General features: G+C 33.3%; 1 protein-coding gene and 1 long non-coding RNA gene across 6 annotated transcripts; both read left to right on the top strand.

Moving 5' to 3' along the window:
- The first annotated feature begins 16,387 nt into the window (after positions 1–16,387).
- NRPD1B (nuclear RNA polymerase D1B) lies at positions 16,388–42,151 on the top strand. Of its 5 annotated transcripts, none has more exons than XM_016314412.3 (19): positions 16,388–16,586; positions 16,769–16,825; positions 17,486–17,599; positions 18,187–18,313; positions 18,389–18,504; positions 19,162–19,218; positions 21,114–21,287; positions 21,921–22,079; positions 22,165–24,057; positions 24,156–24,331; positions 30,386–30,461; positions 32,771–32,895; positions 34,954–35,093; positions 36,696–36,970; positions 38,043–38,216; positions 38,300–38,440; positions 38,546–40,743; positions 41,204–41,318; positions 41,523–42,151. In XM_016314412.3, exons 3-19 carry the CDS (start codon positions 17,510–17,512, stop codon positions 41,841–41,843), a joined length of 6,357 nt encoding a protein of 2,118 aa, XP_016169898.1. In that variant the 5' UTR covers positions 16,388–16,586; positions 16,769–16,825; positions 17,486–17,509; the 3' UTR covers positions 41,844–42,151. The 5 variants fall into 5 exon arrangements, with proteins under 5 accessions (XP_016169898.1, XP_016169897.1, XP_088352431.1 ...); XM_016314411.3 differs by having other exon boundaries at positions 34,951–35,093; XM_088496305.1 differs by having other exon boundaries at positions 16,390–16,825.
- A 12,276-nt stretch (positions 42,152–54,427) lies between these two features.
- Positions 54,428–55,397, top strand: LOC110265729 (uncharacterized). The gene is made up of 3 exons (XR_002351977.2): positions 54,428–55,112; positions 55,203–55,278; positions 55,367–55,397. It is a non-coding gene; the product is annotated as an uncharacterized LOC110265729 (long non-coding RNA).
- The last annotated feature ends 7,904 nt before the right edge of the window (positions 55,398–63,301 follow it).

Raw genomic sequence — 63,301 nt, 5'->3', positions numbered from 1 at the left:
AACGTTTAAAAAAAAAAAGAAGAATACTTGGTCGAAGCCAGGGGGAACAAAAGGAAAAGAAAGATTGGTAATATTATATATACTATGCATGCATTAACATAACAATGACACATATATATATCCATTTCCTTTGATAAACATTATGACACTTAACCACCATTGCCTTGCCAAATCATCATCAACTCATTTAAGCATTTTCTCTAATTCATTCAGTAATCACCGAACTTGCATTTCAAAATGAAGAGAGAGTAACCAAATTGCATGGTAAAATCGTGAGCTCCTCCCATTTCTTTCCTCTTCGATTTCTTTTAATCCGTAACTCTAATAAAAAAATCTAATCCGATAAAAGTATTCGTATTCTCCTCTTCTATATGTTGGTATTATTTTTATTCGGTGAAAACTGACAGTGGTGTAGTTCCCTTTCTTCTTGAGTTCGGCCAATTAGAGTTCTAGGAGACACAGACGATTTCTGACGTTTTCATTTTTGTAACTCAGTTAGAAAACTTCTCCGAAAGTTCCGTTATTGTGACTTATGCACGGAAGTAGGATTTGGTAATTTTATAATAATTAAATGTAAATTTGATAAGTGGATATTGATTTGGTTGATAATTGTTTGAGTTTAAATAAGTTTAAGTTGAATTATTGCTGTTGGTTGTGATTTGTTGGTTTGGCTTTAAAAAAAAATAGCTTAGCGGTGGTTGTTTTAATAATTTTGAAACTGTTGTAATATGATATTTTTGAAAAAATTGGTGAAATTTAGTAGTTAAAAGATTAAATTAAAAACTAAAAAAAAAATTGTTAATAGTAAAGCTTAAAAAATGGACTTAAAACTCAAGATGAAAACTTGAAGAATTTTGGAAATGAGATTTAGTTTTTTGATAGTTATAATCGGGGAATTAAGATTTATATTTGAGAATGAAATAGTAATTTAATAAAAAATTAAAGTTAATTTTATAATTATATATGTTTTTTGGTATTTTTGGTAATAAGTAAAGTTTAGGGGTAAAATAGGTATTACAAAGTTCAAGCTATTTTTATAAATATGAAAATAATTGAGGATTTGAATATGTTTTTATAAAATATTAAAGTTAAAAAAATAGAACATTAAAAAGATTCGTGATTTAGAAAGTCATTGATAAATTAAAAGTTTAAAAGTAAGGTTTTATAAACTAAGTTTTAAGAAAAGATATAAATATATTATTTATTTACTATTTAAAATATTTTATTTATATTATTGTTATTATTATTTTATTAAGAATATTATCTAGTAAAGATATTATTAATATTATTATATGTTAGAGAAGAGTAAACAGAGTAATTTTAAAAGTTTTAGAGGATGCAGACTTAATTAAAGTACTTTACAATTTTTTTTCATAAGATACTTAGGGAAAGGTGATAAACCACTATTTTATGGTTTGTTTTGTATTGAATTGAGTGGATTTTATCCATTATTCTAACACTTATTCAAATAATTCGCATGTGTTACATTTTCCTTCCTAATTTTGTGCTATGATTGAAAACATGCTTCGTTGGCCTTAAATTCGCTAATTTTAATCTTCTTTTATTACCATTCGATGCCGTAATATGTTTGTTAAATATTTTCAGGGTTTATAGGGCAGGAATGACTTAGAGGATGAAAAAGAAGCATACAAAAGTGGAAGGAACACAAGAAATTAAGGATGTCAGAATCTGGTAGCGACGCGCACGCATGGGCGACGTGTACGCGTGACCGGTGCAACAGACATACGACGCGCACGCGTGGCTGATGCCTACGCGTGACAAGCGTCACATGCTGCAATTAACAGAATTTGCTGGGGCGATTTCTGAGCTGTTTTTGACCCAGTTTTAGGCCCGAAAATACATATTAGAGGCTGCAGAGAGGAGCTAGAAGGGAGACTAACTTTCATTCACACAATTTTAGGTTTTAGATATAGGTTTCTAGAGAGAGATGCTCTCTCATCTCTAGGTTTTAGGATTTTTAGTCTTGTTCCTTCTCAAATTCAGATTTCTGCCTTACTTTAATTTAGTTTCTCTTCTACTTTTATTTGTTCTAGTACTTTAGTTTATCTATTTCTCTCGTTAATTTCTTTATGTTGCCAATTTAGTTTATGAATTCTTCTTGTTTCCTTTCATCCTTATTAATGCAATTTATGTTTCCATGTTTATGATTACTTTCTTTAATTTGTTGTTATTGTTTCCTCTCGCAATTGTTAGTCTTAAGTTTTGCTATGTCTTGTTAGTTTTTTATGTTTTTATTTTATGCCTTTTAAGTGTTTGATAAAATGCTTGGTTGGATTTTAAATTAGATTTTTATGTTTTTGACTTGGATTGATTAATTAGAGACTTTTGAGTTATCAAAAGTCTTTTGTTGATTGGTGATTGAAGATTGCCGGTTAGCTTGAACTTCACCAAAGCTAGTCTCTCACTATAAGTTGACTAGGACTTGTGAACTCAAGTTAATTGTATGCAGTTGACCTTCCTCCATTAGTTAGAGGTTAACTAAGTGAAGGCAATTCACATTTACCATCACAATTGACGATGATAATGAGGATAGGACTTCTAATTCTCTTTCCTTGCTAAGAGCTTTCTTAGTCATTACTTTATTTTCTCGCCATTTTACTTTCTTATTTCTTATTACAAAATCCAAAAATATGTTTTTTCATAACCAATAATAAATACACTTCTCTACAATTCCTTGAGAGATGACCTGAGATTTGAATACTTCGGTTAATTTTATTGGGTTTGTATTTGTGACAAACAATTTAAACATTGACCGAGGATAATTTGTTGGTTTAGAACTATACTTGCAATGCGATATTTTTGTGAAATTCTTTATCGATAATTTTCTTCCGTCAAAAGGCGAAGGAAGAATGTGAAGTTGAGTTATGATAAAGAATTAAAAGATTGAAGAAAAGAAGAGAGAAAGAAAAGAAGTAAGAAAATAAAAAAAAAGATGAGAAAGAAAACAATGTATTATCTAAAGGGATATCTTCCACAGGAGAGTAAATCTCTGCCACAAGAGAGCAGAGACTAAAGATAAAAAATATTAAAAGACTGTCTGCCATAGGAGAGCAGAGAGTAAAGACTAAAAGATTTTAATGAACGTCTACCACAGTAGAATAGATAGAAAAGAAGGTATTAATTAAAGGGATCCCTACCACAGTAGAGTAGATAGCAAAGATTGAAAAGAAATTGAGTGCTGTTTGGGACTTAGTGCCAAGTGTCTAGTGAGGACGGCGATACGTAACGCTCACTTGACACTATAAGGACGGCTCGGTGAGGACGACGATGTGTAACGCTCACTGGAGACTGTAAAAAAGGTTCTCCCATAAAGACGGCGATGTGTAACGCTCATGGAGGGGACGTTGGCTGAGATAAGGACGGCGGTACGAAACACTTATCTCAAGACCAGTGTTGGGAATCGGGCAACAAACCGACACATGAGCTCATGGCCTTTATAAGACTAGACATGCATCATACTTGTTTGCGCATACTTGTTGTGATTATGTTTTCATGATTGTGTGTGCTTGTGATTGGATTCTATATTCTGTAATTACCTTCTGATTTGTGTTTGTCTTACATTATTTGTGCCTATGATTGATTCTGTTTTGTGATTGAGTTTTGATGGTGATTCGTGTTGAGTTGGGCCGTAGGCCAAGTTGATTTAATTTAGATCAGAGACCGAGTTGATTTGATTTGGGCCAAAGGCCATGATTGGAAGGACTAGCAGTAGGCTTTGGTTAAAATGGTTTCTTAGTAAGCGGTGAAATATATGAAATGTCATTTTGCATGAAATTTTTATAAGGAAAATACGAGTTTTAAATTTGGATAATGAACTTAACTTCTAATCCTGACCCTACTAAGAACTCCCCAGTTCTTACCCCCTATCTCCACCCCTTTCAGCTACAGGTGCGAAGGCTTATTGCGATGTTGCGGGAGCACAGAGGAATATGTTTACGAGTTGAGTTGATAGAATTTATTTTTTTCCTCGCCTTGTCAATTAGAGTTTTATTCAGAGGGGTAGGTTTTGTAATTGCTTTTGTATGTAATACTACAATGTATTATCAATATTAAGTATGTGAATATGTGTTTTTTGTTCTTGTTGGAAAAGTTATAAGTTTTAGTAAAATCATCGATAGTTTTATGTGTAAAAGCTCAATATTAAATAAATAATAAAAGGAATTAGGTTAGTAACGCCTCGCTTTTAGTACGATCATAAGGTGCTAAAAGTTAGGATGTTACATGAATACTAGTTTTAAGTTCAATTTCATTTCGGTGCCATAAAATAATTTATCAGTATTAATAAAATCATATGTCATAAATAGTAATTTAAAATTAAAAATAAAATTTATTACTTTAATATTTGATCTCAAATTAACTTTAAATTTAATATTATTTTTATTTATTCTATTAAGATAATTATATAAGTGATAAAATTTTATTAATTTTTTATTAAAATTTAATTTTGATATACTGTCAGTGTAAAGTAATTTTACACGTGTATTTAATTACATAATACTTATATAAGTGATAATTATATAAGTTTATACATGTTATATTTAATTCATTTTCAGTATGTGTTTTATATTTTAACATGTATTGTATATGATTTACTATTATCTAACTAGAGCACATGGAGTTAGTTAGGATAGGAAGTAGTTAGCTAGAGTGTAATTATTGTAGAAACTGATTAGGAAGTTTGTTATGACTAGTTACTTACAAAATAGATAAATTAATTTGTGAATATAGGAGATATATATAAGAGTTCGCTAGCCGTAATTAACTCCGTTTTTCAGTTATGTGAATAAGAAATAACATATTCTCTCTTTTATTTCCATTTCAAGAACCTGCATCTCTTCTACTCTACTCATTTTTTCTTTTTGATCTTGATCTTTTCTCATTTAGTTTTTTTCTCTTCACACCTAAACTCATTTCACGGTGCTGATGAGAGTGACTTTGCCTAAACTATTAGTTTTTCAACAGTTACTGATTTGATGCATGATTTTTAATACACACGCTATTGGATTGCAAACCTTTGATGGGAAAAAAACAAATCTTTTCCTACCAGAATAATCAAATTTTTTTATGAATAACGAACCCTAACTACCTCTATATTTTAGTATTTTAATGATAAATATAAAACTAGGATAATTGTTATCTAATTTTTTGTATCCATATAATGTATAACATGAATAATAATTAGATAGTTGTTAAGAATATTAAAGAAAATTTCTTAAAATGAGTTTCGAACACAAAATAATTGAAATTGATTTGATTTTAAAATCAAATTCCTTATTTGAAAAGGATAAACAATAGGAATTTAATTGATTTGTAATTATAAATAAACTCAAAATTTATTCACTTTAGATATAATTTGGTTTGACATTAAAACTATTTAGTGTGTAAAAATATAAATAATTTTACCCTTTTGGAGAAGGGAAGACATGGTATAAGTTTGGTGGTGGTTAGTGATGGTAAATAAATTATAAGAATGTAAAATAAAACGATTATATCAAATTTTAAATGAAATCAAGTTTTATTTTACATAATTAATTTCAAACCCAATAGTATATTTCCAATTCAATTTATTTCAGGTAAAATCAATTCAATTGCAAAAATATTTTAATCGAAATAATAAGTTTGAATGGTAAATTATCAAAATTGTACTCGATTTTTTAAAACGCTAACAAAAATAATTCACACTTTTAATAATGATAAAAATATTCTTAAAATATTATAAAATTTGGTAAAGATAACAAAAAAAATGTTATTTATTTAAAAAGTGAGAAACAACTTTTGTATTTAGTAAACTATTTATGTATTTGATCTAAAATTTTATAAAAATATTTAGATAACTATTTATAAAGTATATACAAAAAATCAAATAAAAATTCGATCTTTAGAAACTTTTTTTAAAGTATTCTTGCTATTGATAAAAAAGTTTACTTAACATTAAATCACCAAATTTTAAGTATGGTTTTTTTTTTTATTTTCTAATGATGCTTGCAAAATTTCAATAAAATTCAATCTTTAAAAATTTTTTGAGAATATATATTTAACATTGTATATTTTTATACATTTTAAAATATTATAAAGATATTTTTGTCGTTAATAAAAATGAGGTCTTTTTGTCAACGTTTTGATGATTAGAGCGAAGAATTAGTGATTTACTCTAAGTTGGAATATATTTAATCCCATTAAAAATTTATGATTTTTGTATTATTGACAAGTATCCTAATTAATTGTGGTCAATACTTAACAAACATACTTAAATAAATCTGAATACTAGTTTTAAGTTCAATTTCATTCGATGCCACAAAATAATTTATCAATATTAATAAAATCATATGTCATAAATAGTAATTTAAAACTAAAAATGAAATTTATTACTCTAATATTTGATCTCAATTCAATTTTAAATTTAATATTATTTTTATTTATTCTATTAAGATAGTTATATAAGTCATAAATTTTTATTGATTTTTTATTAAAATTTAATTTTGATGTACTATCAGTGTAAAATAATTTTACACGTGTATCCAATTACATAATACCACATCAGCCTATGTTGTATGTCCTAAATCTCAACCTTCTGTCTCTCCGACCTTTAGCTTTACCTTTTTCTTTGTGAACTAGCTTATTTATCCTCGTCCGTTCACAACAACGCAAGAATCCTTACTCATTTAACACTACACTCGGGCTCATTTGACACTATACACGAGCCATACAGCACATTGCTTCCAGGCAATGATCTAGATTTAGCGCAATAAAATCTTTGATCCATGTCATAAAAATTTGACTAAGCTTTTTTGTTGGCTGTCGAAGGTCTAACACAACCCTCCTCCTTTATCTAGGCTTGAGACCGGCTATGTACCGCAGGTGTAGTATAGGCAGAGTTTCTTCCCATTCACTATTATCCTAAGAAAGATGCTCCATCATTATCCCTTCTGTCTTCTCTCTCTTTTCCAGCGTTTTCGAACTCATCGTCATCTCCTCTTCATTCTTCTTTAGAGTCAGAAGTCCCTTAGAGAGAGACCGCCGCGAGCCGCTTGATTGATTTGGCAATCGGGAGTGGTTAGCACACGAGGACAGTATCTGGGGAGGAGGGTCCTGGTAGTTGCGATTTTCTGCTCTTTGGCCTTAGAGGCCTACGGCTGCTCATTCTATGGCATTTCATCACTAAGTAGTTGATCCGATTTCATAAGTAACTGATTCTATTTAAGGCATTAGTAGACTTCTGGAACTAGAGAATAGGCTTTAATAGCCTACGGTTAATGGATCTTCTTATCCTTTTCTAAGGCATTTCCCAGAGTCTACAGCCATAGAAGAGGTTGGAACTGGTACGTTAACTAAATATCCATACAAATCCCCGGCTTCGGACTTAGACTAATCTCCTTTCATTCTCCGGAAAGTCTAAGTCTTCACTCTCTGTCTCATCTATCTCTTTCTGCTCTAGCTTTCCAAAGTCAATTTGACTCTTAATCGAAAAGTGCTATTATTCCTTACGTTCTTCTTATTTTCATGACTTTCTTGCAACAGCAAGAGAATGACTTACCTCCGGCTTCCTCGGTCGGGCTGGTAACACAACAGAAATAAGAAAGAGGAAGCTTCTATTCTGACTTTCTGGCCGAGCCCATTAAAAGCTTAGAAGGACTTAGATGATGGATGTTGTATAGCTGCTCTTTCGAGTTCGTAGTGCCTATTACCCAAATCTCAAATATATAGAAGAAGTCAAGGCCAGAAACATCAATTCAGACTTTCTTCCTTCTGAAAAAGATAAAGAGTCTGACTTTGTTTACCAGGCAGCCCTCTCCTTTGAAGATGAAACAGGGGCTTGAAAAAGACATAGAAGAACCGTAAAAAAACCTCAAAGTTCCTTTACCAGGCATTTTTTCTGTAAGAGTTCCGACTGGATCTAGGGAATAGTAAAAAGTAATAGAATTCTTGGGAATAGTAAGGGAATTCCCCAGTTTGGGAATAGATTAACTAGGTTTAGTAGTGCTAATCCTTATATAGAGAACTCCTGATCGAGGCCTCTGGATTAATGAAATAGGTAGATTTTGTTCTGTTGGGCGCATAAAGCCCTTCTACGGCTACCTTTGACTTAGAAGTCGCTTCATCTATTCGTTTTGGCTTCTCATCTCCTCCAGGACCGGAAATGATGGTGCCTGCCTAGGTCTGAGTATCTGGTCCCCATGGGGGTCAAGCAAGGGATGAGATAACTCGATCTATTGGGGGAGGAGTTTACTTTTCTTAGGATAGGACTCTTTTTGTTCCCCTTCCAAATAGACATAAATGTTTACAGCTGCCGAGTGCTTCCTGGTGTGAAGTCCTGTGGGTGGTCCCGCTTTGGTAGTCTGGGATTTGATTTCTCCATTTTATCAAGCTTGCTAGATCAAAGACGGCTAGGGCAGGAACAGGTTAATAGCTAGGTATAGGTTGTAAAAGGGTTAGGTCAAGGTCAAAAGCTGGGGCAGTGGAAGTTTTCCTTTCTGGGAGTTCTGTTCCATCCCTACAGTAATCTATAGGTATTTTCCTGAAAGAGATAATGATATGATAATATATATTTCTAAAGATTCTAGAGAATAAATAAGTTCCCCTTCGCCTATCTAATCTTCTTTCTCTACAGGAGACTACTCTACTAGTATACTTATTCAGCTAGGGCGGTATCTTTTTAGTCAGTTTCGGGCTGCTTATGGATAAGCCGTAGTTGTTGACGGAAGAAATGAGGGTATACTAGATGGAAGCATCCAATGGAGACACTTGCAATCGATAGATTGTAGACGGTTTTAGAAGTTTCCTTATTAGAGAAAGGGGAAAGGGCGGTTAGTCAAATTAATAAGAAGATAGAAAAAAAGATGTTTTGTGAGATACGCGGAAGAACGACCTTGAGGCCTTCTTTCTAAAAGTAGCTAGAAGAGTAGGCTAGCTAGCCTTTTTCCGTAGGCTGCTAGTTGTACCTTACTCTGAAACTTGGGCTTTGATGCTCTTCCTGTAGCAACTTCACTCGGAACTTGTTCTTAGCTCACTTACTGAACTTGGCTTCGCCTTTAAATCAGTAGGGGTGAGCAAGGGTGGTGTTAAGTGTCTGGTCTTGGCCCAAGCAGTAAGTAGGGAATGACAAAAAATGCTGCGAAGTGAGCTTGAGCTTGGTGGTTCCCTATGAGGAAGTGCTGCCAAAAGGGGATCCTAATGAAAAGAAGATGCTCAGCTCCACACAACATAGGGATTAGCATGCTTTCGGGAAGAACATAGAATAGTAGAGGATCCAGCATGCGAAACACGGCGATCATTAGAAATTCACGAATTAGAGAAATGATGCTCAAAGTTGAAGATATGGGGTCACTAGCGCTGCTCGGAAGTCAGAAGTAAAGGAACCATCCTCCAATCGAAAGAACTAGTTGTATGAGTCGCAGAGCTGCCTTTGCCCTCCACCGTCGTACTCACACCTACTCCTTCTTCCACACCGATGATGAAGAGCCCTCCATACAAGATGGCCTTCGTATGTTACATTCAACGCTATTATCTCCGATGACACCCATCCCAAGCCCGCGTACAAATTTGAGAAGAAATTCAAGAGAGCAGCGCTTTTGGTGTGGACTTCACGAGAGTGACGACTGGGATGGAAGGGGGCGAGGACCTCTGTCTTTTCTCCATCACCCTCAGTCCCACTATCCTAATCTCTCTCTCTCTATGCTTTAGTATTGTATTTTAATTCCCCTTTTTCTTTAAAAAATTTTTAATGTTTTTTTGTTGTTGACTATGAAAGAGACTATTGTTGGTGGTGGTGAAAGAAATTGTTGTGGAGATCATCCATGGAGGGCAAAGTGGCTACAGTAGATGACACTATTGGAGGTGGGGTTTGTACAATGCTGAGGGTGAGAATTATAAAAGAAGAAATTTTTTAAATAAATTATCATTGTTATTTTTATTAGGGGTAAAATTGCGCAAAAGTTAACTTTTTTTTTGTGAAAGGATGATTATAAAATCAAAATTAATCTTTGGGACAAAATTAAACGCAAAAACTCTTGGGGATGACTTTAGATTTTGGGTTAACTTTAGAAACCAAAATCGTGTTTATCACAAAAAATATATTAAATTAGTCATTATGTATCTATGTATATTTATACATATTTTACATATTTTTTTAATATAATAATCAACCATTAAAATAAACAAACCTTTTAAATTGCTATGCGCACACAAAAAATCAGCTTCTAAATTAATTACTATATATTTGTATATAAATATATGTTGTGTTTAATTCATTTTCAATGTGTTTTATATTTTAACATGTATTGTATATGAGTTACTATTATCTGACTAGAGCGCGTGGAGTTAGTTAGGATAGGAAGTAGTTAGCTAGAGTATAATTATTGTAAAAACTGATTAGGAAGTTTGTTATGACCAGTTACTTACAAAATAGGTAAATTAATTTGTGAATATAGGACATATATATAAGAGTTTGCCAGCTGTGGTTAACTCTCTTTTTCAATTACGTGAGTAAGAAATAACACATTCTCTCTCTTTTATTTCCATTTCAAGAACCTGCATCTCTTCTACTCTACTCATCTTCTCTTCTTGATCTTCTTCATCTTTTCTCATCTAGTTTCTTCCTCTTCACACCTAAACTCATTTCACAGAGCTGATGAGAGTGACTTTGCCTCAACTAATATTTTTTTTATCTGTTACTGATTTGATGGATGATTTTTAATACACGCGCCACTTGATTGCAAATTTTTTTATGGGAAAAATCAAATCTTTTCTACCAGAATAATCATATTTTTTTATGAATAACGAATTCTAACTACCCCTATATTTTAGTACTTTTATGATAAATATAAAACTAAGTTGATTGTTAGCTAATTTTTGGTATCCATATAATGTATAACATGAACTATAATTAGATAGTTGTTAAGAATATTAAAGAAAATTTCTTAAAATGAGTTTCGAACACAAGAGAATTGAAATTGATTTGATTTTAAAATCAAATTTCTTATTTGAAAAGGATAAATAATAGGAATTAAATTGATTTGTAATTATAATTAAACTCAAATTCCTTCATTTTAGATATAATTTGGTTGATATTAAAATTATTTGTTGTGTAAAAATATAAATAATTTTACCCTTTTGGAGAAGGAAAGATGTGATATAAGTTTGGTGGCGGTTTGTGATGGTTCGATGAGGTTTAGCAGCAGTTCGATGGAAGTTCGATGGTGGTCAGTGGCAACTTGACGGTGGTCGGTGGCGATTGCTAATGATCTGACGATTGTTATTAGTGGTGATAAAAAATTTTATGGTAAATAAATGATAAGAATGTAAAATAAAATTATTATATTAATTTTTAAATGAAATCAAGTTTATTTTACATAATTAATTTCAAACCCAATAGTATATTTCCAATTCAATTTATTTCAAGTAAAATAAATTCGATTGCAAAAATATTTTAATCCAAATGCATTGAAATAATAAGTTTGAAGGGTAAATTATTAAAATTGTACTCGATTTTTTAAAATACTAACAAAAATAATCCACACTTTTGATAAAGATAAAAATATTCTCAAAATATTATGACATTTGGCAAAAATAACAAAAAATAATATTATTTATTTAAAAAGTGAGAAACAACTTTTGTATTTAGTAAACTATTTATGCATTTGATCTAAAATTTTGTAAACATATTTAGATAACTATTTATAAAATGTATACAAAAAATCAGATAAAAATTCGATCTTTAGAATTTTTTTTAAAGTATTCTTGCAATTGATAAAAAAATTTACTTAGCATTAAATCACCAAATTTTAAGTATGATTTTTTTTTTCTAATAATGCTTGCAAAAATTCAATAAAATCCAATTTTTAAAGATTTTTTGAAAATGTATATTTAACATTGATATTTTTATACATTTTAAAATATTATAAAGATATTTTTGTCCTTAATAAAAATGAGGTCTTTTTGTCAACGTTTTGATAATTAGAGTGTGGAATTAGTGATATACTCTAAGTTGGAATGTATTTAATCCCATTAAAAATTTATGTTTTTTTGTATTATTGACAAGTATCCTAATTAATTGTGGTCAATACTTAACAAACATACTTTAGAAAATCTGAATACTAGTTTTAAGTTCAATTTCATTTCGGTGCCACAAAATGATTTATCAGTATTAATAAAATCATATGTCATAAATAGTAATTTAAAACTAAAAATAAAATTTATTACTCTAATATTTGATCTCATTCAATTTTATATTTAATTTTATTTTTATTTATTCTATTAAGATAGTTATATAAGTGATAAAATTTTGTTCATTTTTTATTAAAATTTAATTTGATGTACTATCAGTGTAAAATAATTTTATACGTGTATCCAGTTACATAATACCACATCAGCCTATGTTCCATGTCCCAAATCTCAACCTTCTGTCGGTCCGACCTTTAGCTTTACCTTTTTCTTTGTGAACTAACTTATTTACCCTCGTCCGTTTACGACAATGCGGAACTCCTTACTCATTTAACACTACACTTGGGTTCATTTAATACTATACGCGAGCCATACAGCACATTGCTTCCGGGTAATGATCTAACTTTAGCGCAATAACGTCTTTGATCCATGTCATAAAAATTTTACTAAGTTTTTTGTTGGCTGTCGAAGGTCTAACACAACCCTCCTCCTTTATCTGGGTTTGGGACTGGCTATGTACCGCAGGTGTAGCATAGGCGGAGTTTCTTTCCATTCACTATTATCGTAAGAAAAAAGCTCCATCATTACCCCTTTTGTCTTCTCTCTTTTCCAGCGTTTTCGTCTTCATTTTCATCTCCTCTTCATTTTCTTCAGCAATATGCCCACAGTTGAAGATATGGGGTCACTAGCGTTGCTCGGAACTTAGAAATGAAGGAACCATCCTCCAATCAAAAGAACAAGTTGTAAGAGTCGCAGAGCTGCCTTTACCCTCCACCGTCGTACTCACTCCTACTCCTTCTTCCACACCGACGATGAAGAGCCCTCCATACAAGATGGCCTTCGTATGTTACAATCAACGCTACTACCTCTGACGACACCCATCCCAAGCCCGCGTACAAATTTGAGAAGAAATTTAAGAGAGGAGCGCTTTTGGTATGGACTTCACGAGAGTAACGACGGGCTGGAAGGGGGCATGGACCTCTGCCTCTTCTCTACCACCCTCAGTCCCACTATCCTAATCTATCGTCATATCTCTCTCTTTCTCTCTCTCTCTCTCTCTCTCCCCTCCATCTATGTCTATGCTTTAGTTTTGTTTTTTCCTTCTCCTTTTTCTTTCAAAAAATTTAAATGTTATTTTTGTTGTTGATTATGAAAGAGACTATTGTTGGTGGTGGTGAAAGAAATTGTTTTAGAGATCATCCATGGAGGGCAAAGTGGCTGCAGTAGACGACACTATTAAAGGGTAGGGTTTGTACAATGCTAACGGTGGAAATTGTGAGAGAAGGGATTTTTTAAAAAATATTTAATTGTTATTTTTATTAGGGGTAAAATTGCTCAAAAGTTAACATTTTTTTGTGAAAGGATGATTTTAACATCAAAATTAATCTTAGGGACGAAATCAAACGCAAAAACTCTTTGGGATGATTTCAGTTTTCTAGTTAAATATTAGAAACCAAAATCGTACTTATCATAAAAAAATTGTTAAATTAGTCATTATGTATCTGTATATATTTATACATCTTTTACATGTTTTTCTAATATAATAATCAACCATTAAAATAAACAAACCTTTTAAAAATACTATACACAAAAAAAATCAGCCTCTAAATCAATTACTATATATTTGTATATAAATACATGTAGTGTTTAATTCATTTTCAATATGTGTTTTATATTTCAACATGTATTGTATATGAATTACTAGAGCGCGTGGAGTTAGTTAGGATAGAAAACAGTTAGCTAGAGTGTAATTGTTGTAGAAACTGATTAAGAAGTTTGTTATGACCAGTTACTTACAAAATAGATAAATTAATTTGTGAATATCGGAGATATATATAAGAGTTTGCTAGTGGCATTTAACTCCATTTTTCAGTTATGTGAATAAGAAATAACACATTCTCTCTTTTATTTCCATTTCAAGAACTTGCATCTCTTTTACTCTACTCATCTTCTCTTCTTCATCTTCTTCATTTTTTCTCATCTAGTTTCTTTTTATCTTCACATCTAAACTTATTTCATTAGAGTTGATGAGAGTGGCTTTACCTCAACTATTACTTTTTCATCAGTTACTGATTTGATGGATGATTTTTAATACACACGCTATTTGATTGCAAACCTTTTATGAAAAAATCAAATATTTTCTAGCAGAATAATCAATTTTTTTTTACGAATAACAAACTCTTACTATCTCTATATTTTAGTATTTTTATGATAAATATAAAACTAGGTTGATTGGTAGCTAATTTTTGGTATCCATATAACATATAACATGAATAATAATTAGACAATTGTTAAGAATATTAAAGAAAATTTCTTAAAATGCATTTTGCACACAATAGAATTGATTTTAAAATCAAATTCTTTATTTGAAAAGGATAAACAATAGAAATTAAATTGATTTGTAATTATAATTAAACTCAAATTTCCTCGTTTTAGATATAGTTTGGTTGATATTAAAATAATTTGGTGTGTAAAAATATAAATAATTTTACCCTTTTGGAGAAGGGAAGATGTGGTATAAGTTTGGTGGCGGTCAATGATGGTTCGATGAGATTTAACAGCAGTCCGATAGAAATTTGATGGTGGTCAATGACGATTTGACAGTGGGCAATGGCAATTGTTATTAGTGGTGATAAAAAATTTTATGGTAAATAAATGATAAGAATGTAAAATAAAATTATTACATCAATTTTTAAATGAAATTAAGTTTTATTTTACTTAATTACTTTCAAATAAAATAGTATATTTCCAATTCAATTGAGTTCAGGTAAAATCAATTCAATTGCAAAATATTTTAATCCAAATGCATTAAAATAATAAGTTTGAAGGGTAAACTATCACAATTGTACTCAATTTTTTTAATACGGATAAAAATAATCCACACTTTTGATAAAGATAAAAATACTCTCAAAATATTATAAATGTGGCAAAAGTAACAAAACATAATATTATTTATTTAATAAATTATTTATGTATTTGATCTAAAATTTTGTAAAAATATTTAGATAATTATTATAAAGTATATACAAAAAACTAAATAAAAATTTGTTCTTTAGAATTTTTTTTAAAAATATTTTTGCTATTGATAAAAAAATCTACTTAATGTTAAATCACCAAATTTTAATATATTTTTTTTTCTAATGATACTTGCAAAAAAAATCAATAAAATTCAATTATTAAATTTTTTTGAAAATATATATCTAACATTAGATATTTTATGTGTTTTAAAATATTATGAAAATATTTTTGTCGTTAATAAAAATGAGGTCTTTTTGTCAACGTTTTGATAATTGGATTGTGGAATTAATGATTTACTCTAAGTTTAAATGCATTAAATCCCATTAAAAATTTATGTTTCTTTTTGTATTATTGACAAAGATCCTAATTAATTGTGGTCAATACTTAACAAACATACTTAAGAAAATCTAAATACTAAGTTTTAAGTTCAATTTCATTTGGGTGCCACAAAATGATTTATCAGTATTAATAAAATTATATGTCATAAATAGTAATTTAAAATTAAAAATAAAATTCATTACTCTAATATTTGATCTCAATTTAATTTTAAATTTAATATTATTTTTATTTATTCTATTAAGATAGTTATATAAGTGATAAAATTTTATTAATTTTTTATTAGAATTTAATTTTAATGTACTATCAGTGCAAAGTAATGTTACATGTGTATCCAATTACGTAATGATACATCAGAAAAAATAATTATTTTTTGCATTGACCGTATAAAATAGTTATAAAAAAACAGATATGATTACACTTTTTATATTTAAAATTAATTTTTTTATTAAAGTGTTATTTTTTTTAAAAGAGACCAATTTTATTTTATCAATCAATTATAATATAAATTTTAATTTTATATCAGTTTACTTTTTAAAAATATTAAAAGTAATAATTCAAAAACATTTTATTGGAGTTCTTCTAACTGTGGTAAAAAAAATACTATAAGTCTATAACCACGGTTAAGTTCATTCACGCGAAACAATATTCGATTTCGCATGGCACAAAGGAGGAAACGAGAATGCAAGGCGTTTCTCTAATTCTCTTTGGGCTCTTACCCAGCAGAACGAAATGCCACTTTTACCCAGCATGAAACGGCAGTAGAGGACGTGGAGTTGAGAGTCAACAAGGGCATTATCGTCATTTACTCATTCGCTAAAGAAAATAAACGTCCCACCTTCGCCTAATCGGTGCCAACGCAAAACAAAACAAATTTTCCAATTTTTGTTGCCAACGGCAAACAAAACTGAATACATTTCTAATTTCTTTTCACTCACACTCCTCACTTTCATACTCAGTCTCACTCACTCGCTCTCTCGCTCTTTTCTTCTTTCAAACCCTTTTTTCAGTTTCACGCGCTGCGAGAGGGAGAGAACCGAAGCTGAAATTCGGTACTTCGATATTTTTCCTTCTTTCTTCTCTTGAAGCGTGTGTTGGAGCTGCATTTTCGCTTCATGCAACAAAAAAGAAAAAAATTATATGTATATAAAACGATAATCGTTCGCATTTCAGCACCGGTTTTTTTGGTGACACCAGTTTTTTTGGCTTTTTTTTTAATCTGTCATTTCTTTAGGGTTTTGCGTTCAGTTCAGTGAGGCGCTAACAGCGCACACTCTTCTTTCCTTCTGAGGTGAGAGTTTTTAAAACCTGAATTCCTTTTCCTTTTTTTAATTTTATGAACTTTATTTTTGGTAGAGTTTTGATTTGACTAGCTCCATTTTCTCTGAAGGTCCACATTCTGGGGGGACCTTTTAAGTCACCGTGATTTTCTTTTCCCCCTCTTGACTTTGTTTTTCTGGTTTATACAACGCCAACCAGCCTAACACATTTTCATTTTCCTTAATTTTTTTTCTTCAACTGTTAATTTTGCAAGGTTTTGTGTTTTCCAGTGTATTTCATCCATCTCGTTAAAATGCAGAAAGAAGTGTTAACTTTTTTATTTATTCTTTTTAAAAACGTTTTTGGCAGAGCAGCAAGGGTTTTAGTCTAAAATTTTGTCAAACAGAGGGTTCTTTTATGTACCAATTTAAGGAGTTGGGTTAGATAATGATAAACTTGCAATTGCATGTTTATTATTATTTTTTTATTTTTTTATAGGAATTGAGACCCAAGATAAGTAGACTTGTGGATTTTATGTGTTTATATTTGTAAACCCAGTTAGTGTTCTGTGCCCAATTAAGGTTCATCTTCAGAAAATAAGCACTATTTGTGATTCTGGTTGTGAGTAATTAATGTTGTTGAGGACAATGTGAAATTATTGATTGGCTTTTTTGTGTTTATCTGTATGCAGGGACTGTGGATATACCATAGAGCCATGGAAGCAGTAGAGGATGCTCCTCCTTCAAATGTTTCAGAGGGAGAGATTGTTGGGATCCGATTCGCAATGGCTTCACGCAAGGAGATTGTAAGAACATAATGGATGTGTTTATTTTTGAAGTAGATATATTTGACTAGTCTCAGAGCAGTGGAGCTCTTTGTGGTGTTCACCTGAATAAATGCATCATCTGTTTTCAGTGTTATGGGGATCAGCGGAGAAAAGAAAACGAAAAGTTATTGATTGCATGCTTCGGATACAGGAAATCCGCCATAATTTTCTTTGCATTTTCTGCTGGGTTCATTTGAGGACTTCTTTTTACATTTGTTTTGTTTTTGACATTTTCTGAAATTTGTTACTGCCGTTTTTATGCGTTGTGGTCTGATTCCCATTTTCATTTTGGTTTAAAAAAAAAAAATTATGGGAATGAACACAAGCCCATATGACATAGAACCTGCTGGGTGTATACATGTAGGGTTGCATGCACTCTTCCCCCACCCCACCCATTGTGCTCTCATTGTTGAAAATTCTAAGCATGTTGCATAGAGAAGAAATTGTTTTTGAGACTCTGCCTAAGAATTTGTTACTAAGCATTTTTAATTTTTAATTATTTCATTTCATGTTTGTATTTGACTTGTTTCTATTCGTTGGGTAATTTTCTGTTCTTGTTTCGATAGTGTACAGCATCCATTAGTGACTCTTCAATTAGTCATGCTAGTCAGTTGTCGAATCCATTCCTTGGGCTACCCCTTGAATTTGGCAGATGTGAATCTTGTGGTACTTCTGAAGCAGGAAAATGTGAAGGTATATATTCTGTTTGCTAATTTCCTGTGTTTTCATTTTTAATGAACTTAGCATTCGAGGCATATCTATGTTTAGGTCACTTTGGATATATTGAGCTACCAGTTCCAATATTCCATCCCAGTCATGTCGTTGAATTGAAACGGATGCTGAGCTTGATCTGCTTAAACTGCTTAAAACTGAAGAAAACTAAGGTATTAACCAAATGGAGTATATATTGCTATGCTTTTTTACTTTCTATATCTTCCAATGGTTGGAGGGGTTTTATTGATTTGTTTGTTTTCAAAAATTAAAAATTACGTCTTATCCATGTATATTCTCCAATCATGGCTGTAAGTAGCATTTTGAATGCGGGTAACTCTAATGAAGTGTCAGACACATGTTTATAATTGCAATTAACGTCATCTATTAGTTCTTTTTTGTTACTTATTATTATTATTATTATTATTATTATTATTATTATTATTATTATTATTATTATTATTATTATTATTATTATCTGTTAGTAAAAAGTTCATGCGTAAGTAGTAGATAATTGTTGTAGTAGTTTATCATTTGGTTCTAGAAGGTGGTTAAGTCTGGCCATTTATTATTAGGGCTTAGCTCTCACAAAAGAGGCTATGATCTTGTGGCAGTCTTCAGTTTTTGCTGTACTTTAGTTTCACGTATTTAATAAGAATGAAATGGTATAATTTTAATGATTTGTTTTCAACTGTTGACTATATTTTGTATAGAATAATATTTTTATATTTTCTTATACTGCTGTCATGCACCCTGTGATAGATACAAGGATACAACCTTCTTCTTATGCCACTTTATGTGCTTAATCTTACTGACTCACAATCTTTCAGTTTCCAGGTTCAAGCAGTGTGTTGGCACAGAAATTGTTATCATCTTCATGTTGTCAGGTAAGTAAGACGTAATATATTTGTCTACTGATTCATTAATCATCTTAGTTTCTATTTGACTTGTTAAAAAATAAGATTCTTTAAAACTCTGATAGGTCAAGAGTGTTTGTTCGCATCTGAGCAGTGTAAAATCAATATATCGATATACATGTATTATTGATTTGAAAAAGGTTCCAGTTGCTAGTGTTCAAATGTTTTGTCTAGTTGATTTGTCCCCAAGGCAAATTGTACTACCTCGGAGTGTATTTATTTATTTATATGGAAAATTATTTAAAATATACACAAATATATGTGCTGACCAAAAAGCAAAAACGACTTTCCTGCTTTTGATCATGTTAACCATAATAGTGAATCCCAAACAGCAAAGTGGAGCAGCCAACTCAATGCTACAGCTGAATAGGGGATATCAGGATGGCCTCTTGGGGAAAATACATGTAACATAATGCTGCTTCTATGGCATATATAAATGTAAAAAATAAGAAATCAGAGACAATTAAACTCATTCATTATCAATAACTGGATGTCCTAATCATTTGCTTTCATTTGGGGCTTTTGAAAGGGGCCTTTTTGGCCTTTTCAGCATTCCGATAAACTTCTTATCTTTGTTCCATATTTGAGTGGGAGTGGCCAATCGAAAAGATTATGAGGGCCTTTCTTTGGTGCCTTATTTAGGATACAAATAGGGATCATTTGTTGTCGTCCTAAAAAGGAGGCTGGGGTCACGGTAATGTTGGCTATGGCATCAAGTTATCAAGAGTAAGCATGGCTTTGACAGGAATGGTTGTGTTGCTAATGCTGCTACCTGTGCTACTCATTCTAGGCCTTGGAAGTTCATTTCTCAAGGCTATAATACGTGTAAACTGTTGCTTTCTTTGGAAAGTTAGGTTCTGTTAGTGTGTTGTAGGTGCCACAATTTGGAGTATTTGGTTGGAGCATAATACATGGACCTTGAATGACATTACTTATAGGCAAGTTTTATGGGGTAGGATTAGACGATTGGGAATTATTTGGTGTAAGGCTCATGATATTTATAAAGGACTCTTCTTAGACTTGTTTAGAGATTGGAAAGCTATGCTCCATAGATAGAAATGCTAGATGAACAAGTAAAAGGAGGAGGGAAAAAATGAAACACAGAATAGCGGAGAAGGCAAAAGAAGAATTTTGTTGTTTTAAATAATTTGCTTTGTCTCCGATGGAAGAGAAGGCTATTTCCGTTGATGTGTGTTATGGGCGGGGGCAAATTCAGAATCAAATTCACATGTCTTTCTTTACTGTCTTGTGGCTGTGTTTTTATGGAACAATTTGTTTGGTATCTCTGATGAATGCTTGGTGTGGCCTGCAACCTTACATCAATTTCTATTGACTAGATTTGTTGATTTTGGAGGTTGGAAAGAGGAAAAATCTTTATGGCACTATGTAGTCTACGCCACTATTTGGAGTATTTGGTTGTAGTGCAATGTTGTGCACCTCAATGTCAAATTTTATGGCAAACATGTTCTATGGGATAGGAATAGAAGTTTGGCTTGTATTTGGTTTAAAGCTGATGATCTTTATAGAGGACTCTCTCACACTCACACATGTTGAGATTCGAAAGCACGCTATATGGATAATCTTTTGGTTGTTTCCTCCTGTATAAAAGAATTCTTATCCTCTATCTTGTATTATTATTCTGTTAGTCTTAATGTAATTCTTCGTTTATAATAATAATAAAAAGAAAATCTGGTTTAATTTTTTTGTATAAAGAATTTAGGCTTGAGCTTGTTCTTTCTTATTGGATTTGGCTGAATTTGGTTTTGCATTTGTGTTTACTTTTTATACATAAGAATATGATGTTTCCATCAATAGTCATTCAAAAAGTTAAATACATAAGAGGGCTTTGTATTCTCCCCTTTTAGGATGTGAATGCTGCTCAAGTTTCTATTCGGGAGATCAAAACAGATGGGGCTTACGGCTTGGTGCTGAAGGCACCTAAGCCTAAATTCAAGATGAATGCTGGATTTTGGAGCTTTTTACATAAATATGGCTATCGCTATGAGATTGATCATACTCGAGCTTTGCTTCCTTGTGAGGTTTGGTTTCTACTACCTTCCCTTCTTACTATGCTGTTTATATTGACTTGTTCCTTTACTTGTCTGTAATATTTTGTCATTGCCTGTTTTGAATTCCTTTTCTTAGGTGCATCATTTTATGCTGGTCCATATGTGCTTAATTTCATGTGCATATGTTCCTCCCCGCTCCTTATTTCTTGGTTTGCAACTATATTTGCTCTTGAATATTGTCATGCATGAATATAGGTTTCCTTCAAAGCCCAAAGAGAAGTATTTTCATAGTTTTTATTCCTGGCTTTGGCATTTCATTGCCTTCTACATCCTTCCCCCCCCCCCCCCCCCCCTTCATTTTGAGGATAGTGATTAGTATTAGTTGTATCTTCTAGAGATGAACAACTCCCGCTTTCAAAAATCTCCAAGCTTGTAGTAGCATATTTTTCTATAGTGGCAATTGTAGCATCTGATTTCATTACAGAGCTGGAATTGGCATTTGTATGTTCCCTGTGTATGGAATTTCTACCTAAATGTTATTTGGTTGACTCTTGGAGAGGTCTGTAATTGTGAGTCTAGGCTAATTGTGGTTTATATATTTTAGTTGAAATATCAGCGTGTTTTAGTTTATATTTGACTGATCAAGCTTTAATATCTAAATAGGTGATGGAAATGATTAAGAGGTTTTCTCCAGAGACCAAAAAGAAGCTTGCTGGTAAAGGATATTTTCCCCAGGATGGATATGTTTTGAAGTATCTTCCTGTACCACCAAACTGCTTGTCTGTGCCAGTAGTTTCTGATGGAGTCAGTGTCATGTCTTCGGTGAGCAAATGATAATGTAATTGGTGGTTGATGCTAATGTTCTTTTATATTGCATTGCTAAGTTACATTCTTTCTCATTTTTTAGGATCCTTCTATTACTATTCTTAGAAAATTGCTCAGGAAGGTGGAAATCATCAGAGGGTCTAGATCTGGTGAACCAAACTTTGAGTCTCATTTGGTGGAAGCAAATGAGTTGCAGTCACTGTTTGATCAGTACCTTCAAGTTAGGGGTACTTCTAAGCCAGCACGTGATATTGAAACCCATTATGGTGTCAATAAAGAACTTAATGATTCTTCTACAAAGGCATGGCTGGAAAAAATGAGGACCTTATTTATAAGGAAGGGTTCTGGCTTTTCTTCACGCAATGTGATAACTGGAGATGGTTATAAGAGGATAAATGAGATAGGGATTCCTCTTGAGGTAGCACAAAGGATAACATTTGAGGAGAGAGTTAGCATGCATAACATGAGGTACTTACAGAAGTTAGTTGATGAAAATTTGTGCCTAACTTACAAGGAAGGTATGTCGACATATTCACTAAGGGAGGGCTCAAAGGGGCACATATATCTCAAACCAGGCCAAATAGTGCATAGAAGGATTATGGATGGTGATATTGTCTTCATCAACAGACCACCTACAACACACAAACATTCATTACAAGCACTTGCTGTGTACATCCACAATGACCACACCGTTAAGATAAATCCTCTCATTTGTGGGCCCCTAGGAGCTGATTTTGATGGTGACTGTGTCCATCTATTTTATCCACAGTCCCTTGCTGCTAAAGCTGAGGTACTGGAGCTATTCTCTGTGGAGAAACAGCTTCTTAGTTCACACAGTGGTAATCTAAACCTCCAGTTGACCTCTGATTCGTTGCTCTCACTGAAGACTTTGATGAAGAAATGCTTTTTGAATAGAGCGACAGCACAGCAATTAGCAATGTTTCTTTCTGTACCTCTGCCACCGCCTGCTTTACTCAAACGCAGATCTGGTAATTCATACTGGTCTGCCATGCAACTATTACAATGTGCGTTGCCCTCATCTTTTGATTGCACTGGCGGTAGATACTTAATCAGGCAGAGTGAGATCTTAGAATTTGATCTCAGTAGGGACATTTTGCCAACAACAATAAATGAAATAGCTGCTTCAATTTTCTTCGGAAAGGGCCCTAAGGAAGCACTCAGTTTCTTTGATTTGATACAGCCCCTTTTAATGGAAAGCATATTTGCTGAAGGCTTTAGCTTTGGCTTACAAGATTTTTCAGTATCTAGGGCAGCAAAGCGAGGAATAAATAGAAATATTGGGAAAGTTTCTTCATTGTTGGGTCAACTCAGGTCAATATACAATGAGCTGGTTGCACAGCAAGTGGAAAGACACATTCAGGATCTTGAACGACCAGTTATTAATTCTGCTCTAAAGTCGAGCAAACTTGGGGATTTGATTGACTCAAAGAGTAGGGGGGCCATTGACAAGGTGGTTCAACAAATTGGTTTCTTAGGCCAGCAGCTTTTTGAGAGAGGGAGATTCTATTCCAAGGGCTTAATTGAGGATATAGCCATTCATTTTCGTCTAAAGTGTTGTTACGATGAGGATAGCTACCCTTCTGCTGAATATGGCTTACTCAAAGGGTGCTTTTTTCATGGTTTGGATCCATATGAAGAGTTGGTGCATTCAGTTTCTACAAGGGAAATAATTGTGCGTTCCTCAAGAGGATTATCTGAACCCGGAACACTGTTCAAGAACTTAATGGCCATCCTCCGTGATGTCATGATTTGCTATGATGGGACTGTTAGAAATGTTTGTAGCAATTCCGTCATTCAGTTTGATTATGGGAAGCAAGCTGGAGATGTGACCCAACATTTATTCCCTGCTGGTGAGCCTGTAGGTGTCTTAGCCGCAACTTCTATGTCAAATCCTGCTTATAAGGCAGTCCTTGATGCCAGTCCTAGCAGCAATTCTTCATGGGAATTGATGAAGGTAATTATTTCTGTGTAGCAAATATTTTCCATCTATGTTTGATATCTTAAAAATGATTTCTTCCCCTTGTAATTTATTGGTATGGGTTTGATCTTCAGGAGATACTGCTCTGCAAGGTCAATTTTAGGAATGAACCAAATGATCGTCGTGTAATTTTGTACTTGAATGATTGTGGCTGTGGGAAGATTTATTGCCGAGAAAATGCTGCTTATTCAGTAAAAAACCAATTGGGAAAAGTCAGTCTCAAGGATGCAGCAGTGGAGTTCATTATTGAGTAAGTTTCATCCTTTGGTTATTTGTTGTTGCTAAATTTGCTGTTTTCTGCATATATGTCTTTGTTAAGGAAGTTTTATGTTGCTTGTAAGACATGCATTAAGCATGGGTTGCTTCAGTTGTCTTAGTCAACGCTTATTCTGCCAGTTTGTGCTTAACTGCTTATCTGCTTCCAATATAGTTAATGTACCAGCAGATGCTAATATTATTTTTTGGGTTTTGGAGTGGTAACTGGTTTATGTGTTGCCTTCTCCTTGGAGTTGTCTAAGTTGTACACATGGAAGAGCTAGAAACTGCATCTGTGATGCTAATATTATCTATATCTAAGGAGTAAGGACCAATTATGAGTTGTGGGGGCATTAATGGTCAAATTCTTAAATGTATGCTTATAATGGCTTTGATACCATCTATTTGATGTTTTACCTCTCTTTCTTGCTGAGAGAAACCAGATGAAAGAGTCTATTTTGGAGGCATGTTTGATATGGAGTTTGACATTATTGTTCATGTTCCTCTTGGATAGTTTTGGCCATAAAAATCATAACACAACTTTTTGAGAATTCAAATGTCTGCATACACATTTTTTTTCTAATAAACAAATTGAAGTTATTTAAGTAACCATATTTCTGTTCTTACAGTGATTCTTTTGACCATAATCAGTAGTTTATTTTGTGAGATTTTGCTTGCTCCTCTGGATCTTATGGTGCTCGTGATTATCTTATTATTATCTATGGAGCTGTTAAAAAGTTCTCTATTATCTTTTCATTGACTTTATCTTGCCAATAAAATCTTGAAATCTGTTCTAAAGTGGTAGTACTGTAGTATGGGTTTTGAATTGTTTGTTTGTTTTTAGTTTGTTATTCCATCATTTTTAACTTGTTGTTTTTGAAAAGTTGCAGTTTGAAGTCTTTTAACAAGTGACTGATGTTATATTATTTACTAGCTTTGGTGTCTTTTGGCCTATGGCTTCAACTATGTTGAAGTATGGGGTTGCATTCAAATAGGTGGGACACCAATTCTGAAAGTAGAGTAGAGTAACTTAGAATAATCCTTATAAAGTCATCTGTCAGAGTATGCCTTCTGCTAGTTCTCTGTTGTCCTTATATGTGGGTGATGACTCCTGTATTAGATTCAAGGAGGATATTTGAATTCTTGGGTTTTTTTGCCTATTTTCTCTACATATTACCTTGGTTTCTTTAATTTTTTATACTCAGGATGACCTGTCTTGGAACTTTATCGGGGAGGTTAATAAATTAGAGTCCTTTCTAGTTTCTTCTTTTAGTCAACTCTTTTCTTCTTTCCAATACAACTGAGATGAGAAATTGGACTCTATTACATTTACTTCTCACTTTCCTACAACTTTTATTTCTTCTTTTGAAAGATTTCTCCTGGATAAATACACTTTAGATTTGGACTTAGCTTAACATTCACAACCATGAAACTTAACATAATATGTGGATCAATGTCCATCCTTAGGGTTTTTTAGAGTCTACCTTGGCCATAGGCAATGGGTGGTATTGTGGGACTCAACAAAATCAAATGACAAGCTCTATATGCATAAGCCTCTCACCGGTTTGTCCCCAGTATGTGTTTATTGTTAGGTTTAGACTCAAGGGCTCATCTTGTTTTGCATTGTTCTATGGTGTTTGATGTAGGCTTTCTAAAATCTTTGCCTTGTCTATGTCATCAGTTTCTACTTTCTAAATTGGGATGCCTTTGATATTTTACATAATACTTTTCTTAATGGTGCCATCATTGCTAATGTTTGTGGGGATTGACATCCATTGGTGCATGGTTTATCCTTATACAGTTTATTAGTTTTTTGTACTTTATTGCACAGTATGCAAAATCTCTTGTACACAGTATGTAATAGAGTAATCTGACTAAAGGATCTAGAAGAGCCTAGTAGCCGCTAGAAGCTAGAAACTGCTAGAGCAGTTATAAGAGCTGCCAACTAGGATAAATTTCCCCTAACAGTCCCTAACTAACTTAAGTTCGTAAAGATCTTTCCACACCTTTGGTCTAATTATATATGTATAAATACCGACTCATGACTCACCACTCTAATGTGAATATACTCTAATTTTCTACATTTCTCAGTTTCTTCATCTTCTCTCTCTCTCTCTCTCTCTCTCTCTCTCTCTCTCTCTCTCTCTCTCTCTCTCTGAAACACTACCATGGTATCAAGAGCTTCAAACTGCGAAAGCAGTGATCCTCCGTCACCTCCACAGGAAAGTCGCCGATGCCCGAGTCTTTTCACCCTCTGTTGCGTCCACTTCCAAATCTCTCACTTCGACTTGATGATCGGAATTACCGTTTCTGGTGGCGCCAAATGCTCTTGGCAATTAAGAGTAATTGCCTCTTCAATCTCATCGACTGATGTGCGATTCAGCCTCCAAAGTTCGATTCATTGAAGACACTCTCAATAACCATGTGTCGAGGCGAGTATGAACTTTGGGGCTCCTGACTTGGATAATTTCGACAGAGTCGGTTCTCACTCTGGTGGTCGTCTGTGATTTTTCTTGGCAATTGTGGGAGAACTTGGACTGCTACTTCGCATTGCAGACAAGAGTGAGCGTCTAGCAGCTGAAAACCGAGCTGAGCACTGTTGCAAAGATGTCGCAACTCGTTGAACAAGAACACACAGCTGCAATCCTTCCTGGACTTGGCTTGGAATATGACATGTTTGTCACGTCCATCGACACAAGATTTGAACCGTGTTCTGTTCCTCAAGTCGTAGCACATTTCATGACTGATGAAACATGCATCGAAGCAATGCAAAACGGTTCTCCACTTCAGATCTTAAAGCGCACATTGCAACTCAGTCAACCGCGTTGTTTAGAGGAGTGCGTGGTAGTCATCGTGGCGGTCACTTTGATTGTTGACATGGCAGGGGATGCAGTGGCAGATGAACTGGTCGGAGTTCCACTGTTTGTCAGCTCTGCAACAAGCGGAGCCACTCCAGCTTTAACTGTTGGTACAGGTTTGATTAAGACTTCCAACGACCCTTCCACCTCCACACCCTATGCAAACTTCATCTCAACCAATCTGCTCACACCAAACCATACTACTCATAACACCAATTATCCATCACATCAGACCTTGCATTATATGTTAACAATGCATTTGCATCAAATCTCTATCTCCAATTCATTTTTCGACCAATACTCCTTCTAGGGCTCCTGATTACTCTTCTGCCATAAGAACACTTGAATCAGTTGCTGATTTGGCCTGGTATCTTGACTTCGGTGCTACATCTCATGTTACTCCTGAATACTCCAATCTGATGCCACCCGTGACTCGTGGATTACTCCCTGTCCCCCAATACACCTCCCTTACCACGCATGAACCCCACATCCTCACACACAACCCTAACCTAAATCACTAATCCTCTCTGCTCAAACCAACCACATCCCCATTCTCCAACTCCAAACCCACCTAAAGCGCCATATTATTGCCCTGTACATGCCGTCTCTCTTGAACCTAAGTCAGTAAGTGAAGCTTTGGCATCAGCTCAGTGGGTTGCTGCTATGACACAGGAATTTCAGGCTCTGTCTCGCACCTCCACCTGGTCCTTGGTCCCTCTTCCTCCTAACTGAATGGCTATTAGGTGCAAGTGGGTGTTCCGAGTAAAACAGAAGCTAGATGACAGGATCAACAAGCTTAGGGCACATCTTGTTGCCAAGGGCTTTCTGCAAAAAGTAGGCCTTGATTACTTGAAAACATTTTCCCCGGTGGTGAAACCTGCCATAATTCGGGCGGTGCACACTATTGTTGTCACAAGTGGCTGGACTCTAAGGCAGTTGGATGTAAATTATGCCTTCTTAAATGGCGTACTCATTGAAGAAATGTATATGAAACAGCCAGAGGGATTCTCAGATGGTTCCAAGGCTAGTTTGTAAGGGCATGGTTTGAAACACTTTAAAGCCTTGTTCAATGATTTTCGGTTCAGCAGTGAACCATGTGATCCCTCTTTATTCATCAAAACTCACCAAGCTCATCTTACTTATGCACTTGTGTAAGTTGATGATATTATCATCAGTTTATCACTGCGTCCTCTCCCTCCTACATTCAAGAACTCATTGGTTGTCTCAGCGGCAAGTTTACTCTTAAGGATCTAGGGGATCTCCACAATTTTCTAGGAATTGAAGTTCAAAGAAGACCGGATGGCTCCTTGTTTCTCTCCCAGCAGAAATATATGCGGGATCTTCTCCAAAAGTGTAAAATGGACAAGGGCAAACCTCTTGGCACTCCAATGATTTCTGGACTAAAATTGTCACATAGTAGTGGCAGTGACATGGACAATCCTTCACTCTACCGATTAGTTGTGGGAGCTCTCCTGTAGCAGTCACAAGGGCCAAAATCTCATTTATTGTCAATAAAGCCTGCCAATTTATGTCCTCTGTTCAACAGAGTCAATGTAAGGCAGTTAAAAGAATCCTTTGTTACCTAGTTGGCACCCAAGAGTTTGGAATTCTGCTCAGACCAGCAGCTAACCCTCTGAGTTTGAATCTGTGAGGGTACTGTGATGCTGACTGGGCTGCTGATTTGGATGATTGAAGATCCACCTCGGGGATTGTGTCTACCTGTGACCAAATTTCATTATCTGGTGGTCAAAGAACAGCCCACTGTTGCTTGATCAAGCCCAGAGGCAGAATATAGGAGCATGGTTGATTTCACTGCTGAGCTTATATGGATCCAAACTCTGCTTACTGAACTAAAAGTACCTATCTCAGCACCCATTGTGTACTGTGACAATCTCAGTGCCATCATGCTAGCCAAAAAGCCGGTTCTACATAATAGAACTAAGCACATGGAGCTGAATCTCTTCTTTGTGAGAAAGAGTTATGGAAGGAAAATTACTTGTTGCTCACATGTTTAACACTGAGCAACCGGCTGATGTGCTGACCACTTCTTTGAGAGAAAAGCTTTTTGTAGCAGATTTTCAAAGTTATGAAAAGCCCAGTTTCAGGGGACATAAGAGAGTAAGCTGAGTAAAGGATCTAAAAGAGCCTAGAAGCTAGAAACATTTAGAGCAATTATAAGAGCTGCTAGCTAGGATAGATGCCCCCTAACGGTCCCTAACTAACTAAAGTTGGTAAAGAGCTTTCTACCCCTTTGGTCTAGAGTGCTGAACACTCTACTTATCTATGTATATATATTGAGTCACCACTCTAATGTTATTTTTAACCCCTCTTTCTAGTAGCAGGCATAGCTTCCTTTGTCCTCGGTTGTCACTGTCTGCCTCTTCCTCTCTCGTAAATCACTAATACTCTAAATTTTTCCTTGAATTTCAGTCGTTTGTCATATTACATCATTTCTATTTTCCATGTCTTCCAATTCTCTGCATCTTTTCGGAGTTGTTCTCTTTCTTGGACCGAGCAGCTCTTCAGATTGTGAAAGAACCACAAAATAGTATATGGTATGGAAGGGGACAAGCAAAAGGAAAAATGGACTTAATTTCGGCTGAATTATTCAGGTGTTCTTGTCCAATTTGAAGAGTTCAAAGTGATCTGTATATTGTAGAAGTTTGTGACTGTGTTATTCTGGTTTTAGAAAAAGGGGAAATGTACCTTGCCCTCATGAATTTTGTGCCATCGACAGCAATGTGTTGTTGTTGTTGTTGTTGTTGACAGCAATGTGTGGGATGCTATTGCTGCTATACCTGCTACACATTCTAGCCCTTGGAAGTTCATTTTTGAGGGTTACACTGCTTCCAAACCCTTGCTCTCCTTTATAGTAGGTGATCAGTCTCATTTTAACTTTTGGAAAGACCGTTGGATATGAGATACCTCTTTCAACCTAGCCCTTCCTTGTCTTCATAATCTATTTTTCTTGCATCATCTCCTATTGGGTCCTTTTTGTGGTTTATGTTTTCGTCTTTCAAAATAGTGGATATTAAATCATTTTGTGCAGCTTTCTAATCTCCGTTATATGACTCCTCATTTTGTTGGGTGTAAAAGATAATTTTTGAATTAATTGAGCAAACTGATATTTGTAATCTGTATTGTTAAAAAAGCTGTTAATATATTTTAGGAACATGTTTTTTCATATGCAGATATCAGCAACAGCGGCGTCTCAGGGAAAGCTCAGAAATTGGTGCAGGCCTTATTGGTCATATTCATTTGAACGAGGTAGTTAGAATGTTAGATGTCTTTCATTTCAAATTTGAGCCTACCTATATGTTGCTACCAACCTGACCCTAGACTTATCTTTGGTTGATGGCGACTATACTATAAATTTTTCCGGTGCTATCTATACTACAATGTGCAAACATGACCAAAGACGTTCTTTCTATGGGGTTTCTTCTTTTGCTTTCTTTATCAGATATGTAGTGGGGTTGCCAAGCACTTATTCTGCAGCATGAGCTTTTCATAAACTTGTATAAAACCATAACTAGCTGAATCTGGTCAAATTAGTGCCTCTTTTATCTAGATGCATTTGTTTTTGAAAAGTTGTTATTCTGTGATTTTTTTTTTAATATATTTTTTAAATGTTACAATAATAGAGTTAGCTGAGTAAAGAGAGGTAGAATGAGTTAGGAGATCAAGAAGAGTCTAGAAGCTACTAGATGCTACTAGCTGTTAGAGTAGTTAAGTTATAACTGTTAGAACTGTTAACAATGGCTGCTAGGATAACAGTCCGTAAATAACTAAAGCTTGTAAATACCTTTTTTCCCTTTAGTCTAGAGTGCTGAATACTCTTCCTATCTATGTATAAATACTCTAATGAGAACTCAACACTCACTTTCTACATTTCTCTCCTTCTGCTTCTCTCTTTGTTCTCTCTTCTTCTCACCTTCTCTCTACACTGAAACACCATCATATAATGTTTACACATATTTGAATTTGAATGCATATACTGCAACTTTTGTTTCCTTCCATTGCATGCATACATATACCTGCGTGTAACTATAAATTCTACAATTTTAGATCAGCTAATTTATACAATTTTTATACAAGTAATACCTTTATCAATCTCAGTAGCTTAAGGAAGGAATGGTAACAAAACTAATGATCTTCTCTATTAGTAGGGCTGCCATAAGCTTGTCAAATCAGAACAAATGTCTACTAAACTAAATTGAAAGATCACTAATGTGAAACAGGGTTTTGATAGCTTGCTAGTGAAAGGTTTTTTTTTCCCCATTAAGTTTATTCATGATTTATTCAGTTTGTTACCTAGTCCTGCTGGTCTTAGTGATTAGTCTGTTTTTAATTCTGAATTGCTGGGTTTTGGTAATGATTATTTCCTGTCTGTTAACTTTTTCTTTTTGGTTTGAATGTTAGTTTTATGATTGCTCCATTATTAGAGTATAATGGTGGATGAGTGGGACATATATTTTATTCAGAACAAATAATGTTGGTGGAAAATTGGAGGATCTGTAAAGCTGACGAGAGATTGAAAGAATTTTTTTCCCTTCATATGAGAACACTACAAAACCAATTATAAAATTGGATGCATGGAAGATTGTTTGTTAAAGAGACTAGTGTAGACTGAAGATAAGGTTTTTGGTGGAACCCCTAGATAAGAACTTGTTTTTTGATTGAGCCCAGTGGTCTTTGACCTATGTTGCCAATCCTATTGAATGGAATAAGCTTGGTTGTTGTTAAGTAGGCCTCATTATTATTAGGTTTAAATACTCTGTTAGTCTTTATAGTTTTACCAAATTTTTATTAGGTTTGTATCGTTTAAAAGTTCGTAATTGGGTCCTCTATTAGATGAAAATTTTGAATAAAGTCCTTACTAGTAGTTATCTTTTAGGAAAAGAACGCATTAATCCTAGATTATTTTCTTCTAGAATATTTAACAATCCATCTTACAAAAGCACACAATGAATATTCCAAGACTATTTCGTATTTTTTAGCAAAAAACAGTTAGCAAGGACTAAATTGAAAACTTTATCTAATATAGGAATTCAATTATAAGCTTTTAAATTATAAGGACTTACTATAGGGATTGAAGAGTAACTAACCATAGCCGCCTTATTATTATTATTATTTGGCTTGTATGAATTTTGGATCCTTGTAAAATATATGCCTTTTGGTTTTGGTCCATATAAATTTCTTATTTTTTTATTTTATTTCATTTCTCTTGTTGGATATTGGTCCTAGTAAAATTTTAGACCCTTAGTTTTGTCCATTTAATGCTGACATGGTAGGATAATGCTAAGGCCTGAAGGTTGGATGCAGAGATGGTTTATCTTGCCAAGCTAGTACTTAGTATTTAATGTGTCCTATTAGCATTTAATTGGCCATGTCAATGTTTACTAAGGCAACCAAGACCCAACATTTTAAATTTTACAAGGACCAAAAGAAAAGGAAAAAGAGAAAAATAATGGGACTAAAATTTAAAAACACGTATTTTACAAGGACCAAAGACTCATTTAAGTCTTACTACTGTTATTATTATTATTGATAAAAATAACTATTAACTTTTTGAACAGGTAATGTTAAAGAAGCTGAAGATCAATTTGGAGGAAATTTTTCAAAGATGCCAAGATAGAGTTATGTCCTTTTACAAGAAGAAGAAAGTTAGTAGTATTTTCAAGAGGATTGCACTGGATGTCAGGTGAATCTGCAGTTCTCTCATAATGCATTTGGATGACATGCTACACTTTTCATGTTTGTCTGATTTACTTAGTTGTTGACTTATAAGTTCTCTATTTTGTCTATTTAATTGAAAACCAAAAAGAAATGGAAGTGTCTACTAAGTGTCCACTAGACGGAGGATCAGAACTAGTTTTTGTTTTTAAAAATCATTTTAGCTTGAATAAGCGACCAAATTTCTAGTTCAAGTTTAATTAAATTTTATTCTTCCTCTAATCTGAACCATGCCGAGCCTTAATTAGCAGAATGGCAATCCCCACAAATGGCCATATGGTTTTTTGGCAATCCTATCTCCTGATAAGTTAATAGGCAATGTGCTGAACCATTTTATATGTTGTACTAAAAAGAGATGTTTACTGATGAAATATATTTTTTCAGTACATGCTGTCACTTTTTCACTCAATAGGCTTTATTTAGGAGCCTGAGAATAATTACACTACCACGTTGGATACTGGCATTTTATACATCAAGCTACTATCTATATGAATTGGCAACAGTGGCTAAGAGACAAATAGATACGGACATCATGAATGTTATGTTACTAACCTACACACTACTAGTTTTTGGAAATAAAGGGTAAATGTCGAAATATACCTTCAGAGACAATTAGGGACTAGTGGGGGCATCAACTGTAATCAGTTCTCCTGAATTGGCATAGGAAGTCAAGTGACGATATTTGTATGTGAGGGGGCTGATAAGAGGGCAAGTATCCATTTTGGGAGTAGACATAGGAGAGTGAGAGCTGTAGTGCACTAATTTGGGATTTTATCAGTTTTGCAATACCTATATTGTTATCTTTTTCCTCTTACACTGATATCAGTCTTGGGAGTGTTATTAATACACTTCATTTATTTTTGCTTATAATCTGTGGGTTCTGACATTATTTCTAACACTTCCCATCAAGTTGGAGCATATAAATCTAATGCTCCAAGCTTGTATCAAACATGTTGAATACAAGGTCCTTGACTCCTTGTTGGAATTTGTGAAGGTATCTACTATTTCAATCTTGAAACTTGCATTTTCAGTGGTAGTTACCTTAGAAAGGTCTTTTTGTTACACAAAGTGATAATTAATTAGATTAGAAGCAATACAAATTACTGCATGATTATCAAAGTGTAGCCTAAAAAAAAAAAAAACAAAAAATAATTTTTAAAAAATGCAAACTTCAATTTGATCCAGGTACATGCTCTCATCTGGCTGTACCTATTGCACTATAATCTGCTTTTGTAGTTGACTGAGCAACCACATTTTGCAATGCATTCAATAGAGTAAACAATTGTTTGGGTATTTCTACAGTTCGAGTCCTTCAATATGATATGTAGGTGAAACATCTGTTGTCCCTCAAAGTGAGTGAAAAAATGATGCTTCCGGATACTATTAAATTAAACACTGATTATTCAATTCAGATTTTTAGTATTGAATAGCATTGAAATTGACAAGTGTTAAGTGCTTTCTTGTGCACTGCAATGCTACTTTGAGCAAGATGCCTAAGCCAATGTCACAGAGCTTACTTGTGGAAAATGCTTGTTGCTAGAGATCCAAAAGTTACCCTCCTGCCAAATATCCCAAATGCTATGAATTGGAGAGCTTTGGCGTGGTTTTGTTTATCGAAGTCAAGAATTAGAGTGTATTCGTACTGTTTTAAGCTATCAGCACATTCAATGGAATCATTGCATCATAATGTACTAAAAAAATCAACTCTATTTTCTGTTGCGTATGTCAATTCGATATTGCAGAGATGAAACCCATTAAGTTTTCTCTCAAATTTTTGTGTCACTTAAACTTTGAGAATGGTTTCTATTTGACTAGATTTTCGCCTCATAAACTTCTTGATGGGGATTCAAATATCTGTTTCCTTACCCGCTTCCCCAAGAAATAACCCCAACTATTAAAGAGATAATATATTCTATACACTCTAATTTCGTGCTTTTTTCTACTAATCATTGCTCTTGACATTGAAATGTCAAGTTATTGAAAATTCTTGGACTTAAGAATATAATATCTCTGTTATTTTTAGCAGTGAGTGTTGCTCTTGCTCGCATTCTTCAGCACCGTGTGTAACGTTCCTTTGGCAAGATGATGATATGAATGAGTTAAATGTAACTGCAAACATTCTGTCTGACACAGTCTATCCAGCTCTGCTTGAAACAATAATCAAAGGTATTTTCATCTGGTTTTAGTTTAAAGAAGTCCTATGTTTCTTTTATCTTTTATTATGTATTTGTTGGAATAATTTGTTTTGGTTAGGAAACATGAAAAATATGAGAATGATTTCTGACTATTTTAGGATTTCGTTCTTGATTTTATCTGATATTATACACTAACCAAATGCACCTATTGTTTTTTATTTTTGGTCACTTGTATTAACTGTGAATTCCACCCTCTCAGTGACAACCCTGACCCAATGTGCATGCTCCCTGAAAAAAAGCCTTGTTGCTATCAAATATTTGATGACTTTTAGAAGTCTCTGGCCTTTTCCCTTGGCAGATGGTGTAAACAAGTTGCATCAAGCTTTCATGCTCACTAATGCAAGTTCATGTCTATTTCATGTGCCTAAGAACAAAGGCAACAATTGTAGCAAACATTGCCATTCCCCCAAATCGTATCTTCAATCAAATGGCCAGAGAGCAGCCTATATATATAAGCCTCGTATGAAACACCATGTGACTATGTGAGGTATTCGAGTTGCACCCAAACAACTTATTAAGGAGCCGTGGAACGTGCTTGCTCCTCCTGCTGCTTCTAATTGCTCCAAATTTGGCCTTAAGATTCTCAAACTTTTGTTAGTATTCATCTTTTCCATTCCAGTATGCACAATTGAAGCTCCACCGAGAACAAGTTCAAGGCTCTGATACCAGTGATAGAACTATTAGCAGTTCCATAGAGAAAGGGAGAATAGTTTGGATTGAACTGGGAATTGTTGATAATGTCTACAGAACCCTAAATTTGATACGATTGTTAAGCTGTCTTACTTTACCTGTTAGCTACTAATCCAAACTGATTCCTAACTCTCCCATAACGAGAATAATATGTAAAAGGGGGAAAGAGGATGTGCTAACATGGAAAATTTAATTCATGCTTTGGTTCCATAAAATGCTCTAACACTACTTTTTGCATTAATTGTTTGCCTAGCACCAGTATTACCAATTTTTTATGTTTAGCAGTTCTATCATCCAGCTAGAATTCCCCATTCTCTAGGTTGGCAACCATATCCATTATTATGGAATCGTGGAAAAGAAAATAATTTGAGTTTTTACCTTATCTTTTGTGCATAATTTGTTTCCAGCTTTTCTTGACAGATCTCTTATAATAAAGAACTACTGCTTAAGCTAAAAAAAAAAAAATCTTTTGTAGGGAATTTGTAAGACTGGGATTAAATGTTGGATAGTCAAAAGCCAACAAGAAAATGGGCTTAATGTTGTTAAGTACAGGATGTTGCTTTCAATGAGTGGATGCACTAAAGAAGGATTAGGACTTATTGCGTTATATAGAGAAATCATGGTAGTGGTTATTGTGGGGGGGAAAAGAATTGGAAGAATCTCATATTGGGTTGTTCAGTCATATCTCGAGGAGATATGTAAAACTTCCAGCATAGCCAGTATATTAGATGGAGGGTAGTCCAATAGCTAAAGGTAGAAGCAGGATCTAGAAAAACCATAGGTGACCCTCGAATAGGAAGTGTATATATTTACTGTCATGTGTTTCATTATTACTTGCACTCTTTAATCAATTTTGTTCTGACTTTCTCTCACTGGAAAAAAGGTGATCCTCGAATTCGCTCGGCGAATATAATCTGGGTTAATTCGGACACAAACACATGGGTTCGAAACCCCGGTAAATCTCCAAATGGTGAATTGGCGCTAGATATTGCTCTTGAGAAGGCAGCTGTTAAACAAAGTGGTGATGCTTGGAGGATTGTAATTGACTCCTGCCTTCCTGTTATTCACTTGATTGATACAAGGCGTTCGATACCTTATGCAATCAAGCAAATTCAGGAGCTATTTGGGATCTCATGTACTTTTGATCAAGCAATTCAGGTAAAATTCTGATGTTTGTGTTGAATAATAATATAATATACTGTTTACAGATCTTCCCTCTGCTCCGCTTCTTTTTGTATAATGAATTAAGAATACATTTAAGGTGGCACTGATCGGACCATTTGCTTTCAGTTCCTATTATATATTAAATTTAAGGTAGCTTCTGCATTGAGTTTCAAATTGTAATTATATACTCAACTATATTACAAGGCAGATATTGTATGGGTGACTCCTAGTAAAGAGAAATGAAAAGAAAAGATATTGTATGAAGTGAACATGTGTTTCATCATTTAGTTTCTTGTTTTCTGATTTATTTTCTGAAGTTTATATATTATTCCTAGTGTACTTCATGAGATGTGCAGCATTGTCATTGTGAGTTAGAGGTGGCTGCTTATATTATCATTTCCTACTTATTTTATGACTGCCTGAAACAGTTCTCTAATGCTAAGGATTACCATATAGTGCTTATTTTTAAATTCACTGCGAAGATAACATAAACCTTATCACTATTTTTTTATATGCTGGTTCCATGAGATATGTCGGTCACTTTGCTTTTGGTTTTGTTTATTTTTTTAAATAACAGTACATGAAATTATTTAGATAGTGATATTGAGTGTCTAAATGCTAACTGATGGTTGCTGCTTGATTGAGTTTACTCTATTATGCTTATATTTAAAATAATGATTTCTATGCTTAGTTGGGGATTGAGGTTTGCGTTAATAAACTAACAGAAAGTAAAGTAGATACTATTGAATTATATGTAGTTATTTACAAGCTTGTTTTTAATTGGGGCCATATTTAGGGTATTAATTCAAGAACTTAATATTGTGCTTATTTCCTGTCAGCTCTGCAAGAGCTCTTGTTACCAACTTATTTTTCTGTTCTCATTGCTGAGGAAGTCATTTTTTCCTGCAAGAATCTTTCTGTTCTTTATGGCTGCACTACTGATGGTAGAATGATGTCAAATTGTTTGATCATAATCTACTCTTTGGTAGCCCTGTCTACTTTTCAGTAGCCCCTATATTTGTGCTCTACCTTTGCCCTTTCTTTTAACACTTCTAGCTGTTTGCAGCGTCTTGCATCATCTGTGAAAATGGTGGCAAAAGGTGTTCTCCGTGAGCATCTTGTTCTTTTAGCTAGCAGTATGACATGTGGTGGAAATTTGGTTGGGTTCAATACGGGTGGATATAAAGCTCTTGCTCGTCAATTAAACATTCAAGTACCTTTTACTGATGCAACACTCTTTGTAAGTCTCTACCTTAATAAGCTTTTAAGCCTTAAGACTTATCATGTCATCAATTATCTTACTTTGCATATATGATTATGCAGACACCTAGAAAATGTTTTGAGCGAGCAGCTGAGAAATGTCATACGGACTCTTTATCAAGCATAGTTGCCTCCTGTTCTTGGGGTAAACATGTTGCAGTTGGTACAGGATCAAGATTTGATATTCTATGGAATGCGAATGAAGTATGATCAAACTCTGATTTAATGGACTTAATAAGCCACCTTATTGGTTGGAGTTCTATGATTCTTTATATATATATTTTTCAATATTGAATTTTTCTTTTGCAGATAAATTCAAAGGAGATTCGAGGGATGGATGTTTACAATTTTCTTCACATGGTCAAAAGCGTTAATGGCGAAGAGGAAAATAATGCTTGTTTGGGTGAAGACATTGATGATTTGCTAGACGAAGACGATGTAGACTTTGCTGTGTCCCCACAGCATAACTCTGGTTTTGAAGCTGTTTTTGAAGAGAATTGTGACCTATTGAATGGTTCAACAGCCAATGGTTGGGATACAGATCAAAATGAAGCAAAGTCAAATGATTGGTCAGCCTGGGGAGGTGGGAACAAAGTTGAAACAAAAGGCGGTGCATCCAAGGATTGGGATGCAAGCATAGGTGAAGCCAAAGAAAAATCAAATGATTGGTCAGCATGGGGAGGAGGGAATATAACTGAAACAAAAGATGGTGCATCCAAGGCTTGGGATTCAAGCATAGGTGAAGCCAAAGAAAAAACAAATGATTGGTCAGCCTGGGGAGGAGGGAATAAAGCTGAAACAAAAGACAGTGCCTCCAAGGCTTGGGGTGCAAGCACAGGTGAAGCCAAAGAAAAACCAAATGATTGGTCAGCATCGGCTGGAAACAAATCTGTAATACATGATGGCGGATCTGAAAGAGCACCAAAAGATTCTTGGAGGCCACAGAAGTTGATGTCTGATGTTAATCAAGGAGACTATACTAAGCCAAGTTCTTGGGATGCAAATACAGATCGGGAAAAAACACCATCAAATGATTGGTCAGCATGGGGTGGAAGCAAATCTGGTACACAGGATGGTGGATTTGAAAAAGCCCCAGAGGGTTCCTGGAATCAGAAGTTAAAATCTGTCCAGAAAGACTTTTCCGATTCCAGTGCTTGGAATGCAAAACAGGATGAGAAACAGTCAAATGACTGGTCATCTAGGAGAATTCAGGATGGTGGTTTTGAAAGGGCCCAAGAGGATACTTGGAATGCCAACACAGAACCAGCAAGAACAAAATCACATGACTGGTCAAATAGGGGCCATAATAAATCTCAATTTCAAGATGATTCTCAGAAGTCTGGTGCTTGGGGTGCAAAACCAGATCAGACAAGATCAAGTGACCGGTCGAATTGGCGGCAAAATAAATCTCAAGTTCAAGATGATTCTCAGACTTCTAGTGCCTGGGGTTCAAGACCAAATCAGACAAAAACCAGTTGGGGTCAAGATAAATCTCAAGCTCAAGATAATTCTCAGACTTCTAGTGCCTGGGGTTCAAGACCAAATCAGACAAAAACCAGTTGGGGTCAAGATAAATCTCAAGCTCAAGATGATTCTCCTAACTCCAGTGCTTGGCGTGCAAAACCAGATGAGACACTGACAAGTGATTGGTCCTGTTGGGGTCAAAACAAATCTCAAGCTCAAAATGATAACCAGAAGTCGAGTGCTTGGGGTGCGAAACCAGATCAGACAAAAGGAAGTGATTGGTCCAATTGGGGCCAAAATAAATCTCAAGCTCAGGAGGATTCTTGGAAGTCTGAGAAGTCCGGTGCTTGGGACATGAATGCAGATCAGCCAAAAGCAAGTTCAAATGATTGGCACGCAAGGGCTGGAAATAAATCTCAAATGCAAGATGGTGGATCTGAGGGAGCCCAAGAGAATTCTTGGGGAGCTCGTAAGTGGAAAGCTGAAGATAAGGTCAGAGCAGCTGTTATTCAAAATGATACATCTAGGTCTGGTGAATGGTCATCATGGGGAAGTAATAACAACAAAGGTGAACCAAAGGTCGGAGATGATGGTATACCGGTGGAGTCCAATGCTTGGGCCCATAAATCTGAGAATGTGAATGTGAACCAGAGTAAGGAAATTGAATCAAATTGGGATGCTAAGAAGCCTGTTGACAATAGCTCTTGGGGAAGACCCAAGTCCCAGGAAGACCGACCATGGAATACCCAGAATGAATCCAATCAAGCTGCAAGTTCACAGGGGTGGGAATCACAAATTGCTTCAGCCAATGCCGACAGTGACAAAAGTTTTCAGTGGGGAAAACGAGGCAGGGAATCATTCAAGAAAAATCGTTTCGAAGGTTCTCAAGGTTGGGGTTCAAATGCTGGTGACAGGCAGAACAAGGGTCGCCCTCCTAGAACACCTGGATCAAGGTTGGATATATACACATCTGAGGAGCAAGAGGTTTTGAAGGATATTGAACCCATTATGCAGTCAATCAGACGAATCATGCAACAAGAAGGGTATGTTCTCTCTCTGACAAATTAATGCAAATAATCATGCATTGAGTTTACAAGCCGAGAGATGATTGTAAGTGGCCATATTTTGAGGTTGATGTTTGTTCCTGGCATACTTTAGTTTGAGTTGTCTTCATGTGACCTTAAGGTCGGGTTCAAACTATGTAATCACTTACTGATGCAAATATCTCCTAACCCTGCATAATGTGAGATGCTTTTGTACCGGGTTGTCTTATGCCTAGTTTATTTTATAGCCATGGTTTTTAAAGTATGTTGATTGCAAGGCGCATATTATGGAAGTGGTATCACTACCACTATTTTGCTAATTTTGCTTTTAGAAACCCGCTACTAGCTATGTGCCTATGACAACCAACTTATCATTCTTCATCATACATAAGCTTACATTATTAGTTTCCATTTTATTACCTTTATATCTTATTTTCTTATAATAAATTTGTATTTGAAGGTACAATGATGGGGATCCATTAGCAGCAGATGATCAAACATTTATACTTGAGAATGTGTTTGAACACCATCCAGATAAAGAAAATAAAATGGGTGCTGGAATTGAACATGTCATGGTAACCAAATTCTTCCTTTGTTGCCATTTCAGCTTTCAGTTACATTTATAATTGAATTGTAGTTGCACTGGCTAAATGACGATTTCTTTTCCAAATCTTCTATCGGTGTTAAGCATGTGCTACTTATCTATGTATACGTTTGTGTATAAATTGATTATTGCGTGCGCTATGCTTTCGTATTTCTGAGATATTTTGTTTTTTCAGATTGACAAACACAGCGTTTATCAGGAAAGCAAATGTTTTTACGTGGTTTTGAAGGATGGAGAAAAAAGGGACTTTTCTTATCGTAAATGTTTAGGCAACTTCATAACGAAGAAGTATCCGGATGTTGCTGAATCGTTCGTCGGCAAGTACTTCCGTAAGCCTCGTCCAAGGGGGGATCAGGCCTCAACTCCAGGATTGTCAGAACAAGCCACAACTCCAGGGTTGTCGGAACAGGCCGCAGCTCCAGGGTTGCTAGGACCAGCTCCAACTCCAGGGTCGTCGGAACAGGCCCCCAATCCCGGTTTGGTGGAAACAAACTAGTAGAAGACCAGAACTGTCCATATTGTTTGTTGTACAGAGGGCAGGCCACTGAATAGTTGTTGATAACATCAGATCACAATTCCTGTAGGAAATGGTGTTTTCTAAGTTGTTGACTGTCATGACACTTGAGATGTGAATTACCATAGTACACATACTCTGATGTTAATATTTTTAGTCGTTGAATGCTAACCGCAGCTGATGTCTGATGAACGTGGCAAATCCTGCCAACCAATTTTCTTATCCTCAATCTGAGGTCGCTGGTGACCAGGATTGCAATATTCATATAACTGATTCTGGCATTAGTTTTTGGATGTTATTTGTTAATGGTGTTTCCTTATTTCTGTCACGCCTGCGAAGTTGATATACATGTCTCAACGATTGAATGTTATTTGTGCATGTCTCAACAATTTTTCCTTATTTTTCCTATGCATGCTAAGGCTGTGTTTGTTCTCCTATACATGTTCTTCAAGATATGGACACGGTGATACGTGTCTTGTGTTTGTTTGCCGAGACACAAAATTATGAAGGGCATGGTTATACACAATCATCCATTGTATTTTATCTCTCTAAAATGTTAGACACAAATTTCTAACTGGGATTGATTTTTTTTTTTTACAATTTTATCCCTTAATATTTCAAGAATCTCAACCATGCTCTTTTCATCTTTCACCTGATTTCTCCTCCAGCCTTTCTTCATTGTCTCCTCTCTTGCAGGTAGCTTTCTTTGCCTTTTACCACCACCGACTTCGGGCATCGACGGTACCACCCTCCAACACCTCTCTAGTTCGTCTTCTCGAAGGGAGAATGTCTCTTCTGTCCCGCCGTCCCTAATGTGCCTCTGTTATTCTCCAAGATCTTTGCGATGATGGGGAACAACCGTTGGTACAGCACGAGGAACCACCACAGATCTATGGCGACAAAGAAGAGGACTGGATGCCACTAGAAGTAGATCTGTACTGTATGCATTTGCTTCGTCTTCTTTCCGCAGTGCATTTGCCTTCCTACTCTCTTTGCGTCTTTGTTGTCTCCTCCTTCCCTTAACTTGTAGTCTCATGTCTCATCCTTGTGCTCCGATATGGTCTTCGTTGCCTTCCTCTCCTTTGTGATTTATTTTACCTCTGTGAAATTTTTTATTTTTATTAAAAAATTTGAATCTGTATTTGTTTCATTTGAGATGAGATTGATAATTTTTTTGTTGATTTTTTGCATATTGAATTTAATTTGGATTTGTGCATTGTTTTCTCACTTGGGATGTGATCGAAATTTTTATTGTTGATTTTATAATATTGAATTTAGTTTGGATTTGAGTTTTTGTTGTTGATTTTATAATATTGAATTTAGTTTGGATTTGAGTTTTTGTTGATTTGGATTTGATTTGAAGATGGTAGTAGTTTTTGATAACTCTAAAAGAAAAGTGAGAAAACCCTAAACCCTAAACATTTGGATTTGATTTGAAGATGGTAGTAGTTTTTGATAACTCTAAAAGAAAAGTGAGAAAGGTAGAAATGGCGGTGGTGATGCCGAAATAGTGAGGTAAAATTGACATTTTAATAAAGTTATAAATTGTGTACAATATGTAAACTTCCCCTTAAACCTCCTTCCTTTCTTCTCTTCCTCTTTTCTTCCTCGTCGTCCATACCTTCCCACCACCCTTTCTTCCTCTCACCTGTCTTCCTCCTCTCATCCTTACTCTTTTTTTTATTTTTCGATTATTATCTCTGGTTTTCCTATTTTCTGATATCTAGATCTGAGATCTAGATCTAAATATGCTTTCTACGATTCTCATTATGGACCGTGTTTTGGACTTGAACTTAGCTCTATTCTTTATGTTTCTGTTTTAATAACTTATTTGTGTTGTGAAATAAATAAAGAAGATATATAATAAATATAAAATAGAGAAATATAAATATGCTTTTATCTCACTATAATATAAGTAATCTATATATATTTACTAATATTATAGTATTGTAGCTTAAAACCACACAGAGATAAAAGAGAAAGAAGAATATTTGTAAGGTAAGGAAGGAGAGAGAATTGTTTTATTGCTTGTGTATGATGGTTCAGATATGTGCCCCTATTTATACATGTATGGGGTCTTTCTTTTCAACTTTTATTTAAGTTCATTCTTTCTTGAGAATGGACATCCACGTTGATCCTTATCACAACACTCTCCATTGGATGTCCATTTACGATTATGCCCCATTAAAACCTTACTAAAGAAAAAATCTAATGGGAAAAAAATTTTAGTGAAGGAAAAAGAGTACAATATCCTTTGTGATGGAGACTGCCTCATTAAAAATCTTGTCAAGAAAAATTCAATGGAAAAAAACCTGACCAAGGGAAAAAGAGTACAGTCTCCCCCTCTTGTCGACATCATTTAATGTCTTGAAATTGGCGCATCCAATCTCATGTACCAATCTTTTAAAGGAAGATTTTGGGAGTGACTTCGTGAATAAATTCGCAAGATTGTCACTTGAGCGGATCTATTGAACATCAATTGTCCCTTGATTTTGAAGATCATACGTGAAGAAGAATTTGGGAGAAATATGTTTTGTTCTATCGCTTTTGATGTATCCACCCTTAAATTGAGCAATGCATGCTGTATTATCTTCAAACAGGACAGTTGAAGCTATCTTATGATCAATCAGTCCACATGATGACAGAATATATTGGATTAGACTCCTGAGCCAAAAACACTCGCGACTAACTTCATGTATCGCTAGTATTTCAGCATGATTAGAAGATGTTGCTGCAATCGTCTGTTTTGTGGACCTCCATGATATAGCTGTACCACCATATCCTGTTTGAGATCTCCCTTTATGTGGATCAGACAAATATCCTACATCTGCATAGCCAACTAATTGTGACTTGGATCCATAGGGATAAAACAATCCTATATCAACCGTTCCCTGAAGATATCGAAAGATTTACTTAATTCCACTCCAATGTCTTCTGGTTGGAGAGGAACTATACCTTGCTAGTAAATTCACCGCGAATGATATATCAGGTCGTGTATTATTAGTAAGATACATTAGTGCTCCAATGACACTAAGATATGGTACTTCAAGACCAAGGATATTTTTATTTTCTTCCTTAGGACGGAATTGATCCTTTTCCACATCCAAATATCTTACGATCATTGAAATACTTAATGGATGTGACTTATCCATATAAAATCTCTTCCAGATCTTCTCTGTGTATGTTGTTTGATGAATAAAGATCCCATTTTTTATATGCTCGATCTGCAGGCCGAGACAAAATTTAATCCTTCCAAGATCTTTCATCTCAAACTCTTCTTTTATAGTTTTTATAATTGTTGGAATCTCTTCATGAGTCCCAATGATATTTAAATCATCAACGTACACAGTAATTATAATGAATTCAAATGTAGATTTCTTTATGAAAACACATGAACAGATATCATTATTCTTGAATCCATTTTTGGCCAGACACTCAATAAGACGATTATACCAGTCCTTCAGGGACTTTCATATAGATATCACGATCTAATGAGTCGTATAAGTAGGCTGTTACCATATCCATTAAATGCATATGTAATTTATGATATGCGGATAAACTGACTAAATAACGCAATATTATTGCATCCACTACAGGGGAATATGTTTCTTCATAATCTATACCGGGCCTTTGTGAAAAATCTTGTGCTACAAGTCAAGTTTTGTAGCGTACAACTTCATTTTTCTCATTTCGTTTTCTTACAAATATCCATTGGTATCCAACAGGTTTTACATCTTCAGGTGTACGGACTACAGGTCCAAAGACTTCACATTTTGCAAGTGAGTCTAATTCATCCTTCATAGCTTCTTTCTATTTTGGCCAATCATTCCTTTGTCGATATTCTTCGACTGATCTTGGCTCAAGATCCTTATTTTCATGCATGATATTTAATGCCACATTATATGTAAATATTTCATTGACAATTGTCTTATTTTGGTCCCATTTCTCTCCTGTAAAGACATAATTTATCGAGATCTCGTCATTTTTACAATTTTCAGGTACCTGAACGTCTTCTGGCGTTAAAACTATATCAAAATTTTGGACAACTGCAGGTGTCTTTACTATGTCTTTTTCAACAGGAATAGTATTTATCTCTTTACACTTTCGAGAATTTTTGTCTTTGAAACCGACAGGCCTGCCACACTTCTGGCGTGTATTTGCTTCGGTGAATATTTGTCCAACTGGGACATCAATTCGAATTGGGGCATTTTCCGCTGGTATATAAGATTTGGTTATCCTCTTTGTATCGGAAAATGCATCACGCAATTCATTTGCTATTCTTTGCAAATGTATAATCTTTTGAACTTCTAGTTCACATTACCCTGATCAAGGATCTAAATGCATCAACGATGATGCATTCCAATTAAGTTCCTTTTCAGGAAGCTTATTCTCTACTCCCCCTAATGTTGGAAATTTTGATTCGTCAAAATGACAATCCGCAAATTGGGCTTTAAATACATCCCCCGTTTGTATCTCAAGATACCTTACTATAGAGGGAGAATCATATCCAACATATATCTCCAATCTTCTTTGGGTCCCATTTTAGTGCAATTAGGTAGTGCAATGAGAACATATATCGCACCCCGAATATTCTTAAATGGAAATCATTTGGCTGCTGGCCAAAAGCTAATTGCATAGGAGAGAACTGATGGTAACTTGTTGGCTTCAATCGAATAAGTGCTGCGGCATGTAAAATAGCATGCCCCCAAAACAAAGTTGGGAGATTTATTCTCATAAGTAAGGGTCTAGCAATTAATTGGAGGCGTTTAATAAGTGATTCTTATAACACATTTTGTGTGTGAACATAAGCTACTGGATGTTCAACACTTATTCCATTAGCCATACAATAAGCATCAAAAGCTTGGGAAGTAAATTCACCAGCATTATCAAGACAAATTGCTTTGATTAGATTTTCTGAAAATTGTGCTTTTAATCGAATAATTTGAGTCAGTAATCTCGCAAACGCTAGGTTGCGAGAAGACAATAAACACAGATGTGACCATCTCGAAGATGCGTCTATCAGGACCATAAAATATCTAAAAGATCTACATGGTGGATGAATAGGTCCACATATATCACCTTGAATCCTTTCTAGGAATTCAGGGGACTCAAATCCAATCTTTATTGGTGATGGCCTTAAAATTAACTTCCCTTGAGAACATGCAGCACAACAAAGTTCACTAAATTTAAGAATTTTCTGGTTCTTTAGTGAATGTCCATGGGAGTTTTCAATAATTCTCCGCATCATGGTTTTTTCCGAATGACCCAATCAGTCGTGCCAAGTTATGAATTCATTTGGGCTAGTAAAATTCTGGTTTACAGTGGCATGTGATTCAATTGCACTAATCTTAGTATAATATAATCCAGATAAAAATGAGGGCAACTTCTCTAATATAACCTTTTTATTTGAATCATGAGTTGTGATACATAAATACTCATGATTTTCCTCATTCATAGTCTCAATATGATATCCATTTCGGCGAATATCTTTGAAACTCAATAAGTTCTTTAGAGACATGGTAGATAATAGTGCATTATTTAGTATGAATTTTGTTCCTCCAGGAAACAAAATTATAGCTCTTCCGGAGCCTTCAATCACATTGCCTGAGCCAATAATAGTATTAACATATTCTTCTTTTGACACAAGATGGGTAAAATATATATCACATTTGAGAATGGTATGCGAACTTGCACTATCCGCAAAGCATACATCTTCATTACATATCCTTGCCATTTTTTTCAAAGATAAATAATAATAATAAAATAAGTAGTAATACAAGCACAGTCAAATTGAATTCTTGATTGGAATTATTTTTCTAAGAAACACTGTACATAAAAATAATGTCATATACTAAAATTTTATTTTAAAACTTGACACATTTAATGATTTCAAAATTCATAAACATTAATATTTCATTATTTATATACATCATATTTGAAACTTAAATACATAGAAAATAAAACTTAACAATAAGTTCTTTACATTATTTATTTACATGGATACTTAACAATCTCACATATTAAACTATTCCATCATTGATCAAATGACCAATATTTCCTTCACGATCCTCAAAGAAATCAGAAACATCATAATGAATGGTGAAATTTTCAGCATCATTTGAAACAAAATTTGTTTCCTTTCCTTTGTCATCATTTTTCAAAGATGCTTGATAAAGATCGACTAGGTGCCTTGGTATATGACAGGTACGTGAAGTGGCGGAGCTTGAAATAAAATTTTGGGGGGCCAGATAAAAGATAATTGACAAGATATTTTTAATATGGACCCATTTAATATAAGCTCGTCTAACCTCATTTCTCTGATTTGGGTGACATTGCCAAATTTGAAGTCGTTTTCCAGTGTCTTGTTCTAAAGAATTAAGGTCAAACTCATCAGATGCAACTCTTTAAACATTTGAAGGTTGTATCTCACTTTCTTCGTGATTCATTAAAATAGAAGAAATATCTACAGGGGTTGATATTGTAAAAATTATATGTTCTCCTTCTTGAATATTAGCCTTCCTCTTAAAAATGCATCAATTCTTTGATTTTTATGATTATTTTATATAAAAATTTGAATATATATCCTGTAAAATATGTAAAAAGAAATTAAAAGGATAAATATTAAAATTTATAATATTTATTGAATTTTTTTAATCAATTTATACAAATACAATAATATCAATACTTATTGAATATTCTAATATTTTTTTATCATATAAAAAATTAAATTAAATAAAAAATAAAATATAAAATAATATTAAATTACATAAATAAAAAATACTTAATTTTTTATATTTGAACTCAAAGATAGAGGGAGTGTTACTTATTGAATAGAGAGCTGCAAAATACGAATACACTCAGTTCAGTCCAAATTCAACAAGGTTTGAATGTTTAAAACTAAAAACTATTGTGCAATAAAAGGAAGAGATGAAGATTGAATTTTGATATTTTAAATCATAGTAAAGTATTTGAGCCAACTGAAATATTTTTTATTTTCTGAAAAAGTACTACTAATTTTTTTAACAAAAGTTTGGGGGGCCGTGGCCCCCTTGTCTTAACTAAGCTCCGCCAAACGTGACCAATGACCCTTTCCACCACAACGAAAACATTTATCTTCTGTTGATTTATTTTGCCCAATTTCTTTCTTTATTCCACTTCTGGTGAGATCCTCTCTTTTGAACATAATTCATTTTCCTTCCATAATTTTTCTTGTTATTAAAACCTTGCCATTTACCTCTTCTGGGGTAATTTACCACATTTACTTCAGGAAATGGGGTGGCGCCAGTTGGGTACGTTTCATGATTCCTTAAAAGTAATTCATTGTTGCGTTCAGCAACAAGAAGGTAAGAAATTAACTCAAAATATTTTTTAAATCTTTTTTCTTGATAATGCTGCTGCAGGAGCACATTTGAGGCATGAAAGGTTGAGAAAGTTTTCTCTAACATATCATTATAAGATATATTTTTCCCACATAATTTCATTCGTAAGGTGATTCGAAATATTGCTGAATTATATTCATTTGTGGATTTAAAATCATGTAGACGCAAGTGCGTCCATTCATAACGGGTTTGAGGAAGTATCACCATCTTTTGATGATTATACCTTTCTTCAAGGTCTTTTCAAAGATCTGCAGGATCTTTTAATGTGAGATATTCATTTTTCAATCCTTCGTCAAGATGACGACGAAGAAAAATCATGACTTTGGCTTTATCCTTCTTGGATGCATTATTTTCGGCCTTAATGGTATCTCCAAGATCCATTGAATTAAGATGGATTTCAGCATCTAGTATCCATGATAAATAGTTGTTTCCAGATATATCAAGAGCATTGAATTCAAGATGAGAAAGTTTTGACATAATAAAAATTTATTACCTGAGTCTTCCTAAAAATTTGATCAGAGTCTCGTACTGATAACGTGTTGTGAAATAAATAAAAAAAATATATAATAAATATAAAATAGAAAAATATAAATATGTTCTTATTTCACTATAATATAAGTAATCTATATATATATTTACTAGTATTGTAGTTATTGTACTTTAAAACCACATAGAGATAAAAGAGAGAGAAGAATATTTATAAGGTAAAGAAGGAGAGAGAATTGTTTTATTGCTTGTGTATGATGGCTCGGATATGTGCCCCTATTTATACATGTATGGAATCTTTTTTTTTTCTTAACTTTCATTTAAGTTTATTCTTTCTTGAGAATCCATGTTGATTCTTATCACAACCATTTGTGGTATTTTTTTTTTTTTGTGGTGGTGTTTCTTGGTTTCCCTTACCGATCTACTTAGATCTAAGAAAAAAATATCCTGAGAGAAGATGTTGCTAGAAAAACTTTTAGATCTAGAAATTATCTAGACCTATATGAAAAAATGAAAATATATTTTAGTATTTTGTAGTAAGTATGTGTAGATCTAAAAATAAAAAAGATTCAGTTTTATTTTTATTTCTACCTTTTAAGATTTTTAGTAATAAAATATTGTACTCTCTATCAAACTACAGTTCAATACATAGGATATTTATCTTCTTTGTATTGATATAAAACTGATATTTCTGTGATCCTTATAAGTATTTTTTGACTTTTCTTTGACTGAAAAATAATTTTTTTTTTCTGTTAAAAAAAAAAGTTTTAAAAGCCTAAGTAATGATATACATCGGTCGACTATTTGGATAGGATGTTTGCCTAATTTGAAAGGGTGTGTTTAGCAAACTTAATTGGCCTTTTTCATTTGTTTTATCTTTGTCATAGTCAAAGTCTTGTATTACAGTGCGTCCATAAAAAAAAAAATAGACAGAAATATTTAATGATCAAGTATCTTTAGTATTTAAGTGTAACTGTATGTGTAAAAAAGAAAAACATATTACATGTACGTACGCGTTATTTTTCTTCATATGTAACTTTCTTTTGCATTTTTTTATTTTTTTTGGTCTTCTCATTTTTTGCTTCTATGCTTTTTCTTTCTCCTTTCTCTTTTTTTTTTTTTCATCTTCTAATCTTCCATTCTCTTTTTTAATTTTAGGAACAAAAATTTTTTGTAACAAATATTTAAATAAAAAATAATTTTTTTAAGAAAAACATATAATTTTGTGGATTGAATTATAGAAAAATAGCATCATTTTATTTCATCTTTTTTCTCATAAATACAAAATTTTTAAGAAAAATACAAAAATTTATAAATAAAAAGATAAAAATTCTCTTAATATAACTGATTCCATATCTCAAATTAAATTTTAATAATTAACAAATACAAATATAATTTAGGAAAATTATCCCGTATGGCATTCGAAATAGCGGAATATGATATTCTTTGTACTAACAAGTAGCCTTAGACAAATTTATCGTGTAGTAAAATTTGAAGGACAAAATTAACCCTCTTAATGAACGTAAAATGTGTTAGATGATAAAAAAAGTATGCTAAATACATACGTATTTTTCATATATTTTTATATATATAAATTATATATTGTGAATATATACCTATATTAGCTATTAAACACATTTTAACAATTTATGTAATTATTTTACGTGGATTTTATCATGATGATATGGATAATAAGGTGAGAAATAAACATTTTAAAATTTATTAAAAAATATTAATAATTTAGATAGATTAATAATAATAATAATTTTCATTAAAAAAAATTAATGTATCTTATTTATTAAATTATACGCATATAAATATGATTATTAAATTGACTCACAATATGATCATTATTTATGGTTAGAATTATTAATATTTGTTAATAATAGAATATAATAAAAAAATAATATTAAAATTTTTTTTGGCATCTAACTATTATGATAATTATTTCATGTTATCATGTCTTTGAGAATTTTTGTTAAATAGTAATTTTAATTGGCAAATTTAGTTTGATTTGTTGTGTTTAAAATTTATAAGTTCATATACTAACGAGTATTTTAATATATTTTAAATTATTATTTAATTATTATTTTGATAATTAAATTATAAAGTTTGATTTGATCAAATAAATCATCTAAATGGAATTTGAATTTATTTTAAAGATTATTTGAAAGTTAAAACATGCAAATTCTTTTGCTTATATATTAACTAGTATTTTTACTCGTAATAATATTATGGGAATATAATTTTTTTTTAAATTACGATACTCTTTGTTCTGACAGTACGAATTATGCATGGCACAAAAGATTTATAAAATCAAACTACTTTTACAAAAAAAAGTTCTAGGTCAACAAAAGTCTCTGGCTAAGTAGACAAGTAGACCAAAGTATCTGTAAATAAAAAATCAAATAATAAGATTTTTAGTTATTATTTTTATATGAAAAGTCTAATTTTTATTAATAATTAATTTTAACATTCGCTATCTAAAATTTAAAATAATTTAACGTGTATGCTTTTACATTTAGTTAGGTGTTAACTGTTAAGTTTGTTGCACAAATAAAAATAATTAATTTTTATATTTGCTATTTAAAAATAATATTTTTTCTCTCTATGTATATAAAAATATAATTAGATATTAGCATAAGAAAATTATATTGATAGTTATAAAATTAACTCAAAATTAATTTTTTAAAACAATTAAATTTTGATTCTAACTTTTAATTATAACATTAGTATTCTCTCCAAATTATATGTAATAAATATTTGAAAGAAGAGAAATGAAAATATAGATTAAAAAGATAAGCGGTGAAAATTTAAAACTAAATAAAAAACTAAAAAATTATATATGCATATAATAACACTAATAATAATATTTTTATTTAAATTATATTATTTTGTTCATTTTATTTTTTGTAGAAGAGAAAAAATAGAAAAAATAGAGAATGAGAGAAAAGAGAGAGGAAGATAAAGATGAAAAATGAGAGTAAAAGTGAGAGTTTGTTAATTTTGGAAGAAAAATATTTATTTTAATTGTAAAAAAATATCGAATGACATATTTTGATTTGTCAAATTACTAATATAAAATATAAATTATATAAAATAGTAGAGAGAAATAGAAAAATGGAGAGAGGTAGATGAGAGAATTTAGGAAGGGAGTTTATTAATTTTGAAAAAAAATATTTTCTCTCAGTTTTAATAAGAGAGTGTCATGTGACACATTTGATTGTTAAATTAGATAGTAATATATAATTCATAATATAGGTATATCTTAATTTTAATTTTAATTTTAATGCAATTAAAGAATGTCATGTTGCATATTTTAATTGTCAAATTAGTAATTAGTCATTGATATTGATAATGATATATAAAATAGATAGAGTGGTTGAAGGAACGAGAGAAATAGAGGAAGGAAGAGGGAGGATAGGAGAATTCTTTAATTTTAGAGGGAAATATTTGAATTCAATTGCAATGAGATGAATTGGTTGTAAAATTAGTAAGAAGAAGAGGAAAATTTCTTAATTTTGGAAGAAAAGATTTGATTCTAATTGCAATGAGAGAGTGATATGTGACACATTTTAATTGTAAAATTAGAAATATATAATAGATAATAGATATTTTGCTATAAAAATATTTCAAGACTTTTATAATTTATTTTTTTCACATCAATCAAACAATCAAAACTTAATATATAAAATTTTACGTTACTTTATTAAATATTTTTTCTCTCTCCTGATTATCTATCTTTAAATAAATCATAAATAGTGTGATATTAAAAACTAAAATTTATTAGATATAGTTAGATATCATGTTTTTTTATTTTAAAATTTTAATTTAAAGGTAATTTTTTTAGAGTCTGTCTTCAGTAAGCTCAAGGCTTTTGAGCTTTTCTAATAGACACAAGTGATAAATTATAAATATACCCCACATGGGGTTTAATAATAATAATAATTATTTTTTGATGTTTACCATAAATTTTTTTTTAAATTTAACTAATAAAATCCTTAATTCACCACCCCACAGCTCCACCCCCAAACTCACCATACGGTACCCTAATTTCCAAATCCTTTCCCTGTTAACTCACCACCACCTACATGACTCTCCGCTGGTCTCAGCCTTCGCCGTCGGCATCCAGCCGAGCCGTCGCCGTCCAATCCATCTCCCCGTCGTTCGTAGGCTCTCCCTCCCCGTTGATTGTTCAATAGCAAGTCATCCATCAAGGCCAGCGTCCACGTTGGGTCCAAAGGCGAAGCAATAATTGTGGCTTTCCTTTCAAGTAATTTTGTTTAAATGCCCAAATCCTTGATTGTTAGTAGTTAGAGTATTATTGAACGATGATGTATCATCTTATTATATGGTTAGTAGTTCGAGTGTGATTGAATGATGATGTGCCTTCTTGCTATACGGTAAAAATAACAATTTGTTGCTTTTTCATTTTCATGGCCATATTGTGATCTTTTATTTTTATTTTGGGGTGGAATCGAGTATTAGTGATTACTAAAGCAGGGATTGTATGCTATATTTGTTCTGTTCTGTGCTACAAGCATGTTGGTGTAGCTAAAATTCATGCCAATTTAGTAGTTATATGTAGCAATTATAATTCTCCATTATTGTGCTACACTTTTTTTTTTTCATGTTTCGAAGGAAAGGGGGGGTTCAATGCTGTAGTGGTTTGAATAAACATAGATAATTGAAGACTGCGTGTATAAACAATGAGATGGGGACAATAAGGTGGACCTTGATTGAAGTAGGAACTAGGAAGCTCAGGTTGATGGTTCCAATAAACTTGTGCATTTTGTAATCTACACCATATTGTGTTGGCATAACTGATAAAAAAAAATCAATAACTGCTGCTTAACTTGATGTTATAATACCCAATCTTAAGTATATGCAGGTTTTTTAGCTTTGAGGGAAGCATATCAAAGAAATCTGATAATATATTTGAGTGATTCTCATGACTACACTAATATGGCTGATATGACTTTGCTGATATTGTAACAAGATGTATATTCTGGATATTTTGTTGCACTGGGTTATCTGTATATTTTTGCTAGTATTTGTTGGTTACTTCTAAAAAATCAACCCTTTTTTTTTATTTTGCCTGTAAAATATGCCCAGTTGAACATATTCAAGTTATTGTATAGTGCATGTTTGAGATAGATAGTCATATAGATAAGTGGAAGAGGAAATAAATGGGAAGATAGAAGGGTGGAGAGAAGCTTTGGAAGCAGTTTTTTTTTATCTTATATCATTTATATTTTATATTAATAGAAGTAAGACAAAGTATATAGAATTTAAAGTTTCACAGAATATTGAGGGTGAAGACTACTCCTTCGTAGATGCTGAAAGTGATGAGTATGTTCACATTGAATGGTTTGAGGAGAAAGATGTAAGTACAATACATTTGTTGAGTATATTTTGTTACATATAATATTGTATGGCTAGCTCATAAGCCTTTGTATTTGTTGTTTTGATCCAGGAATATTTAGATTCCTCAAGGTATTATGAACAGAGTGGTGGCAAGACTGACTCCTCAATGGATTACGATTTTGGTGGTATAAAATGTTTTAAATTTTATTTTTTATTTTTTGTTATACTTATTTTACTCTTTTTAAACTTAAAAATATGTCGCTTAAATTTCAGGGACAAATGATGATGATGAGGCAGAGTTGTGTACCATCCGTTACAACAATCAAAAACAAGTTTAAAAGCACTTTTTTTTCTGTTTCTATTAATTTTACTTTTGGAACTTGTTTACATTACTCTGAATCTTAAATACTTTAGAACAGGAGAATGAGTTATTCATTTTTTTTTTTGTGAATGCACTTATATTTGGATGGTTGTTGCTGCTTAGTGTTTGCAGCCAAGAATGCTTTTTATTGATGTTAAATTGCTTTACAGCTTGCTAGACTTCATAAACTGAATAATACATGGTTGATTGTGCAGCAATTTTAATGATTTTTAGAATTTTGATTTATGTTATGGCTTAGTTTCAATATGAAACCTTATTGGTGGCTGAGGTTTATCTATTCAGTTTAAAAATCTAATTTGAAGCTTGTTCTTTTCTTCTTTGAGTTTCATTATGTTATTTGATCAAAACAATTTTGCTGAGAAATTGTTGGTATCCATAGCTAAAATAAATATACATGACAGTAGTTCATGAAGTTCTATCTTTGTAGGGGGGAAGAAAATCAAAGCAATTACTAGCAACCATAGTTTCTTTTTCTTTTCTATTTTTAATGTGTATTTTGCTGAGGAATTAGGGAGAATGAAGTGGAAAAATACAAATACTGCTTAGTTTGCCATTCTTAAAGAAGAAGTGGATCTGAAATTTTATGCTTCCAATACTATCAACTAAGTTTTGGTCATTACTGCATTATAGTAATGAGCGAATCTATTTTGTTTATTTTTTCAATTTTTTATTCTTGTACATAACCCTTAAAATTATTCCTATGAGCATTGCTATTTTGATGTTATCAGGTTGACTAATTTTTACATTTTTTACTATTACAAAATATTTAATGAAAAATTAAAGGGTGGACTAATAGGACCCAACCTAAGTGGATGAAACAGAAAGGAATTTCAGGTGTTTTAAAAAATAATCTCTGGGATCTTTTAACACTTATTTGCTAAATTAGTTTGCATATTGTTCACTAGTAGGAGGTAACAAGAATGCATAAGGGGAATGCAGCCAAAAGATAAAAAGGACTATCTTCTGTCCCTCAAGTAAAAGAAAGTAGAAATAACTCAGAGCACTGTTACACCATCGCACATGATAAAGAGAAATATGAGGGGTATGAAAAACAAATTATGATTTTAAAAGTACAACGATACAGCTACAACCATGATAGAAATATCAAAAGTTCATTTATTATGTTCTTCTTTCTCTTGGCACTCCCAAACAGCATTTGCATGTTGTTAATTTAAAAATCTTCTAATGGAAAAAGTTTTATATGGACAATTTCCCTATAGATAGGGTGCATCCAACTTAGTTTATTCATTTCTGTGTAATGAATCTTACTTAATCTTTTACAAATGAGTTTTATATTCTAAATAATTTAATTAATTCATATACTTTAAAGTATGTTCACATTAGCATTTTCTTAATGATGTATATGCTCTGTTCAAGTTTATAATGTGATCCTTTATTATATCTAATAAAATATATAAAAAAAAACAGATAGAGAAAATGTACTATTTCAATATATAAGTTATCTGAATCTTGAGAGTATTGTAACGATAAAAATAAAATCAAATAAACTTTTGTTTGAATCCTTAAAAAGTAAAAATAAGCTATGTTGTGAAGGAACAACCTTGTGTTCCAACTTCGATATAAGTAACTTGAATAAGCTAGGAAAGATATCTGCTGATCTTGAATAGATTTGACTGTAATAAGAGAATATGTGATGTTTCACCAAAAAGATTCTCATGTTCATTTCTAAGACAAAGATCTCTAACAATATAGCATCTTATTCATAAAATATAATACAAGATGCTACTATCCTTGCAAACACTACCACAAAAGAGACCAAAACTTTCTTAGTCTTAACAACAGCAACCATTTTAGGAGGTCATAGACAATGGACTTTCACTTTTTCCTCACTCTATGGCCAACACCTTCCTTGTGAGACGACGAAGAAGAGGAAGACATCGACGATGACAAGCCAGAATGGCGTTTGTTTTCGGCCATATCCATGTGAAACGCCTTCTGGACATCGTCTTTGAGCTCCATGAATCGCGCCTTCTTGATTCGCTGCTCTTCTTCTGAGCCCTTCTCTAGGAAGAAAACATCTGGTATGAGGTCCTCCAAGAAATTGTCAAGCACCTCGGAGCAATGGGGAAAGAATCGCCTACCATTCTCAACTGGATACAAGTCCAAAGACAAAAACATACTCAAGCAACTTTAGCAATAGCATAACATTAAATTATGCTAAAGTGAAGTAACACCATTGTTTCTTATCATCTCAAATTGAAAATTGCATCAAATTCTCTTCCTATAGTTCAGTTACAAAGTACTACAAGTGATTACAAATGTTTCTTTCATACATAACATTATAACAATCAAACTATAAAGGACAAAAAGACACTCAAAAAGTAGTCTATTTTTCTTAATTATGAAATTCATTTAACTCCAGAATTTTAGAAAAAGTTTCAAAGTTGTGATGTAAATATCTTAGTTGCATTATCTAAGACAATGATTCAGGCTAGTTGGTCAAAATGGAGGAGTGTTTAGGAATTTTTAAGGGAGAAGAAAAACCATCATAAGGAAGCTACTTGAAACACTCTCTAGGACATACCTGTTTTTTGAAGGGATGGCAATCTTAGTTGCATCTTTTTGGTTTGAACAGCCGGAGTTTCATTCAGTTCTACTTCGCGATTAGCGCTTGCACGCTTCAAAGCCGATGATGTTGTATCCAATGAGGCTGAATCCACCTAAGCATTCTCAATGGCAACTCTAGCCTCAGCAGGAAATAACAGCCTAGCAAATGCAACTACAACATAGAAAGAAAAATGAATATTATTTCTAAGGTAAAATGATAAAGAAAACATGTCCAAATTGCCTAAGTTGTTGAAAGAATTTGCTACCTCAAAAATTATTAAAATAAATTAATCTGATAAACCCTAAAAAGAGAAAGCTCACCGAGATAGATCTCTCCAAAGAATCTGCCACAGATTTTTCGACCGATACGAAACTTGTTCCCAACTGGAGGCTCCATTAAAGGTCATCCTCTTTTGACCAAAATCCTAAAAAGGTTTGAGAAAATTGAGCAGAAAAACGAAATGGAGTCGTTGTTGAAGAAGGCAGAGGACAGTGAGTAGAGAAAGAAGCAGAGAGACATCGCGAAGAAGAAGAAGGCAGACCGAAAGGAAGAAACCATCGTTTCATCGTTTGAGGAAGAAGACGGAGGAAGTGGGTGGAGGGAAGAGGCAGGGGCGCATAGCTGTAGCAAGTAAGGGTTTGGTTATGAACTTTTATATTGGGCCATTTTAAAATATCAAAAGAGTTGATATCTTTAAGTGTAATTTTTAATAAATTAATAATAATTTAAATATAAATCATTAGATCGTTTGTCAATCTAATCTAACGCTTCAAATTGAATAGTGCATCAGATAAGTTCATAAGGGGTGGACTGATTTTAGACAGACCCATTTTGTTTATGAAATTACAACTTTTAATACTTAAGAGGCCAAAATAAGTTTAAAATATATAGTATATTCGAAGGTTATCCAATTTATACATATTTATGTGAATTTATAAAATTTACTCAAATTTATTTTAGTTTATTTAAATCTAAATTAGTAATTATTAAATTTATTTCTTTTATTAATCTAAATTCATAAACTTGTAAGAATTTAAAAGTTAACTCGAGAATTTAATAATTTTATTTTTTAAAAAATAAAATCCGTAAAAGCAAATTATGAATATATCAAATCAAAATTTACAAAAAAAAAAAAATTACCAATTAAAGATAAAAGATTAACAAAATGATATATGAAAAGAATATTATTTAATTGTTAATATTAAATACATATTTTAATTAAGATAGACTCTTTATTTATAGTGAACAAACTTATATGCTAAAAACAAAAATAAAAAACATATATTACACTATATATATTGAAAATAGTTTTAAACTTGTAAAAAATTCTTAATAATTAATAAAAATTGTAAGAAAGAGTTGAGATTTACAAGGTAAAAAGAATAACTCAATTAATTTAATTTAAAGGGCAAAAAACAATAAATTTAAACTATTTAATGTAACATTTGAAAAATAGTTCAGATAAAAATAAAAAATAAAAAATACATTTAACGTAAAATACAATTTTTTATAGTAGGATCCAAAATATTTTTTTTTCTTTGGTTCGGTTCGTGTATATTTCACTTATATAGAAGTGAAATATTTAAGTAAAATATTTTTACATATTTTTCATATATAAAATTGCAAAATATGACTAAAATTTTTAATATATATTTTGTTAGTGAAATATGAAAATGATATATAAAATAATAAATTTTAAGATTTTTCACAAATTAAAAAATTTTTAGAAAAATAAAAAAATGAGCAAAATTAAATATTTTAACATTATTTTCCATCGATTTTTTAATAAATTTTTAATTCTATAAAATTTATGATAACATATGTATTTAAGAGTTAATTTAAAAAAATAAAAAATAAAGTTTTATTGTTAAAAATGGCTTAGAAAAAAATGGCTTGACATAATTCATATAAATCATTGACAGATGAATTCATTGTATATTACGATGAAACAGACCAAGTGGGGTAGATTGGACATTTTCATCCATTCTAAACTGAAAAAAGGAAAAATCGGTTGCAGGTTTTTTGTAGACCTTTTGTGATTGATATGCACAATATTTTTATACACTAAATCTTGACTACATGTATTATTTAATATATATCTCAATGGTTGTAAAAATTGAAATACCATATTCCAAATAAATAGAGTGACATATGTGAACATCTTCCTATAATTTAATTGAATCCATATTTCTCGTCCATCAAGTGTAAGTTTTACTAAGGAGGCAAAGAGCTGTCTAGCTGAACCTTATAAGGAAGCCATTGTGATCAAGGTGCTGGATAAGCATTATGGCTACACGGCTCTTATGCATAAGCTTCGGATAATATGACGCATCAAGGGAGGATTTGATTTGTTGGATGTGGGATTTGGGTATTTTTTTGTTAAATTTGATATGGCTGCGGATCGTGAGAAAGTCATTCTTGGTGGTCCGTGGTTGATAGACGGTCACTATGTTGCAGTAAAGCCATGAGACGTGGATTTTAGGCCATGTGAAAAATCCTTCAGATCAACGCTAGTATGAATTCGAGTCTGGGGACTTTCAATTTGGTGTTACCAGGAACAAGCAATGTTGCGAATTGCTTCTACAATAGGGGTTCCGGTGAAATAGACTTGGCCACTAAGCTTGCAGAAAGAGAAAAATATCCCCGAGCTTGTGTTCAAATTAATCTTGGATTGCCTGTAATCAAACATATTATAGTGGAGGGTATGACTCATGAAGTGGAGTACGACAGTTTACAGCTGATTTGTTCTACTTGTGCACGGTATGGGCATGATAAATCATTGTGCAGGGAGAAGGAGTCCTTGGAAGGAAACGGTGATTGTTTTGGTGATGATGGAAAAACTAATAAAGTCCCGACACTAGTGCCACACAACAATCTTGAGATTCAAAAAGAGGCTGAATTGGAAGCTGGTGATTTGGGTGAGAATTCTCGTAATTCAGGTGAGAAATTAGGAGTTGTTAAAGGGAAGGATGCGGTTACGGAATCATTGGCTCCTCACGTACCTGATGGTCATGTTAATGAAGCATGCATGAATGATGGAGACGGCTGGCAATAAGTTCTGCGTAAGGGTAAATTCACAATGGGTCAGCCATCAGGTTTGAAGGACCAAGATGGAAAGCAGCACAAGTATGGTTCGAGAAGGATTCCAAGGCCCAATTTGTATGGTGATGGAGGCAAATCAATTGGCATTAGGATGGGGAAGCGAGAAAAACATGAAATTGTGCCATCTCTATCGCGTAGAACTCCTGCACGTCGTAGAATTTCTCTACAGAAGCGTCCGCGGCCTTTCTCCCTGCAGAACTCGCCAGTTGATAAAAATGGTGGCGTAACGGAGGAAACCTTAGTAGATGGAAGTATGGCAGGTGCAGCATTAGGGAGTCCAAAGGTTGCAATTATTGAGGATCAGAGTGTGCCAGTACCGCAGGACAAACCACCTATTAAGGTTGGTGATTCTATTTAGAGTTTATGTTCTTATTTATTCTGTCCCTATTATTTATGGATAGTTTAAATATGATTGTTTGGAATATTAGGTGTGCTTCTAATAAGTTAGCCCGGGTGCATTGTAAGGAACTTGTTAGGAAATTTAGACCTGTTTTCTTTATTGTGGTTGAAACTCACTCCCCTTTTCAGCATTTAAAATTATTTTGGGAAAGGTTGGGGTATCACTCTGTTGGTATAGTGGAAGTATAGGGGAATAATGGAGTATTTGGTTTCTGTCCTCTATGAAGGGTGTTTGTTGTAAGTTCATTGATGCTTTTGATCAGGCTGTTACTGTTGAGGTTCAATCTGATAATTTAGTTTGGAGGTGTAGTGTATTTATGGTAGTCCTCAATTTAATAAAAGGATTCTCCTTTGGGATTATCTTGTTGCACAATCCATAGTATTTCAAGGACCTTGGATTGTTCTTGGTGATTTTAATAAAGTCAAATTTTCTCATGAATCTAAGGGCTGTCAATTTTCTCATCAAAGAGCAGACATGTTTGCTACTTCATTAGGAGATAGTGGTTTGTTTAATCTAAAGACTATTGGGAGGCGGTTTTCTTGGTACAGGAGGGTGAAAAATTATGTTGACGTGGCAGCAGTTTTAAATAGGCTTCAGTCTAATCATTGCCCTATTCTGGTGCGTTGTAAAGGTCGTCCTCAGCCTAAAGGGAATCGACCTTTCCGTTTTGTTGTTGCTTGGGCTACTCATCCAGGGTATAGGGATATTGTGAATCAGTCATGGTGGTCTGGTAATAGAGGGATTCATGGCAAGCTTTCAAAAGTACAGAAGAATTCACTAGAGTTTAACTCGAAGGTATTTGGAAACATTTTTGTTAAGAAATGTGAATTAGAGTAGCAGATTAATTATTTACAAAAGCGTTTGGAAGTGGTGGATAGCATTTATTTGCGTCAGAAAGAGCAACAGTTGCTTGATGATTATAATAATACTCTAGTGCAAGAAGAGCTCCTATGGTTCCAAAAGTCCAGAGAGCAATGGGTAAGGTTCGGGAATAGGAATACAAGATTCTTTCATATTCAAACTCTTGTGCGAAGGAAGCATAATAAAATTCATGGCCTTTTTCTCAAGGATGGAGTGTGGGAAACTGATCCAGAGGTTCTGAGTCAAGAAGCAGAGTCTTTCTATAAAAGCTTATTCTGTCATTTGGATGATGTTAATTTGGGTTGCCTTGGTGATGTGCCTCTTCCTTCTCTGAATGAGGAAGCTTGCAATAATCTTACGGCACCAGTTATTATGGAGGAAGTCAGAATAGCTGTTTTTCACATGAACTCTTTTAAAGCTCTGGGTCCTGATGGGTTTCAAGCTTTCTTCTTCAAAGAATATTGGGAGATCATTGGTCTTGATGTTTGGAAGATGGTTAAGCAGGCATTCTCCGGTGTTACTCTTGATCCGAGAATGTTGGAGACTTTACTGGTTCTTATTCCAAAGGTTGAATACCGGTATCTATGAAAGATTTCAGGCCGATTAGTCTCTATAATGTAATTTACAAGATCATCACGAAGGTCCTTGTTAATAGGCTTCGTCCTCATCTTGCGGAGATTGTTGGCCCGCTTCAAGAAGGATTTATTCCGGGACGAGGAACTCCTGACAACATCATTATTGCTCAAGAAGTTCTCTACTTTATGAAGAAGACTAAATCAAAGAAAGGCACACTGGCCTTTAAGATTGATCTGGAGAAAGCTTATGACAGAGTTGACTGGAGGTTTTTAGCTCATACCCTTAAGAGCTTTGGTTTTCCTATTCCTACAATTAATT

This window comes from Arachis ipaensis, chromosome B8, assembly GCF_059453495.1.
Source record: "Arachis ipaensis isolate K30076 ecotype BB chromosome B8, ASM5945349v1, whole genome shotgun sequence".
Lineage (NCBI taxonomy): Eukaryota > Viridiplantae > Streptophyta > Magnoliopsida > Fabales > Fabaceae > Arachis > Arachis ipaensis.
This window is presented reverse-complemented; position numbering and strand designations above follow the sequence as displayed.

Excerpts from the sequence above, each read along its gene's own strand:
- NRPD1B (XM_016314411.3), top strand. The coding sequence starts at position 17,510 with ATGGAAGCAGTAGAGGATGCTCCTCCTTCAAATGTTTCAGAGGGAGAG. Across the intron at positions 19,219-21,113 it reads TATCATCTTCATGTTGTCAG|GATGTGAATGCTGCTCAAGT; the intron begins GTAAGTAAGACG and ends CTCCCCTTTTAG. Across the intron at positions 21,288-21,920 it reads GAGCTTTGCTTCCTTGTGAG|GTGATGGAAATGATTAAGAG; the intron begins GTTTGGTTTCTA and ends ATATCTAAATAG.